The sequence below is a fragment of the Anas platyrhynchos genome, chromosome 5 (assembly GCF_047663525.1).
Source record: "Anas platyrhynchos isolate ZD024472 breed Pekin duck chromosome 5, IASCAAS_PekinDuck_T2T, whole genome shotgun sequence".
Classification (NCBI taxonomy): Eukaryota; Metazoa; Chordata; class Aves; order Anseriformes; family Anatidae; genus Anas; species Anas platyrhynchos.
Genome location: NC_092591.1, coordinates 16823655 through 16894567, shown reverse-complemented (window position 1 = coordinate 16894567; position 70913 = coordinate 16823655). Strand labels below are relative to the sequence as shown.

Here is a 70913-nt window from a genome sequence, read left to right as displayed (position 1 = left end):
AGTAACTATTAATGTGAAATGTGCAAGAACATGAATAGGAAGGAATAATAAAATGGGGGTTGGGAACCAACACAGCAAAAAAAATATTTCTTCAGTGGTCATTCATTATATGTTGTATGTCTGTGACTAAATGGAATAATTTAGGAGGTTTTTAATTAAAAAGTACATCATTCTACTATAATAATTACAACGGTCAGTTATTTCTTACTCTTTGTGTGGAATGCCTCAATGCAGAATGACGTTCATTCATGATGGAAGATGAAAATGATGAAACAGTCTACAGTAGAATAGAAAATCCCAACCCTTGTTTTCCCCTTAGTAGCAAATTTGCTATATCCATTCCTTACTAGAATTCTGTTACCTTCGCACTAAAGATATCCAACAGCCCATGAGACCAATAATATGAGCACCACATCCTTTTTCCTCACAAAAACAAGATGAAAACAACTGATAAGGAAAAATTTCCAGCTACTGCACCTGCTCATATTCTACAAAGGCTTTTTTTTTCCCCTTGCTCTGTGTGAAAGACCTGCACAATTAACAGGATAGACTACATGAGTCACAAACTTACATGTGGGAAACTGGCAAATATATACAAAACAGTTGTCAAGCACAGAGTAAACACAGAAGAAAAATCAGAGGAAAAAAATATTTCCACTAATCTTTCAGTAAAAACAACTCTTGAAGGTTTATTATAATCTGTGAGACAGCTTAAGAAAAAGAATCAAGGCTATGTAGTTTACACTTTTCAGTGTGAAAGCACTGGCTGGAACACTGAGTACATTTGATCTCTAACACAGCAACAAAACCCACTGATGTAATTGTAGAATAAGCCCTAGAGCAGAAAACTCTAAGCAAGGCGAATTTTATCATTAGTTCAACACTTCTCCTAGGACTTAAGCCTCTTCTATCCCTCCTATAGAGGATTTTCTCCTCTCCTAAGTAGCCTAGCAAGGAACTCTGAAGTTCTTCAATACTTTTGTGTGGCTTTTAGATTGCCCTCCTCAAACTGTTATAACTTACTGTATAAATGGAGCTAATTTACAGAATCCTGAAACAAGCAGTCTCACCATGTTTTATTTACTGGTACTTATAAAGCTTCCTAGGAAAGAAATGGGTACATATTAAGTTCTCTGCAAGTAAATTAAAAAAAAAAAACCACACTAAAGTTATTAAGATCTGCTCAGTTGTTATATTCAGAGGATAGTTATCAGCATGAGTCCACTTGCAGTTTATAGTATGTAATCCACATGATTTTTAAATGCACACATTTCTTTTGCTTTGACTCACCAAAAAGCAACTTTGTTCTGAAGCAGCTGCATATCCTCAAATAAACATGACTACAAGAACAAGACTGCATAGAAGCCATCTGATTTCAATTTTCTTTATATTTGTTATAGAAAAAGAGTTTACCCATTCCAGTCCAATAGTTTAAATGAAGATGTACATTTGAAGTACCATACAGAAATGTTCCCAGCAGACACAATTTTAAATTCTCATTACATTTATTACATAATGTAGAATATACTTTGGTACACTACTTGTTGCTGCTATTCTATCAGAAGTCAAACTACCAAATTTATTTCCTTGTCTACAAGGCAGCAAAAACTTTTAAATAAAAATTCAATATGGTCAATCTACTTTTCCAGGGTTGCATAAATCTTCAATGAAGCATTGACATACTGGAGAAAAGGAACTCAAGCAGTTCTCAGGGTAAATATAGTAATTAAAACAAACTTCACTAGATTTCAAGGCAAAAAAAAGAAATTCACTATTTGACCTTTATATAAATAAATGCAGATTTCTTGCATTATTTTGGTTGATTCTGTACAAGTTTCAGTGATTAATTTTATTTAAATACAAGTCTTACAACAATTTAATCCAGGATCTCAATGAAGATGAGAAGGTTGACAGTTCTAATATAGAACTTGCACAACAGTTATCTTTTAACACTGACTAAACATGGAATGGCATATAAAAAGGTTTAGAAATTACACATTTTAAAATGAAGATGTTTTACCTCAGATTCACCACTTTTGCAAGATAATTTGTATCCTTTAGTATGCAACTTCATCCTTTACCTGCCAACAATGTGTACAAGTTATCACAGCAAAATTTACAGAATAATTGACTTTGGCCTTGGTCTTACAAAGACCTATTTACACATTTGGGATAAGTAAGCATGTTCTTCCCTTTAAATTTTATACATATCTTCAAGCTTTAAGCCTGTATTTGAATCTACAAATTCCAGCAAGATAAAAAGTCTGTCAAATATACATCTTAAGAGCATTAAAGTACAGTGTCTTTATATATATGAATCTATCCTTTGCTATATTATCCACTCTTCATCACACAGACACCACTAGAAATGAAGCACTCACCTCCACAGTTAACTCCTTGGTGCTGATGAGTTTGACTACTGAAAGCAGTTGTTAGGCTTGGGGAAAAACCTCTAATCTTTGTGCAAAGATTAATATGCCTTAAATGCCCCCAAACATGATCAATATTGTAAGTAAGAGATACATATCTTAATGTAACTAAGTGTAAGAAATTGTGTAGCGTGGGGGGGGAACTGCAGTTACTCAGTAACCACATTCCCATATATTCACTGACTCACTGTTTGGAGTTCATATGATTCATTCAGCACCTCAAATAAGATGAGTTTTGGCTAGGCGTTTTTATTTATTCATTTTTAATTCTGGTTCTTGAAGGTCCACTGCCAATGGCAGATTATTTTAATGGAAAAATGGATCTCAACACCCAAAAAGTAATGCTTTCTATATACAGGTAACTGAAATGACTCAGAGTGTAACTAAGGGTTAAAAATCCTTCAATTTATCTTGTGGCAGTCTAGCAACAAAATCTAACCCCTACTCAAAATGAATACCTGCTACCAAGAACGCAGCTCCTTCAATTTCCAAAGCACTGGTTAGTTTGTAGTTAAAAGAAAGAAAAACAAGACAATTGCAAACAACTATACGACTTTTTACAGAAGGCCTCACTGTGGTAAATTATATACAGCATAGTGTTCTCATTTTCCTTAAAGTGCTATCATCATATTGATTCAAAATCATCTATTGTTTCAGGAGGTCTTTCAGTACAGCACCAGCACTGGCATCAGGGGACACTGGCAGTGGCGTAAAAGTAGGCAAGGCATCAGAGATAGGTTTCATAAGCAGGTGTCCAGAACTAGTAGCAGGAGTTATGAGAGGCACTGCTGCAGATCGAGGTGCTAGAAATGGATTTGCATCTGGTCTTCTGCTGATTCCTGAGACTGCAGAATCTGAAATGTAAAACAAACAAAAAAGCCATCAATTCATTAGAAAGTTTTAATAAGCCTACCCAATTTCAGAGCACTTGCCATGAAACAAATTTTACAACTGCATATTAGTTTTGCAAACATGGAAATCTTATCTTCTTTCTGTGCACTGCAGATGATCTCATATACTTATTTCTCTCTCTCTTTTCTCACCTTGAATCACATCTGCCATGGCTTCTTTTGCTCACCATTCCCTACATCTACACTTCAGGTCACAAGTTACACCAAGGCACTTCCAGGACCTGTGCTTGTTGGCAGCTGAAATTTTGCAGCACCTCATGCTATGCAAAAGAAAACCAAGACACTTGCTCTGTGAAAAGGAACACAAACACCCTGTGCAGAGGGGTTCCCTTCACACATGCAAAACCAGACACGGAGTATCTGTCACATTGGCTCCAGCACTATGCCAAGACATAAGGGCCCTTGTATGTGCACTACAACGCAGCATGCAGGTTGGTTCCCCACTCCGTGTGTACAGGGGAAGCTGCCCCAGGGTCACGTTGAAGCAAGAACTTAATCTATCATTACAAGGGCTAAATCACACATGAGTCTTGACATATCTTTGTTATCTTATTTGTCAAAACGTCACTTTCATTATCTTTGTTCCTAAATGATTTTAATCTAACAATCAACTTGCCCCTTCTCACCTTCCCCCATCAAAATCCTATCTTCCAGATGTAACCTGTTCTCAAGATTCCTACATCAGACATACAGCAGAAATTGAACTGAAATTCCTTTGTCATAATGAATAGTTGGATGAGTGACTTTATTCAGATTTTTTGTTTTAAGAGATCTACAATCATATAAACATCATAACTCTCATAAATGTGTTTGTGTGTAGATACTTAAAGCCACTACCATATGGTTTATTTCCAGGAACCAAAAACTTAAAACACATCAACAAGCCAGAAGGTTTGGCTCATATAGGTAAAATACAAGTACTTCTATAGCTTAAAAGCATACTTTACCAATTGTACTCTTAAACTACAAGGAAGAAGAGTAAAAAGAAAATTAAATTAAATTTTGGTTTATTAGAAAAGTAAACACTGCTTTCAGAGATAAATTGGTACTTCAAAGTAGATGTTTATACTTTGTAACATCCAACTACTTTATGTGAAATAAAATGTATTTTCAAAGCATATATATATATATATATATATGCTTTGACAATACATATATATGTATTTTATATAATAAACATATAGGTTTGGGGATACATGTCATGCATCATTCACTCCCCCCCATGAGTACAGCTGTTACAAGGTTCAAGCAAAAAAAGCTTCTGCAAATCAGCAGGACTGTATTAAAGTCCAGAATGCACGTGAAAAATTCAGCACAACCTGGTCCATTTCAACTGATTATTTAAATCCTATATTACTTATATAAAGTACACAGTTCCTTATAGAATCAGAATGAGAGCCAAAAACTATAAATTTTACCATGCAAAATAAAGACATAACTGCTCTCAGCCTCAGAAAAATTAAAGTTAAGGACTCATGCACAGCTTACAAAGATTTCAAATCACGCCAGGTACTTAGCTGATTTTACTTCAGTTCTCTCTGAGTGACCAGGTTCTACATATGCGAGAGGCACTACAAAGCTGGTATTACTTGCATTTTTCACTCAGTGAGACCCAAGCTGATCAACAGGGATGCTGAAAATCAGGGCTGGGTTCAACGCTACAACATATGAAGTTGTCTGTTTAGCTTTAAAAGGTGCTGTTAAAGCTTTCCGTATCAAAGGGAATTTGATCCTTCCAGTGTTCTGTATTAGGTTTTTAGGAAATGGGGTATGGTGTGAAGAGAGAGGTGGGCCAGGGCAGGAAAAAAAGAGAGAGAAAGAAGAGAGAGAGTAGAACATTGTGGGGGAAGGCACAATGGCAAAAAAAATAAAAATCATACTTCACAGATGAGGAATCACGGAAACATTTAAGTCCTCTCAAAAACTCTATGTTTAATTATTTATATCTGTGTAAAGTTTCAGTATTTCTTTAGATCTTACCTTGTATCTGACTGCTGGATGGAACGCTGCCACCTTTACCAGTTCCTGCTGCGCCTAAAGGTTTTATATCATGAACAGAGAGCTTGGGTGGAGGAAGGCTTGGGCAAGATTCTGTTTCAAGGAATTTCACAAACAATTCTGAAAAAGACTACAAGATGGTACAAGTTATATTTTACATGCTTTTCAACAGAACTTAAGTTAAAAATAACTTAAAATAAATTAAAAAAAAAGAAAAAGCTGTCAGCAGGCTCCAAAGAACTCTGTACTGGTATTTAAAGTACTACTTTGTGAGGGACAACGTAAATTATTTTCAAAATACAAAGTTTTAGTTGTCTCAGTGAATGGCATTTATGTGAAATTCATACACTCTAAAGATAACACATACACTTCCACCATGGTTCCATTATTGATTTAGGTCAATTGTTTCAAGAAACTTATGATGCTACAGACATCACAAGTACTTCCTGTGTCCACACTCAAGCAAATCACTCCTCCAACAATGCTTTCATTTGACAAAACATCTTGATTTAAAAAAAAAAATAAAAATGAAATTTAAAGGATAAATGGGAACATTGTCATCAAAATATGATACTACAGTATATAGTCCATACTGGAAGAAGTCATTGATCCCAGGAGCCAGCAGAACAGTAATCAGTTTTGTATTAGCTCAACGCTTATGACTGTGCAATTTTCTTCAAGGCCTACATATTTATTTAGGTGGTGGTGGTAGTGAGGGAACAACATGCCAAAGCTGCACAAAGCAAATAAATAATGGAAGATACAGTAGGATCGGTACATTAAGCTCAATATACTTAGGAACCAAACTTCAGTACTAATACGCAACTGCTCCAGTTCTTTACTCAAACATAGAGAGTACATGATTGATTCTTACACTATTAAAAACATTCTGATGAGTTGGCCTTAAAGGTGTATTAGGGACACTCTTTGACCCAGTTCCTCCACCAAGCCAGCCAGTCACCCATCTTGTAACTCCTCTTTGTTCTTCAGATAGTAACTAGAAGGTTTAAAAAAATAATAAATAAATAAATTAGGAAACAAAAAATAAAGCAGCAGATAAAAAACTGCAACAACTGTTCTCATTTTATGTTTATCCACTACAAATGATGTGGGAATCCCACAGAATCCTACAGATAAATAAAACCTTCAATTACTATCAAAACCTTATTCTCTCCCTCCTGAAAACTGGCAGTCTAAAATCCTAGCTCTTTGTGTAAAAATATAAAAGCCATATTCTTCACAATACCTAGTGGTATATATAAAACTGTCTTATTTTTCTTTAACCAACATATTACAGCTATTATGTGCAATACCACAAAGTTAAATCCTTTCCTTTCTGCATTAGTGTTCCTCGGGAAGACAAAATCTGTATTAAATACAGTTACCATGAGATTCCATTAAGAACAGTGTGTCCCACATGAAAAAAAAAAAAAGAAAAAAAAACAAAAAAAAAAAAAAACCCACACTTCACCCCAGGAAGTACCAGGACAGTCACATTTAGTTTCGTAGCAAGTCATTCTATTTTCGGGTAAGCATACTGCAAATGAAGGAAGCCTAGTTTTCAGGAAGCATTACCTGATCAAGTTCTTCCTTTTTTATTCCCAAGATACTTCCCATTAACCTTAACACTTCATGACGTTTATTTTTTGGAGTATGAAAATGTCCAACAAAGAGATTTCTCATCAGGAGCCTGCAAAACAAAAGGAAGCTTGTTACACTGCCTGCTCTGAAGTAGCAGTTGGTAAGGAAACACTGATGCATTTATTCCTCTTACTTTTACCTAATTTACAATAACCCAAATAAACAAGCCAGTACAAAGAACTAAAAGGGAACCTCACAGATTTCTCTGCTCTCCAAGTTAAAACACTTTTTAAAACAAAGAGCTGCAATTTGGACAAAAGTAGAAATACTCTAAGGCAGTAAGGTGAAACTGAGTTGTACATTACCAGGTTTTGATGCAAGAGACACAATGCAGGAAAATAGTTTCTCAAATCTTGACTCAGAACCTTTAAGCAGATACTTATGTACAGACCGAAAATAAGACCTAAGAAGGGAGCAGGGGAACTTATTTGCCTATTCTAGGTTCAGATCTAACACAGGGAGAGAACAAAAAGACCAAGAGAGATCAAATTGCACAGCATCCAGGTGATGCCATTCACACCTTGGTTGCATTGTAACAGATGTTCACTAGAACTCTCCGTTTTCAGAGCTCATGCTATTGACGTGTAATTCCACTTAAACACATCAATAATATAAATTTATACACATTGGTTTTAATAATCAAGATTACTATTCACAATCACCAAACAATTGAAAAATGTAAAGATAACAAAAGCACATTACAAGCTTACATACAGAAGCTCAGTTCTGCACCACTCTTACAGCTGTTACATTATCTGCACATCACGCACAGTAACAGAAATCTACAATAACATAACAAGAGACTTACTTGTCCACTTTTCCTTCTGTGCTGTTGATGAGATTCATTAGTTTATTCTGTACATCTTCTAACATTTCTTTTCTGATCTCTCCTATAAAATGTTAGGTCAAAGCAAATAAATTTGCAGACTGCTTCAAAATGTATTGTTACAATACACACTTATCAAGATATGCTAACATATATATTTTTAGACAGCATCAACATGATTTCTTAGAAAAGTGTCAACTCAGTAAGTGATTATTACCTGAATTCATAAGCTAGAATTTCCAGAACAATACTCAAAGCTACAGTACAGAAACACCCAGAATAGAAATCAACCACATAAGGTCTGATGAGCTGCTCTGTTCCACCTAGATCACACAGAACTGGGAAGATGTTCTTGGTAAAAGCGTATATTCTATGGTGGCAATCCTTAATCCTTTTTATAACCTGATTATAAATTGTATGTTGTTATTGGGTCTTTGGATCTCAGTACTTAACCTCAAATACATTCCCTCTTGTCCAATTATTCCTTAGCACAAATTTCTCTACAATTTCACTAACACAGATTATTTGATAGCTTAAATACAGGATACACCTGGTTACCCCGATAATTCTCTGTCAATAACTCAGGCTTCCCCTGACCTCCCACTAAACTCAAAAGGTAATTAAGAAAGAGATTCTCCTAAAGGTTTTACTTACTGGAAGCATTCTACAACATCCTGACTCTGAGGATACAAGACCCAAAGTTTTGTCTTTGTAAAATCTGGCTACGTTAGAAACTGGATAAAAATATCTGACATTCAGGTCTACACAAACTTACGCAGAAGCACAGAGTGAAAGCTGATAGGAAAAAAGCTATTCCCTAACACAGGATTTAAGTACACTAATAGCAAAATGTCCACAGACAAGAAAACAGATAGTTACAAGGTACAAAGAATTTTTTGAAGATAAACTTCAAAACAGCAAAAATATTTTTTTCACCAAACTCTGGTTCTGCAAGATGGTATCTTTGAAGTTACTTTTTCCTAATAAAAGCACAAGTCTTAATAACACACACAAGCCGAACAACATAATATGGACCCTCAATGTGAAGACAAACTTGTATAAGCTGCAGTTGTATGAGCTTTCTCCCCTCCCTTCATAATGCTGAATCCTTCAGATGTTTTCAAACCCTATGGAAAAGCTGCTGAATGACTTAATCTTCCTACTATTTCAAAACCTCTTGGGTTCATGTGGATTAAAAGTAAGTGCTTCATAGAAAAAGTATACTTTTATTGCATCTGTCTTATAGTTTATTCCTAAAAAGCCTCAACATCTTTGTAGAAATGAGTGGATACCTTATAGCTATTTAAAAGAATTCTATTTTTCTTGAGAGAATGTGGAGACAAGGGAAGATGAAAGGTGACTTTTAGGAATTTTTATAAGTTTCAGATCACCTGGGATGCATGAAAAACATTCCACTCTCATTTCCACGTGACATTCAATCTTCAATAAATGCATGCCATAGCTATGCTGACACAACATGGTTCTCAACACTAGTAACTCCATGAGAACCTGAATGGAGTTTTGGTATATATATACACAAAGAACTAGGCTGTGAAATGGATACAAATTAATTGTCCTATTCAAATACTCCAGAAATGAAAACAAACTCTTTACTTCACAAACATGACTTCTATAAAGAGTAGAACAAACCAGTGCCATGCTGGGAATGTTACTTAAAATTATGCTACTTTGTAATGTGGTTAAACAGGTCCCCAAAACTTGAATTAAAAAAGTTCCACTATGTTTATGGAATAACAGCAGTTGCAGGAACATACACGGAGTTTGAGTTGTTATTTGGGTCTCCAGAGAATTCAAAGGAATAAGAGTTAAACTACTAATACCAGTAACTTAACAACATGGCACCAGCACCAAAAAAACTCAGAAATGGCATCTGAAAAAAAGGTTTAAATAAATCTCATGATGTTGCTACTGCTTTATAGAGCAAGATAAGTGTTTTTTTTTTTCCCCCAATTTTATCTACAGAATTATTTTTTAAAAAAGCAATTAATAATTTTGAAGTGAAATGTTAATTCTAAGACTCTTCTATTTTTTTTTCCTGATTTTTTTTTTTTTTAATCGAAGAGTCTTTGGACAGTCGACTGTCTTTTAAGGACAGTTATATGGCTACATTCACCCACAGCGATTACACAACTCTAAATTAAATAGTTTTTAAATGGAATATTTCCTTCTAAAACAGCATCTTACAGTTGAAAAGGACTTAAACACGTACTTTCTGTGTGTGAAGAGACTGAATAACAAAAGACTTGAGCCAAAATTCAGCACGGGCTGCTGTAAACCAGACATTTACAGCAGTCTCCAATAATTTGTTAACCATTTATGGCAATCTAGAAAACTGCATCTGGTACATCTTATACTTTTCCATTAAAATCACTTCTCCTGCCAAAAAAATCCATAAAGAAATCCTTCAAAAGATTTGGCCAACAAAACTCTGTCTGGGAATGCATTTGGCCAATTTTCAATAAGACACTATATGTTTTCTTGTGTAAATACAGAAAATGGAGTGGTCTCTGTTTCAATAAAAATTATGATTTATTCTACAACAACATTAAAGTGCTGTTTCCTTTATACAACAATCCTGTTTCACATTTTTAAACAAGTAAATTGCTTGCCAATACAGCATGGTTTGATAGAATACTGAGACCCAATTTTCTCTCGCAGTTCAAACCCATTAACTTGTTACCCCCCTGCTTTAATTTAGTTTAGCTATCTAAATTAACCACTAGGGTTGAGCTACCCATTTAATGGTGCCTTATTTGCCTACATCAGAATTATTTTCAATCCAGTGTATTTGAAAACTTCTACTGTGATGTCTTTAGCAAGACAGAGATATAAAGATCAGTCAATTAAATATAAATCTACTGATTTGGTACATGATTCATGCAGCAGCTTGAAATTTAATTAAAGTTGTAAAATTCACATGTGAACTCAGATCACTGCTATGATGCCCACTGGGATGCTGAACTGTACTTACACACAACATTTAAGTAAACGCCCTTTCAATTGTGTAGCATATAAGTAGTAACTTTATATAGAGTTCTTGGTGAAATTGCAACGGCTTTCAAATGACTTTTTACACTAATTACAAGACCACAAACAAGTCTTCTTTAAGAAAATGAAATATATTTCAAGAAAAAATGAATATCAATTAGTTGAATATGGGCAGAACAAAGAGTTACCACTACATCCAGCAGAGATGACTTTACAAGCACCTTCCCACGGCAAGCCTTAATTAAACTATTTTACCCCTGTATTTCCTACAGACATAGAGGGAAAAATATGTAGGTAAGAGCTGTTAAGTGACCTGCAAGTGAGCCAGCCTCTGCCCTTCAAACTCTCATTTGAGAGCCCCCTACAGGGAGCAATCAGAAGTTTTCCTCTGGCTTCAGATTAATCGCATGTATACAAGTGACAGCTGGACCCTACACTAACAGAGGATGCTGCAGTAACAGCAAACTGCAACGATCCACAGAAAGAGAGGAAAAGAGAAAGTAGGATTCAGCTACGAAAATGGAGTAGGAAAATGCAATAAACAAAGAAACTAGAAGGAAAACAATAAAGAAACAGCTAACTACTCCCTCGACAGTTGGTACTGTTAGTAAGTTCACCCGTATCAGAACTAGCACGGAACTAGACAGAGGTAACTTTCATTCTTGGTTCAAGGAAATATTCCAGACAGAAATACAGAGCAGGGCTGAAATTTATGTACAGAAATCCAGCAAAATTATTAGTTTTAAGTCCTGCATTACCAAACGCTACAACTCCTTTGTCATGAAAACTACAATTAATGCAGTAAGAAAAAACAGCTATGTTATTTGTATACCTATTATATCATCTCCAGTTGAGTCTGAGCTTATAAATCCTACGGACGTTTGGTATTCAAATACACTGTACAGAAATTACCCTTAACTTTTTTGATTAGAATAAAGTTTAAGGCCATAAAAAAGAAATACATTGAAATGGTATCAGTTTTTACTAACAGGTTGTTCTGCCTTTTTAGGCTTTTCTATACAGCTTTAACACTAGAGGTGTTTATAAAAGAGAAGACTATGTATCTATCATGGATTTTATGTTTAAGTGATTTCATCATTTTCTTTTTCCCTTTCATTCACAGAATCACAAAGCCACAGAATAATTTATGTTGGAAGGGACTTCTTCAGGTTACTAAGCCCAGACCCTCAACTTAAGCAGTCAGAGAGAGTAGATTGTCCTGGATTGTGTGCAAGTGGGTTTTGAGTATCTCCATGGATGGACACACCTCTCTGAGCAACCTATTCCGTTGTTTGACCACCCTCGCTGTAAATATTCTTCCTTTACAAAACTGTTTCTCCTGGCAGAGTTCTTTACTGTCTGGCTAAGCTTTGTCTTCACATCCAAAGTAATGAAGCTCATCAAATGTTAGAGTACTTAATCTTGGAACAGTATGAAAGCATCTTTCTAAATATGAGCAGTTAGGAAGCTTATTTGAAATGAGATCTAAAAATACAATCTAAAGATGAGTCCAAGGCCTTCCATGTAATCTCTTCAGTCAGTCTTATACCTGTGCAAGAGCTGCTCTCTCTGCATCTCAACAGCATGCACTTTCTCTCTGCCTCAAAGTAACTCCCTCTATGTGAAATATGGTAGTTATTTTGGAAAATGTGACAGCATTTCATATTTCACAAACTTTCTACAGAGACACTGAACTAAATCAAGGGCTTTGGTGTCTAAAGAGAAGAAAACTAGAAAGCCTTCTCTTGAGAGAGATCACTAACAGAAGGAAAACACCTTTTTAAAAATTGTTTTATAAACTGAGTAAATGCTCAAAAGGTGGCACAGAATTACTCTCTTCCCTCATAAAGGACATTTTGGTAAATTTCTAAGAACACTACATGTATATTGACTCCCCAGCTACTTGGAATATTTTAAGCAGAGAAAAAAAAAAAGTTACCTTCTTTCTTAAGCTCTTCAATCTGCTCCTCTTTAACATCAAGTTGTTCAGTAAGCCTTGATGCTGCATCCAGTGCAGCATTTGCCTCTCCTAAACTTTCCTGAAGAGAGGGTAAGAAAAGGACAGAGAGAGAAGCATGAGTTCACTATCACGATTATTCCAATACAACATACATCAAACACAACAGACACAAAGGCTTCAATCACTTGTACTCTAAAATAATTGGACTGTAAACACCCTCAGAAATAGGATATTCAGAGATATGCTACCTTGCTGGCCCTTCTTTCAGTCTCATCCTGTTCCCAACTCCTCAACCAGAGAAGACAAAATAACTATGTAACTCTGTATACTCTGAAACAGTAACACTTAACACAATAGCTCAAAAAAAAAGTCAAAATTTGCATTAAATTTGTATTCAACTTTTAAATTTGTATTCAACCCACCTGCAGTGATACAACTTTTTCTTCTAAGTTCTCAGCTTTTTTTTTCCATTCTTCAGTCTGTTTTTGGTGTTTTTCTAACTCTGCTGAATACATGGCTTTTTCTTCTAATGGGTTAAAATACAAAAAGAAAAAAAAAAAGATCTCAATTCATAATAAGTATATTTATTTTGGGGGATACACAACTGCAAAACTTTAGCATTATCACGTCTGGTTTTCACAAAGTAGAGGTGGAATTCTAGTTTCATATATAGGATACTGACCATTGGTTTTCACAGGGCCAGAATTTTAATGAAGTTTTTTAAAAGACAAAAGCTTCTGAAATTTAAGCTACCAAATTGAAAACCAAGTAACTATATGCTTTTAAAAGTACCAAAATATAGTAACTATCCCATCTGAAAAACGCGTGTTGCAGTCTTTGGTACTTCTTGACAAAACTTACCCTGTTGGAATTGTTCTAGCACCATCTGCAGGTTGGCCAGTGACAACGCATACTGTTTCACTTGGTCCTGTGAGATGGTGAGCTGTAGCACAGTTTCATCTCTCTGCTTGGAAACCAAGTTTAATTGCTCTTGCAAAGATTCGACCTGCAGGCTAGCTTGATGACTTAATGAAAAAAAAATTATTTACTGAGATAATGAAGAACGTCATCACAGATAAAAATTAAAACACATCAAAAATTAATCTACCTTTAATTTTCACTTAAATTTATAAAAATGAAAACATTTTTCCCCAAATTCCTCTCAAAACCAAAGTAACAAACAAACAACAACTAAAACACTAGCAACATATTTTAAATATGCCTGGAAATAAAATTTTGGCAATCCAAAAATAAGAACAAACTTCTGTTTGAAGTGCATTAGAAAAAGACAAAAATAATCTTTTAATCCATTTTTGGAAAAGTATGTTTAACAACAACAAAAAAAACAAGAAACCACATACACACCTTGCCTGATTCATTTACTGCATGTATCAAGTTCTTCCTATCAAATATTACTTCTAAAGCAAGTCTCCCAGACCTCAATATATCCATCCTGACCACCACTGAATATTCATTAAACTTCCCATTATGCAGAATTATTATGAACTTGATTTACTCCCATTTCAGTCTTTCTTAACAGTACATATTAGGTAGGAAATGGGCTACATTTCTTGAAAGACATTTTTCAAGTTTTGGTGAAGAATTAAGAAACATTCTGCCAGTTTTTACGGAGCCTTCTCCCAGCTCTTCACCTTTCTTCACAATTTTCCACATTTTCCACAACAGTCTGCTCAGCTCAGAAATCTCTTTGCTGAGAATGTTGAGCAGAGCTCATTTTGAGCACTTCAGAAGTAGGAAAGACTCCAGCCATGTAGATATATTTGATTAAAATACTTGTTCATTTGGACAACTGCACTAAAATAAAAAAGTAATCTTGCTCAAAGTAACCAACAAGCCTACATTAGAGTCAAGACAGGCATTGAGTAATTTTAATACTTGGGTTTTCATTGTTCTAACTGAAAAATATGATTATGGTAAATAAAAAAAACACCATAATTAACTCTAGCCTCTCCAACTATGCTACCTATGAGAACATCTATGCATCTTGCTTTATATGTACGTTAAAGAAGTTTTACAGCAGTGTATACCTCTCTATGCTGTAATGTGCTATAACGTATCAATTAAGGACGGGTACTCCTTTCAAAAGCAACGCACAAAGTACCACAAGCACACCTGTGCATCCAAGTGTATAAAACACTTTCAAATGCACTTTCAAAGTGAATAAAGCCTTGACATTGAAGGCAATTAAGTTAATCTTTTATGCTCTGACATATTCAATTATTCAATTATGTTCAATTGATGGGTTGACGGATTTTTGTTGATTTTTGTTGTTTCTAGTTCTAAGCATTGTCAAAGATCTGAGATTTCTGAAGTTGCTTCGAAGATGATAAATAACTTCTTAGTTCACAACAGTTGCCAAGGAAATTTCAAATTACTTTCCTGATTTAGAGTAACAGTAATTCATATATTTTTGTTTCCTCAGTTGGCTAGCGTGCTCTAGAATGCTAATTCAATAAAATAAAGCTATCAGTATCACTCCAGAAAACTGTAAAATTCACAGTGCCACTGCTGGATAAATGAAAAGATCACCTGGCATTCTCCACTGCAGTAGATGAGGACACAAGTTTTTCTTCCAAAACTGAAACTTTTTTTCTTAGCTTGGCCTCTCTGTCTTCTGCAGCTAACACTTCCCGCGTGTAGGAGTCCTCCATTTCCAGAAGGTGATTCCGTAACCTCTCCAGTTCCTGATTTAGGCGCTGCTCTTTCTCACGCAAATGCTGTATCTGTGTAGAACACACCTTAAGTTGCTTGTACTATCAGTTTCCATAAATAATGCAAGCAAACAAAACATCATTTGAAGCATATTGCCTGCATGTTGATTTCAAATGTTTTTCACAAGTTACTGCTAACAAAAATAATGCAGAAAATATTATACAATGCAATTTCTTTTTTTTGTAATTATTATTTTTTTTATTTCTTACAGTTGTAAGTTACTTGGTGGTATACCTCACTCTGCAGGGCACTGCTCTCCATTTGCTTCTGTTTGAGTGCTACCATAACTTGGTCTCTCTCTTGTTGAAAAGTAACAGCCTTTTCTTGCATTGATTTAACTTCATTTAGCAGTTGATTCAATTCCCCCGTCTTGCCCTGTCAAAGACATAGAGGACTTCAAACACAGCAGTCTTACTGAAAGAGATGTATTCTTTGCCCAGAAGAATGGAAAGAAAATACTAATGTAACAAGGAGAAGTGCAAGACACCCATGGCCCTATAGCACAGAAAAACTCCAGAAGAGTATTTTCCCTGAGTGTGATTTCCCTCACACATTACCAAACAAACTAAAATTTATTCCTAAAAGGCACTACAGTCACAAGTATACTTCAAACTTTCAGGTTTTCTGCTATGGGTGGAATGTTTTATCTGTGGTACCTGCTTATTAGGACATGGACATATGAAGCACCTGCCTAGGCACGTCAACTGGCCTGAAGCTAAGATGACTAAACACATGAAGTAATCCTAAAAACTAAGCCATAAGGTGACTTCAGTTCTAGAGATCAGCCTTCAAAGAATCACAGCAACATCCACCACATTTTCAACTGTCATATTTCAATTAATATTATTTCTCATTGTAAGTGATTTGTTACAATTTTACATAAAGGATAAACACATGAAGAAATTTGTCTGTTACCTCCAACTCACGTACACAGCCTAAATAAATGGATGCATTTGCAGTTACTTGAAACCTTCCAGCATCCTTTTTACCATTCGTCTCATATATTATTTTGAGAGCAGGTATTTTTATTGATTATGTTGGTAAAAAGTAAACCAATCTTCTATTTCACCATTAATACTTATAAGCTTCAATTATTTATAAATGAAACTGAATACAGCTTTTTTCTTTTGAGTAGAGCTGCAAACCTGCACAGAAATTTGCTGTTTATGCTGTTATCTTCTGACACCCATACAAAATACATTTGAACACTATTTTTCATAGTTCTCCATGGTGAACACAGAGTCTGCAAAAAGAACTCTGATTTGTGAAGAAAAAAAAGTCCAGACAATTGTTCCATGCTTACGAAACTGAAAGCCCAAGATGTCAGTGAGTGAAGAGGTCTGCAGGGCAAAGACATGCAACACACAGAGAACCTAACCAGGCACTGCAGGCTTCCAGGAGCAGCAGCTACTGGAGTTAGAATAATTAAAAAATAAAAATAAAAAAAGGTAAGAAGGTGTATAGTTCTTATTGGCACAACTGATGAACATTAGTCCCAATGATAATTCAAAGCCTTTTTTTTTTTAAAATAATGTAACCGTAATTTGATACCTTAAAGATTCTATTCTTAATTCCATAGTATTTATTCAGAATAGGATGGGGAAACCACCACTAGGAACAAACAGAGCTAAACATTTATCTTACACAACTAACTTAAAAAAAAAAAAAATGCTATTTTTTTCGCATGTATCAAAGTTGGGACTTACAGATGATAAATTCCTGGATATATTACACTGCAAATTTATTTGGTAGTTTGAAAATGCTTTTAAGAGATGTGAACTTTTCTATTATATAGTGGAGATAAAATGAATGCCAGGTTATATTGTAACGGTTTGCATAAACATCACTCTCTGATAACCAGCAATGCTCAGAATTTTGGAAAATAAAAAAAGGATGTTAAATGCAGCAAGGAGAAGAAAAACATGACAGGGGAACATTTCTGAGAAAAGACTGAATAATGGAAACCGAAGCCACCAGGATGAAAAGAATGGGGACCTGAAAAGAAAAAGCACAGTGGAAGAAAGATGACATATTTGGAAGTAATTACCAGAAAAGACTGCCCACTAGGACAGATTAAGTTTTAGAGACTACAAAGCAAATAAAAAGTATTGATATCCTGGAGTTCTGTTCTTTTCCTGTAGTTTTGATAAATGTTATCTGTTGCATTGTACTTAACTCCTGTGTTTCAAAAAGGATGGTGATTCACATATTGCTTCCTTAATGCCAGCAGTAGCAGTTCTTACAACATGCTGTTGACCCGAGTATCAACAATGCCACGTAATTCTTTGGCTCCTATAAAAAAGATTCTTACTCACATTACTTACACAGTAATTCATAAGCCACTGCAACTTTTCTCTGAACACACTTCAAAAAAAAATACCTACTTTTCCATATATTAAATTGGGAAGAGAAAACATTAATTTAGTTTGTCCAATGTTTTCATCTTTCTTTCTTTTTTTTTCCACCAAAGCTTCTCCAGCTATAAAAGATGACGCTTGAACCCATTCATCTCAAAGCAATGCTGTGAAGCAACCAAATCGGAATGACACTTGAAGAAAACACATTGAGAAATGAGTCTTCGCCACCTCTGCGAGTTTGAGCAACGTACAGTAAAAACAACGTAGTACACTTAATGGACAACAGGCAAAAGCCAAAATATTGAGCAGCTGTTCAGTAAATGAGAATTTTTCAAATGAATGAAGAACATGGGTTATGAATACAAAATTAACAGATACAACTGCAAGCCACTCACCTGCTGATTTTTCATTTCTTAACTTTGTGGGGAAGGATTTTTGTTGCAATGCAAAGCAGTAAGAAGCCACAAACAGATTTAAGGCAAATACTTGATGTCTACATATACATGAAAACACGCTACCAAGTGACTAATTTCAAGATAATGAACGTGAACACACATACCTGTTCTTTTTCTTTCAACAACTTCTCAAAAGTGAGAGCTTTTTCCTTCATTGAGTGGGACTCAAACTCTTTCTCCTTCAACATCATTGAAAATTGCATATTAGTCTCCTGAAGTGCTCGGAATTCTGTTTCCTTTTCCCTACAACTTGCAACTATTTTTTCATTTTCTTCTTTCAGTTTTCGAATATCCATTTCTAAAATTAGATTTCTTTCTTTAAGGTTAGTCACCGCTTGCTTTAAAAGTTCATTTTCATTTTCTTTGTTACTAAGATTTTCACTCACAGAAAGTAACTGATCGCTTTTAGATTTAATCAGTATGTCTTTTTCTCTAAGTGATTTCTGTAAGACATCATGCTTTTCTTTGATCTGCCTCATCTCTGAATCAGTCCCCTCTTGACTCTTTCTTTCAGCCTCTGATGCTGTAGCCACAGAATCCGATAATCGTTGATTGTTTTCCTGAAGGGTCCTAATAGTTGAATCTTTTTCTTGCAACTTTTTTTTCAGCTGTTCCAATTCCTTTTGAAGGAGTTTAGTTTCATCACTGAGCACTTCAGGAGCACTGCTTTGAATGACCGGAGGCTGCGAAATGATGGAAGCCATTGCTACAGATGGTGTTACCAAATCAAGTTTACCCAGGAGAAGATCCTTGGTGTTATGAAGCTGTCCTATGGTGTGTTGAACTTGCGCTAGTTCCTGACTAAAACTTTTCAGCTTTTTCTCATTCTGTTCGTAACTCTGAATCAAGCCATTATAATCTACCTGCAATTTTGAATTACTATCGCTTTCAACTGAAATCTGTGCTTGAAGTTTGTGTAGCTCTTCTTGTAGGTGAGCTGACTCATGTTGCATGTTCTGAACCGTGGTTATTACCTGTTGCTTCCACTCTTCCATCTTCTTTACTTGCTGTTTTAGTTTGTCACGTTCTTGTAGAAGTTCCTCAAACTGGTTACTGTTAACACCTCCTGGACCGCTGTCAGTACCTGTACTGGACGTCTGCAATACAGTCAATAAGGTTTGGCATTTTTGACTTAGAGCATCTATTTCAATATCTTTTTCTCGAATGATACGGGATAAATTCTGAATAGTTTCTCTAAACATGTCTTGGCTGCTATTTTCAAATCTATTAGATAACTTTTGGTTCTCTTCTTGCAGCCTTACCAAAGCCGCTTCTTTAGCGGCCACCATATCCATGATCTTATGATACTCTGTTTTTAACTGACTGTTCTCTCTTGTCTTTTCACTTAGAACTGCTAGTACTTGCTCTCTTTCCATGACATAAGCTTGCAGCTGCTGCTGAAGGCAAAGAACATCCTGCCGATAGGAAGCTGAAGAAACTCTAGCATTGAGGGCCTGTATTTCTAAGTCTTTCTCTTGGATGATCCGAGTAAGTTTGCCAACTTCATCTTTAGACAACTGATCAATTTGTTGACTCAGAGAAACATTCTTTTCATTTAGAAGCTTAATCTCCATCTCCCTTTCTTTGATACCTTTTACTAGTCTTTCAATTTCAGCTTTGGATAAGTCATGTTTTTCATTTCCATTTTCTCCATTAAGTGTCTGAACTTTCGTTACCTGAAAAAGATCAGAGGAATCAGTCTGAATAACCTGTCTCTCTTTGTGCAACTGAGTCTTAATTTGCTCAATTGTCTTCTGTAAATTTTTAATTTCCTCATCCTTCGCTAAAGAAAGTCTTTCATGTGTGACATTCATTTGTTCACACTGAACTTTAGACTCATCTATTTGCTTTCTTTGCTCTTGCAAAGACTGCTGAAGTTGCACTGTTTTTTGATTCTGATCTTCTATTGTTTTTTTGAGAACTTCTATTTCTTCTTCAAGATTAGTCTTTATCACTTTTAACTGCGTTACCTCACTTTCGAGTTCAATAATAATATCTAGAGTTTTAGGCTCAACCATAGGTGTAGATCTACTTTGTTGATCCTTAAGACGTTCAATTTCTTCTTTCAAATGATTATTTTCTTCCTTCATGATGGCAAGACTTTTGTCTTTTTCTTCTAAATTTTGTTTTAAGACATCCTGCTTTTTTGAAGCTTTCTTATATTCCTCAAGTTCCTGCCTTACCTGCAAGGCTTGATTTTTAAATTTTTCAATAAATTCCTCTTTTTCTTTCATGAGTTCTGTCAACTGCTTTTGCCCTCCTAAGCTAGTAGTCAACATCTCTTTCGTTTCTTGATGGTCACTTTCCATCTGCTCCATGTTCCTTTTGAATTCTGCAATCTTAAAGTCTTTCTCTTGATTCAGTTTAACTAGGCGTTCGTGTTCAAGCTGCAATGCAGTGGTGTCCATACTACGTGCATTTGATAACTCCTGAATAGTTTGCTCATACTTTTGTGCTTGCTCAAAAAGACGCTTTTCAGTCTGGTTTAATTCAGTTTCCAAATGTTTTTTTTCCATTTTCAAGGCCTCCACAACGGTGTCTTTTTCTAAGTAAACTTTATTCTTCTCAGAAATGGCATCGTTTAATTGCTGTTTTATTTCTTCAAAGGCTGTTACTAGCTTTCCATTTTCTATTTTGAGATCAGATAGAGATTTCTCCAAGTCTTCATTTATTTGTTTATTTTCTAAAATACTATTCTGTAGTTTTGCAATTTCTACTTCTCTTTCTTTCAGAATCAGATCTTGACAACTGTAGTTAGCTTCCTGGTTACTTTTTTCTGTTAACTTGCTCAAGGATACAGAAAGCTCCTCCTCTCTTTCTTTTAGTCTCTGCTGCAATTCTTTAATTTCTTTTTTGTTATGCACGTTACAGTCCTGGGACTTCTTTAATTGTTCCTGAAGATCTTTAATAGTATTTTGAAGCTGCTGTTTACTTATATGCAAATCATTAAGTGCATATGAACATTGGCTTAGTTTTTCTTTCTGACTATCTAACTCCTTAATAGTTTCCATCTTCTCCATTTCCAGTTTTGCTACTTTCTTTCTTTCAAAATCTATGTCAATTTGCAGCTGTTTGGTGATACTATCAGCTTGTGTGTGTTGTTTTGACAGCTGCTCTTTCAGTGTAATCACACGCTGAAATGAACACAAACAAGAATTTATTAGGAAAGGAGAACCAGTAGACTTATGTATTTTGTTTTTATCAACTGAGCAATAAAAATTTGCCTGGAAACAATGTTTCCTACTTAAAAAAAACAAAACAACAAAAAAAACATTAAATTGGCAAGTAGTATCAAGTAGTCAATACTAGATAAATTAAAAACAAATATAGAAGAAATAGATTGCCTTTTGCTGAAAACAAAAACACCATCTCCCCCCAGAAGATCCCTAACTACCTAAACCAAGGAACTCAAAGAGAACTAAGAGACAGAACTTTTCACAGAAGTTAAAACTGGTATTCAGTAAACACCCATTACTTAAAAACAGGAAGGTTTTAAGTGAGAAACAAAACAAAACAAACAAAAAACCACAACTGAGTATATATCTGTATAGCCAATTTTCAATTTCTCACTTAACTATGTTTTAACATACTTGCTGGGATTCATCTCATAGAAAAATATTTTATGTGTTCAATTCTATAAAGTAAACTGATACTGGAAAAACATGTTTTGCTACTATATATTTAAAGGTCAAATAGAACAGTCACAAAAAGGTATTATTTCATTCTGTTTACATGTAATCTGTGGCCTTTTCTGCACACTCAAAGAAAAATTAAGTGGTATTTAACCAGACTCTGGAAACTAATACCCATTCTGGATATGCCATATTTGTTTGTCCATAACAAGTGGGTTTCTTGCACTTCAGAACCTCACATCAGTAAGGTAGAAACGGTGAAACACCGATCCTGACTTTTTTTTTGCCAGAGGTTCATTTATCTATGTGTGAAAATCAGCTTAAAAAACAAACACACGCAAAAGTATCTATTTTCCAAATTCAGTAGGTAATTTTAATGTTTATTACCTGAGTAGCTTCTTGATTCTGCTTGTCTAGTTCTTCCAATTCTTCTACTAAGGCTTCTCTTTCAGCAATACTTTCATTTAATTCATGTTCTTTCCTTTCCAAATCTTGCCTTAACTGATTTATCTCTGAATTCTGATCCTCAGAATATGTAGAAAGAATATTCTTATTTTCATGTTGTGCATGTAGCAGTTCCTTCTCAAGTCCCTCCTTAGGTCAAATGAAAAGTATTAAGTATTAGCCTTTGTCTTGACAAAATTTGTAAACTGTTTAGATTCAAAATGGTTTCTTTTTTTTCCTCAACAGTAAAAACAAAGCATGCATTTTTATGTTAGAATCTCTAGGTCTCCACAAGTAACATCCCAGGTACTGGATAACTGGTATCCACACTGAGCACATCTGATAATTCCTCAAAAGCCTACTCATGTTTCTGTGCAATAAAAAGTTATGCAATATTAAAAATGGAGAAACTTAAAATAGCTGTACACTGAGATGTTACGCTTGACTGGTGTGTTCATCCAACTACAACAATCAATTTAATATTAACAACATTTAAATGAAAAGTAAAACAGTACTACATGCCAAAAAGGTGTTTGAATATTTTAATATTTTTTCTATACAGCATGAAATAGCTAAACAACACTGTCCAGAAAATTTAAGACACATACCTTTTCTTTTTTAAGTTTGATGTTTTCTTCTTTAAGAACCTGTAGATCTGTAAATGCCTGCATATCTTTCCCCGTACGAGTGAAACTGTCGGCCTATAAAAATAGGAAGAGTGTTTAAATAGTGGAATACTCCAGGTAAAGATCCAGAGCATTTAAAAAAACACAACCTCTAACTAGTCTTTACTAATAAATATTTATCAGTGAAGGACCATGGATGAATAAATACCTCTATGATAAGAACACAGTTTTATACTAAAATATTATCCATCTAATAATTCAAAGGGAAGTTAACTTACAATTAATACTTGAAAAATATGATACAGCAGCCTACGTAACAATGTGATAGGTGCAACTTTACTAGTTTTCTTCAACAGAATATGCTGTGGAGTTTCTATTGCTTCTGATTTCCACATGCAATTATAAAATTAATTTAAAACCATTACCTCCATTACAAGATTATAAATAAGTGTGAATGCTCCAAAAACATATACTGCCAAGAACATGTTTTCTATTAGTTACTACTGTTATGAACCATTTTGGTTTCTTAATTTAGAAATTACTTTACCTGATTTAAACTTGAAAGTCTTGCTATTTCCTTTTCTGCTTCTATAAAGGAAGACAGAAATAATATAGTTTTACTACTTTCTAAACAGTAACAACACAACCCAAAACATCCTCCTACCTTGCCCCAGCATTCTGGGGTATTCTCTTTTGAGCTAGTTTCACAATATAGTTTAGTTTCACAGCATTTTGTGACTAGATTGTTTTTTTGTTTTTTTTTTTTTTTTTTTAAGAAACAGTGCTGTAAAAGATTCATATGCAGCATCAATCAACAAAGTGAAGTAGGGCATTACTTACACAACTGAATCCACTTAGGCCAACTTAAAGTATTGCCCAAGTGCTACACTGTGGTACCAAAGATTTTCTGCATGAAGACATCACCCTAAAACAGATAACCTACAGTATTTCTTTAAAGACCAGTAACATTAGACTACTTTATGCAGAAAAAGCATAATTTTGCAATTTAAACAAAACTTCTGTTTAGGGTTACTTTAAAAGAAAGAAAAATCCTATCAGCTGGCATACATGATTACTACTGGAAACAGAAACCCCCACGCGAATCATGCTAATCCTAATTAGGCTCTCTTTTCTGCTTGCCCTTATCTCAGTGGACAACCTTTATTTAAAGCAACAGTTTTTAAAGGTACATATTCACTTACTCAATTCCAAATCCTTGAAACAAATTCTAAGCATTAAAGTTGGAAATATGTGAAGATATATTAAAAACACAAACAACAAAATAAACCCACATCATCTTTGTACCTAACAGTGCTTGTTGTAGTCTGACGACATCTTCTGGTAGCGTCATCTTGGATTGGAACTTCTTCTCCTGTTCTTTCAAGAGAGCATCTTGCTCTGTGACAGAACTTTGAAGTATACTATAGTCAGATTTTAGACTTTCATATTCCTGGGTTATTTGTATTTTTTCTACCTTTAACAATTCTTGATCTTTCAAAAGAATTTTGTTTTCTTCTTTGGCAGAAGATAATTTCTGATTTAATCTTCTTATTTCATCCTCTAGGTCTTTTACAATTTGCAAGTCTTCTACTTTTCCTCCTTCTAGATTCTGAGCACTCTTTTTCTGTTCACTAGTTTTAGAGTCATCCACAGCATCAGTGCTTACACCATCTAAGAAGCAAAAGAGATCAGGTTTGCAATACTAACCAACTAGCAACTTTTAAGCAAAGTTAATTACACTCCTATAGTACCAAACAAAGACATGATCATCATCAACAGACAACTAACTTAAATAGAACTAACATTTGAAGCAGTTATCATGCATGTGAATGATCTGATAAACAGCTCTTCAAGTACTTACAAACTCCTTGTTCTAAACGGTTTTAAAAGGTGTTGCAAGACACATAGTTCAAGATTTAATTAACATATACTTAACCAGAAAGCGTGGGTAAGATTAAAGACACTAACTTATTAGGACATTGAATCCGTCAGTTTTCTAAAATTAATTTAGAAGAGACCCCAACTGACCTAACTTTTTGGGGAATAAGAAGTACCTTCAAGATATAACAAAGGCTCTTTGTAAGAACAACTTCTACAGTCTAATCATGCCACAGACATCACAGACATACATGTGGTCCTTATGGCAATCTGCAAGCTTTTCATCTAGTAACCCAACTGGCAGATGGTACTTCTCCAAAAAATTCAGGCATTCAACCCAACCACATGGAATTTAAGATACCAGGACGTGTGTCACCTTAAGTATAAGACTGAACTGAAGTTGAAATGCAAATTTCTAAACATAATTAACTTAATATTTACTACACTGCTACTACATACATATCACTGCATATTAAACCAGAAAGTAATCTCAAAAAGCAAGCATGTGGTAATAAAGACCTTGCTGTAACTGATTCTCAAGTTCTTCAATTCGCTCTTCATATTCACTCAGCTCTTCTCGATGTCGACGAGTTATCTCTATTAGCTTTTGTCTGTGTGCATCCTGCAATACTGAAAGTTCATGTTGATGTTCATCTATTTCTTGACTTAAATTCTGTTTAAGCTCCTAAAAATATTGTTAGAGAAACAGAATGGTAAAATACAGTACAGAAGCTCTGGAAAGAAATAGTACAAAAGAAACAGAAGTTTTCCCTAGTAAAATCAAAAGATTTATTAAGGGATTTCTCATAGAAAAGGCCAAGTTTTTTTCTAAACATTTAAAAAGTCATTTGTTTAAAAATATATTTTTGCAAACAGTATGCTCTAGACAACTACACAATGGCAAATATTAAAAAAGGATAGCATAAAGATTACAGTATAAGAAGTGGATACAGCAGGACATTTCTAATAACTTTCATGGAAGACTTGAAGATTTGTTTTTTGCATCTTCAATGAAAGAAGAGCCAGGTGTTTATGAAAAGGGAGGAAAAACTACTTGGTGTATCTAAAATTCAGTCTCAAGTAATCAATATCTTGTAAAAGCGATTTGCCCTCATAAATGCTAATAGCTTTCTTTTAATCTTAGATACTATATACATGAAATTATATAAACACCCTCACTTTCTCAGAATACTTGGCCATGTTTTGAAATTTAGCACAGCAACATTTCAGTCAGTAGTACAAATACACATCCATGTGCATTTTTAAACAGAGAAGATGTAACTGCTAGTGTTATAAATATTTTTAACTTGACTCACGTCATGTGCAAAACCATCAATACAAAACCATCAATAATGCAGCGTAAGCTAGGACTAGTTAGTCAAAGTTGTCATCTTACCTTAATTGTATTTTGCAGCTTGCATATTTCACTTTGTTCAGCAACATTCGTCCCTTGCACTTTGGAAGACTGAGAAAAGAAAAATTACACCTCCATGTGATCACGATTAATACTCATTTTTCAAGTAAGCACATCCTCTTTTGGTAATCAAAGGTAGAAAACAACAAAGGTAACATGAAGTAAATATGAAGCTTCTAACTTGAAATAAATTTCAAATCTATGCTGAAAATACACCTAGAAAATTGTATTTAAAAAAAAATAATAATTTTCTATTGATTTTTCTTTTTATTAGATGCAAATGTATAATTATTGGTGGAGGAGAAGTAGGGACATGACACTATTGCATCTAGTTACACAAAGCAACAGGATTGCTTAATTTTACTCCTGTATTTCCACGTACAGCAAGTACTATCTCTGAAATCAGGCTATAGTTGAGAAACGATGACTCACACAACAGCCTGAAAGCCTTTCTTGCATCCACAGACCATAAAGTACTACTGACATATCAAGAACTGTGATACTATCTAGTACTTTTGATAACATCGTGTTGTCAATAAGCAGTCAATATCACAGATAGAAGAAAAGTGTTTCTTTGAAAGGCTCCATAAAAATGAAACCCTGAAGTAGTATTAATATTTTATGTGAACGTTTATGACAAGCTTTTCCTTACTTGACAAATCACACTTAAAAGCATCACAAAAAAGCATTGGGAAAACATTTACAGAATGTGTCCCTAGTCATGTAATGGCAAAAAAAAAAAATGACTAAGATCATTAGGTTTCAGCTCTTCCATCAAATCATGTTGCTTCTATAAATTTTATAGCATGAAGTTATAAAGACACCAGAAACACCAAATGCAATGAAAATACTAATTTGGAGGGGAAGACAGAGGGGAAATCACTCACCTGTGCAATCTGCTTCCAGTGGTCCACCTCAGATTCAAGACTAGAAACTTGATTGGACAATCTGTTTATTTCCTGCTGAGACCAGATTAGATCTCCAAAATCCATGTCATCTCCTTCAAAACCTGAGGAATGCCTAACCACTGGAACAAAGGAAGCTGACGTAGTAGCTGGTTGCAAACCAGCAGCTGACTGCGATGACTGAGCAGCCGTCTGTACTTTCTGCAATTGTTCCTGCAGTGCATTCTGTCTAGCCTTCAGATGGCTGATTTCCACCTGAACATATAGAATATAATGCATTGTTTCAGTAAGAATATCAAAATATACTCTATTTGTACTTTTATGAAATATTAACCAAACATCTCCCTCCCAGCATAAATTACTGGTCTCTTCCACTAAAAAAATAAAGGAAGAAAAACCCTTCAACACTCTCCTAATGGAGAAAAGCAGTCTTAGCTGATGTGTTACAAAGCATCTCACACAAGGTACATATTAAAAGTGTTAATACTTTTTAGTAAAGTATTTCAACACCTACTTCCATAGAGGTTTTTAAGCAGTCTAGATACCTATGTACTATATCAAGATTCAAGCTAATAGGCTGTCCAAAAAAAAAAAAATAAATATATGTTTAAAGAGTTTGTTCAAATATGGAAATTAAACTTGGCATTATAAATATTATTTACATTATATTTGATTTATTTTATGCTCGACCTTTCAATATACTACAAACTTACTTACACTAAGCTAAAATTAGCTGTATGCAATACTCCCATAACTATTCTGTTATATTTTATGAGCAGAATTCTACACATCTCAAAATTCTGCTTCCTCTAGTTCCTCCATGTGTTTACAAATAAAGCAGAAATAAAACTCACTTTGTGTAATATTCTAGGCATAGCAGCAACTGTCTTCATTTAAAAGGCTACAAAAGCTCATGTTACACAGCAGGTGGTAAAACTGGTGTTTACACCAAAGTTGCACTTTCTCAAATTATGAAAGGTAGCTCTGTTTCCTTTAATTGTATACTTTACAATAAATAATTACAGTATTAACAGACCATGTAACTGTTTCAAATGAGTTTGCTCCCAATGTCTTCCTTAAAAAAGGCAATTGACTTAGAAATACAAAGCAGTTAAAAGTATTATTTCTCAATGATTACAGAAACAAAGATTCTGATACACACATGACATTCCCAGTTTTCTCTTTCCTCACTTATCTCCTGGCAGCACTGCTTACTTTATGTGATTCAATGAAATTTGTGTCTTGGCCTCTCAGTGTCTATATTAATAAACAGCCAATCTATAACAGTACATTTACAACTGACACTTCAACTGAAAGGCCACAGACACTATAACAGAAAAAAACAACATAATGCATATTGGACATATTGTTACTCTGTATCATACCTCTTTCTGTTGCAGCTGATTTCGGTACTCTATAGTTAACTGCTTTACTTGAAGTTCTGCTGCTTCATGCTTTTCTTCTAAATCACTGCATATTTTTTTCAGTCTCTCATTCTAGCAAAAATGAGAAATGGATGTTAGTAAATTCTGAATAGTTCTTACAGAACTAGAAAAGCAGAAGCCTGCTGAACAGTAAAACAAAAAAAAAATAAATATCATTTAAATACATAGATTTTTCACATATTTGACTCAAAACACACAGTAACTCTAACTTCCACGTGTGGTCCTAAAATCAAGTTCACACCCATGAACTTGATTTTGTGGTCCAAAAATGGATCACTTTCCATTTTTGTATGACATGGCGGTTTACAGTAGTCATAAGTGACAAGAAGAAAAATTCAAGGCTGAATTACATGTGGAACTTAAAAATAGCCACAGAGCATAAACAGGAGCTAAGATCCATACAGACCATTATTCTGACATTGGTCAACAGCAAATAACAAGAGTCTAAAAACAGAAGCAGGAAAACTGTTACTTCCCCAAAATACTATCTAGCTTTTCAACGCTCTTGAGAGCAGATGACATACACTGAGGTGGCTGGTTTACAAAGAGTCACAAGGCCAACAAGTCCTTTGAAGGGTACATGGGATTTGCAAGCAGTCTCGGAAGAGCACAAGCATCTGCAGCTATATCAAAATGACTACATTGGCAACAGAAAGAGAACTGCACCAGGGTGGGGGAAACACATTCACCCATCTTTAGTGCCTGCAACAAAAGACACGCTGCCAAACATGACCAGGCATCATGGAGATCTGCAGTCATATATATACGTGTCTTCCCCTGTGGTGGCCCATAGAGTGCTGTGCTCTGCACCTGCAGCTACAACAGCCCTGATATAGCACCAACACTTTGCCTCTTGCTGAGCAGGGCTGGCACAGGAACAAGACTTTCTCCAAGTAATGATGCAACATTTCATCTTTACCAGAAAAAAAAATCAAACTTATTGTTTTTAATTACAGTAATGTTTCAAAATTTCTTACTTCAGACTTCAATGCTGCATTAATACTTTCTATTTCTCTGAGTCTGGAATTGGACACATGTAGCTCTGTTGCTGCATCTGAAAGAAAAGGGAAAATTTTCATTTTCATTAACCAACTCTTAATGTGTTGAGTAGACATTACTTAAGAGCACAGCTATTAATAAGTATTTTTTCTTTAGACTGCTTAAATGTTCATTCCTATGTAAATACCAATAGCTGCTTTTATCTGACCACATTATTTTTCAGACCAGAATCTTTTTGAACCTTATTTAGTTCTCCCTCATTTAGTCTTTAAGTTGGATCACAAAACTAATGGCAAAAGTATGGAAATAAGCTTTAAAACAAGTGAATTGAAAAAGTTTTTACTTGACTGTTGTGTTTCACAGAATCAGTTTTTCATTCAGGACTTTGCTCCTGACACGACTATTGTGCGTAATTATTTCTCAATAATTTCATGTGAAGGTTCAAAAAAAGAATTAGCTCCATAAGGTACACACAACAGTGATTAACTAAATTTAGTCAGGAAAACAAAGGAACAAAACATAACAACAACAAAAAACATGTAACAAAACACCAATCCTTCCTGCCCTTCCATATGGAAGGGGAAAAACCTATAAAACTCACTTTCATTTACAAAGGCAAAACAATCTGACCATACCAATTTATCTAACACACACACAAAAAAAAACCATTATTCTCCCCCGGATCCTTGTCCTCTAAAGATCAACTTTCTTCAAATAATCTGTTTACTACTCCTATGTTCTACTTAATTGGTAAAAATATAACATTTCCTTTTATTAATGAAACATAATTTATTGGCCATAATGAAACTTTGACATTTTTCACAGAAACTAGAAATAAATAGAATTGTGCAACTAAATACTGTATTTTATAATTTCCTATGTGATGCTTAACACTGATGCTGCTTAAGTGCTGCAGAGGCTGTGTTACACCCATAAAAACTGTTTAATTGAAGATGGGAGTGTCTGCAATCCACAAACACCTTCATTAGTTTGGCTGGCAAAGCAGCAAATGTAAGAGATAACATTAAGAATTAGGATAAAAAGGAAGGAAAAGAACTACTTGAGAAGTGTTCTTTAGGCCACATGATGTTATGAAAGTCTTTAGAGAGTGGAACACTTAGATGCCATTGGATTTTTACCTCCCCAGGTCAGTAAGCCTACTGCCCCATAATAACCTAAACTCTACCCTAAAATTGTGAAGAAATGGAAGTTGTTCACAGCAGCACCTAGCAGCGTCTCCCAGCACATCTGGAAGCAGCTACTGAACACCAACTCTGTCCTGCACCAACTGAAGCACAGATCTGTGTATCAGAATCAAAATTCAGATTTTAAAACCTAAAAACAAAGACACTAGATGACTACATGGTTTATCAGCATAAAGTTAAGATTCCAAACTAAACCAATACAGATTTGGGAATTTAAAATAATTCAAAGCATATCCTTCAGAAAAGTGAGAAAAAGATAACTTCTCGATTAGAATAAATCTCTCTCTTCTAAGCATTTTACACATAGATAAAAACACCCATTTGTATCAGACCACTAGTGTCACACTGCTATCCAGATTTACACAATACTTGCACAACATTTCACAGTGTTGGAGCTGCAGACAAGGCAGAGTTGTTTAAATCCACGTTCTAAGGGGAACATTCACAAGCTCTCCGTGGCTGGTATCCTTAACACTTAGTTCAGAACAATCGCTTTTTCCAATAAACTGTAGTTTTAGGATGGCAAATAGTTGTGATTTTAACCTACGGATACTTATCAGCATTTTATATGATTGCTTTACTATAAAAATCAGAAGTTTTACTCAAATACTCCTATTAGAAAAGCATTGGTAAAAACAGAAATAAAATTATTTATCCTAGAATAAGTTTATTATGACTTTACTGAACATTGTCCTCTGATGTCTCAGCTGTTTTGTTTTGACTTTTCGTTTGTGTGTTTAATACCAGTCATCCTAGCCTCTAATCTCTGTACGAGGCCCACGTACAGAGGCTGTACAAAACCTGCCTGCCCTGCCGAGACAGAAATACCACCACCTCGGAAGCCCTGGACTTTCGGCCACGGGACACGTCAGAGCCGAGATAAGCGCAGTGGCAGCGCAGCTCGGCAGCGTCACGGAGCCGCGCTACAAGCAGCTCGTAAAAACGGCGGCTCCGATAAAGCAGACAAACACGGCGATGACCGCCCTGTGTTGTCATCGGTGCTGGGCGCTCCACGCCGCTCAGAGGCTTCAGACAACAAACCTCTAAAAACAAAAACGCAAACAAAGCGAGCCCGGGCACCGCGCCGGCCGCCCGGGGGGCTCCCTAAGGGGAGGATGGCTGCGTCCCCCCCCCCCCCCCCCCCTCCCCGCCCGTCCCCTCTTACCGCCCACTTCCTCGGCGCCCTCCAGCAGGATGTCCTTGGTGAAGCTGGAGAGCTGCCCGGTGAGCGAGGACAGGCTGCCGCCCACCTGCCCCAGCGACTGGCCCAGCCCCGAGCCCAGCCCGCCCAGCCACGACGCCATGGCCGGGCCCTCTCCCGGCCTCCTCCCTCAGCAGCGCCGCGGCCCCGCAGCCGCCTGGCCGGCCGGCAAGGGAGGCGGCCGCCTGCTGCCCCCGGGGGCCGAGGCTCCCTCAGCGCAGCGCTGCCGCCCACCCCCCCGTCCCCTCAGCGGCTCCTCCCCGCCGCCACCGGCGCTGCCACCTCGACGGCCGCCATCACGGCTCCGCCCCCGGCACCAGCGAGGCGGCCGCAGGCGGCCACAGCGCCCCCGGGCGGCCCGGCGGGGCCCTGGGAGGGACGGGGCCCTGTGGGGGACGGGGCCTGCCGGGCGGGGTGCTGTAACCCCAACCCTGACGGGTGCATAAATTGCAGCTTTTTTAGTTCGATGTTTACCACCTTTGTAGTTATCCATACTCACAATCATCTAGTAGTCATCCACTTGAGATCTATTTCCATCTCCAATAAAAAATATGCGGAATTAGAGTACCTAATTAGTGTACCTTCTACACAAAATTCGGGAAGGTATTAGTACTGTGTTACAGTATAAAACAAACACGTAACTAAATTGGTTTTGCTAATTTAAAAAATTGCTTTTAATGGAGAATTAATTCTCCCCTATTAAGAGAAATGCCAAAAGGAGAGAGCCCAACACCCGAGCCAGCATCTCCTGCACTTTGCAGTGCCTAGAACATCCTTTAACATAATTCATCCTAAAATAAAAAGTCTGTATGACATAAACGACCCTTCTTTTCCAATCGTCCGTGGTTAATTCCTTTTCAGAGAAAACTTTTAACACGTTTTAAATAAGATGAAGGATGTAATCCAAACTTTAAAATATTTATAGATGATATAAACACCTCCTGTCACCCTACATTTTATAAAGCTAAAGAGGGAAAGAAGTCAACAAAATAGCACAGAGTTGTTTGTTTGTTAGTTTTTTTCCCCACTTCTTAAAATTATGACTCGGAGGTGTTATGTGCATTAATCTTGAAATAAAAAATGAAAAAGGATCAGTGATGAGTTATTATCAGGAGAAAACTAGCCAACTGCTAACATATAAACGTATATACTGATCCAAAGCCCACTGATACCAAATTTGAGATTTTAATGTTTAATGCTTCTGCACCCCATATATGCAAATAGTAAGGTCAAGAGAGAAACATTACACTGTAACTGTATTTATTTTTAAAAAGTCAAATACAACCTTACGTCTGTATCTATTTAAACAGAATTTTCAAACTATTTAACTGCACTACCATTTTCCGTTCAAAACAATGACAAAGCATTTAAGCTTTCTGTTTTACGATGTTTTTAGTATCATATGTTTTATATATAAAAAAAATATATATATAGAAATCTAATGCCAAAAGCATGATACTGAGAGTCTCAAGATGAAAAATCTACTACTGAAAATGAATTCTAACATACAACTGTCAGGCGTGAGAGGAACAAAATTATTCCCTTAGGAAATCCTAATTCCATGCTGTTCTGTACATAAGGAGGTTCCATCTAGCAAAAGATAGAATTCTATCAACATTTGCATAAAGACTATCAAAGCTTCCCTCCTTTCTTGCCCAGTGCCATTTAAAGAATTACACCTCTTGTAATGTAAAATCGTTTTATAAGTTCCCCCTTCTGAATTTGCAGTGGCTGTGCTAGGGGGAAAAAAAACAAAGTGCAACACTTTGTTTTTCTTTTCTAACATTTTTCTTAAAGTAAGTAATGTAAAAGCATTTTGATTTTGTGAAAGCAGGTGAAAAGACAGGTGGACTTTAACATATCCTGAATAACTAGAACTGGACAAGGAGAAGTATATTAAATACTGAAGCATTTCTTCCATTCAATTCCCCAAATGCAAATAAGGCAAAAAGTGTGTATGCAGGTTAAAAAATGAAGTTTATTGTGAAACACTTTGCTTTCAAGATAAGAAGTTGGATACAGGAGAACTACTCATTTGAATATAAAGAATTAAATATTTGGACTGTTTATACAGTTTAAATGTATTAATATGAAGACCATCAATATGGTTTTAACTCAAACAACTGATCATGTGCATGTGGTGAGAATAGATTATCTCTTGGAGTTTATTTTTTTAATAATGTTTTATGAGTAACTATGAAGATTTCCTAGAAATTAAGCTTATTTAATATAGCACAGTACTGGCTTGTAACATAAACAACCATTTTATGCTAGGCCCCTAAAAAAAAGTTTGTACTTTTCTTGGCTTCTTTTTTGGAAAGTTTTAAAGCCAACTTTAAAGCACGTGGTGATAACAATAATTGTGCAACAATAATATTTACAAATATGAGTTCTGGTGCTCCCTAATTCCTTTCCCCATAATGTTTCTCACTAAGACCCCTGTTTGTACATTTTCAGCAGCATGTTTGAAATCGTTCCTTTGAAATAGTTCCTAAATACTTGAAAAATCTCAAGATTTCTCCAAATAAGTGCAACACTTTTTTTTTTTTTTTTTTTTAAATTAAAGAGCCCTATCAGCTTTGTAATAAAAAAAAAAAAGCAGCTTGGAAATAACAGTACTTGTCTGAGATAGGGAAATAATACTGCTTGTTTATGCAGAAGTTATTTTAAGCATAGTCCACCACCCACCATTTTATAAACCCATAATAAATGAAGTAGTCCGATATTAAAACACAGAGACATAACTTTGTGTTGGTAGTACTCCAGTTGAGAAATCTATACATGCCTTGCAGTGTGAAGCCTACAAAGTAATGAAGTATGAAAAATAACAGAAGCACATGCTAGCTGAAAATTACTTTTAAACTTGCTACTTTTGTTTTGTTGGAGATGTTCAAATGGCACAGAGCCCAAATGTAGGAAGAGAGTAAGCCAGCGGTATATCAGATTAGTTCCAAGCCCAGAAAAAAGTGACAATTTATATAGTTCATATATATATAATACCATGCCTAACAAGAACTGTATTCAGGCATGACTGTATTAAAATGCTTTTTCACGTTGCCTTCATTGCAAAACCACAAAAGCAGTTTACAGAATTATAGAACTAATTGTGGAAGGTATCTGGCAAGTATCACTCATTCCTCCTTACACCTTTGACTTCTACAGGCAGAAAACCACAAATTACGTTGGATGGACTGTGAGGAAAACAGTAAACATCTGTTTGATGAAGTATGAATTTCCCTTGAATATCATATCACAATTACAAAATTAAGCAGTTTTTTTGTTTGTTTTTTTTTTTTTTTTTTTTACAGTAAGACTTTGGCCTAAAGCATGGGGAGATACAATCTTTCAGCTTCAATAGGAATAGGCTCTAAATCAGTAAATAATGTATTTATGAGCATAATTTGGACATGTTGAGACATATTTATCATTAAAAGAATGAACACCATGAAAGTGAGATCAGATTTTTTTTTTTATTGACAGCTTCTTGGCAGGTCCACACAACTTGAACTTTAGATCTGGGTCATAAAACATGCTCTGTCAAGAATTAGCATTAGTCTTTTCCTTTGGTGCAATTAACACACAGCTTAAATTGTTACCTCTTAACTGCATGACTAGGCAGCTATGCCAACTTTACCAAACTTGACATTCCTCTGAACGTCAGACCGGTGTTTGTACAGTGATGCTGTTTCTCCACAGAAAGGAATATGGTTAGCCCTGTAATCTGACTCACACATTTGTGCTTTTCAGGCACTGTTACTTTATATTCCTCACATATTAGAACACTTAGGTGAAGGAACTTACAAAGTAACATGAAAGTTCAAATCCAAACCTCCATGCTTTAGTGATTTCAAAAACATGTAGTTGTCACAGGTTACAGTTAATACAATTCAAGGGGCCTAGAGTATCATTATTTTTTTTTAATATGACTGCTATACCATATAGCTACAGAAATATTTATGATATTCTTACAGAGGATAAAAGGCTCAAGTTCCAAGAACTGGTATCAAGTATGTCTTAACAAGCTTTGCCAGCCTACACCTACTTATTAAATGGAGAGTCTTATTTCAGAATCAGTTTATGGCACAACAAAGGAAGGAAAGGTAAAGCTGTGGATAATTTGCAAACAAGCAAAGAAATAATTCAGTGCTTTACAGACTCCTTTTCTGTTTTCAGTTTCATATAAATTTCAATCAAATCTACATTCTGAAAAATATAGCATTTCAAAATGGCATTTGCATACCTGTAACATTTTAAAGCCATTACTTGGCTGTATTACTTTAATACATTACAAAGATTGATTACGTGCATGACAAGATTCCTTAAAAAGCAAAACTTTAAACCAACTTTAAAAAAGTACTGCTGTCTCATGTCAAAAGACACATCTTACACATACCAGTGGTTATGGTGACATTGTTGGAAATTTAGCATACAGAAAACAGAATTCTGCCCATTTATGTTTAATATTCTAACCTATCAAGAAACCATTGCTGTAAACAAAACTTTACTGAGAGGTAAGAGCCCTTTCATGTACAGTACTACTTGATGCTGAATGTAAATTTCCATCTAACTACCATTCAGTTCATACTAACTTTGTTACTATTGTGTAATGATGTAACATCAGAGTATTTTGATAAAGAATTTGGGGTTTATCTTCAAAAGATTATTCTTAAAATGCCTGTGCTAACTGTTAATGCATTAAGTGGTATACAGATTACATACTGTACCTACAACACTTCCATATAATTTATATGTAAACAGAATTTGTATTTCAAGCACCATTTAGGAAAACTAAACTTATCTGAATTGTTGCACTAAGTTGAAAGTCAAGTTTGGTCACCCTATTACACACTCACCCTGGGTATCAAAGCAGATGTGTTACAACCAATAGAATAAACTATCCCCCATCCTTTGCTCCCCAGTTTCTCAGCATCAGAAACAGCATGATAAAAAATTTTAAGGTGCATGAATAAAGGCCATTCCTGAAAAAGCTGCAACATTCTGACAGACACTCAAGAAATATTTTGGAAAGAACACCCACACAGACATAAATATTCATTCTTAAAAGAGCTACTTGCACAGGGGTCACTTCAGACTGCAGGAACGCACGTTGGATGTGTGGCACTACTTTTATGGCACCCAAATCTTCCCCATCTCCCTTCTCCTAGACTCAGTTAACAGCTCTTTTATACTGAAAGGCCAGAAGAAAGGGTTGAGCTCAGAGAGGAAAAACTCCAGGAGAGGTAAAAGAGAAAACCTGTTTAACCCATTATGATATTTTTACAGCAAAAAGTGGCATAAACAGAAGGAGCAGAAGAAAAACTAAGCTAATTAAAAAAAGCAATGGCAATGTATCTGCCAAAAAGACAAAATGGCAAAGCAAAAAGCCTACTTTAAACATGGATCTGAAACATACAGTTGGAAGTGAAAGGAAAACCACAAAGTGTTAGAAGGTCACAAGTCACTGAACATTCAGAAGTAACATTATAATCTACAATACACTGGAGATTTTCTGTTGAATTGCCAAGCATGAATTTATGGATTCAGGTTTCTCCTGCAGAATGGGTCATTTCAAAAGTGGACAGCAGGACCAAAAAGTTGACAAGTTTATGACTCATTCTGAATGACAAGTTATCTAAGATAAACATTTTTTTTTCCCATCTCAAGTGTTTTCTTATAATTACTAATTTATGAACACAGTTTATTATCTATTTTAGTATTGGTACTGAAGGACATCAGCTGACATTTTTTTGTCCCCTTTTCTGTTCTCTAGATAACTCTTCAAAACAATTTAGATTTGCTTTTTAAATGCAAGTTACAACTGCTACATATCTACCGTCAGCCACACGAGTAGTTTAAGTAATTTTAACGAGCTACTCTTGTGAACAGATACTCTGTAGCAGGAGTGCTACAGTTTCCTAAATTAGTGCAAACTTTTTGATATTCGCAGATTTCCTCTAAATTCTGAGCTCCAGCCTCTTTTCATTCCTGCTTCCAAAACTCTGAAATGAACCCTGCTTGTGCAACATCCACACAGTAAGATTATAATGGAGACTTAGTGTTTTGACAATAGAGGATGGGAAAATTGTGATGTCATTTTTTCTCTTCAGTATTCAAGTGGTTTCTAACAGATTCCAGAGACATGTTCATGGCTGCTTGAAGCATGTCTTCTTCACTCATATCACCTCCTAAAGAAAACAAATGCATATGAATTGTAAGAAATGCAAACAGACAGTTCTCAAGTGCAGTTAGATGATTTTTTGTTCCTTCTGTTCATACCTACAGTTTCCACCCACCCTCTAGAAATTGTGGTGTTTTTTTATTTATTTTTCTTTCTAAAAACTATTTTAATTAAAACTATAATTGAACATTTTACACTTAAGTTTCCATGCACAATAGTTAGAATCAAATCATGCACACAAATTTTGGATCACCAGTACTTAATAGCGACAAAGCTTACATACAGATCCCACCACAGATTACAGTTTCTTGAGTTATGTCCCAGCCAAACTAAGCAACAACAAGCAAAGCCAGAACTCATTGTCTGATAATTCACTCCGAAACAGGATATTGACATTCACAGCAGAATAGGCTTTTCAAATAAAGTGATCCTTTCCTTTACCACCAAAAAAGACTAACAGCTGCAATGCGTAGTCTGAACAGCTGCTGGGGTGAGAAAGCAGGAAGGCAGGCAAAGAAAATTAGGAAGCAGTGCATAACACAAAGGTGAAAAAAACCTTATAAAAATTTCAGAGTTGAAAATACATTTAAAAAACAATACCTGGGTCGGCTTCCAGATTGCTTGAGCTTATAGCTGGCTTATCTTCTATGTTCAGGGTCTGATCTTGCTGCGGCAGCTGTTGTTGCTGCCTGAAATAATTATAAATTTATAAGAAAAAGTTAATATCAGACTTGACAGTATGAATCCTGAATCCTACAGCTCATTGTAAGGAAGGCCAAGAATGAGAAGCAGAAGTAGTATAAGCTGCTGTTTGGTCGGATAACACACCCATACTTAAAATCTCTTAAATTGTTTCCCCCTGTTAGCCTTCAGGCTTCTGTTCTCGCAACATTATATTCTAAAATGCACTTTCCCAGAATTTGTGCTTTATCCTCTCATGCAAAATCTAACTTCTCTTATCCGTAGCATTTCTCCCTGGTCTTAATTTCCTTCACCACCAGGAAACAGAGACAAGGAAAAGCTATAACAATACCACAAGAATGTATTAAGAACACAAAAGCGAAGCACCATCTAGATGACTTCTATGCGACACTCAGTAGAGACATCACTACCAGAAGTAGTCTTAGAGCAAGAATATTTTTCTTCAAGAAAATGACTACACAAGTTATCTACAGGATTTCACATGGAAATACTGTAATGCATTTATTTGCTTCCCTTCTCAAGATTGATACTGCACTCCTAATAGTTGCTCTATTTACAGGTTTAATTTCTTTATAGGAACCATCTTGGAAGAGCAAAATTCTGGTATGCTATGAAAGCCTGTTAAGAGACAAAAGTTAAGCTGGACCTCAGTCAGAAACCCACCCACAGCCCAAAAGCACTGAACAATAAGACATTTACTTCCCAAATGCAGTTTTAGTTTTCTATCAGCTACTTTACTTTTCAAAATATGCTTGTCTTCTCCTTCGCAGTTCTTCTGAAGAAAGGGAGTCTGTCTGACTGGTGTGTGGTGACTGAGGAACATTTGTTGATAACGAGTTCAAGCACTCACTTCGACGACAACCTAAAATCAGAACAAGACATATCCTATCAGGTACAGCAAAATGAAGTTTGCAAAAAGCATACCTTAAAAAAAAGTCCCCTCCCCCCAAGAAAAGAAAAACCACACACCCCACACTCCTCAAAGTGACTTGTTAGTGAAATAAGCTCCTAAGCTAACTTCACTGCCTTACTCTCTCCTTAGGACTGTTTTCCTTTCCTCCTACCACCCTTTGCCAATTTGTTCTTGCCTCGTAATGATCAATGCTAACGTGAAAGTTGCAACTTTTCAAAAAGCAGGAAGCAAGATGGTAAGAAAGCCTGGATTATCCTTCCAGGCCTCAAAGCCAGTCTATTCAGAGAGCCTGAAGCATATTGAAAGAGTGGCTGAAGGTGATTCCAGTAGCTGCTAAAGCATAAGCAACATGAATGCTAAGCCAAATTTAAATGAGCACTGCACCTTGCATGCTGAGTTGAATGGCTCTACGAAGATCAGCTTCTTCATCTTCCATATCAATTTCCTGCCTACTTAGAGCCAGGGCTCTTTGAAAATTCTCCTCATCTTCGTCTAACATGCTTGTTCCATCAAAAGGATGGTTAACTTCTATTGCTTGGTCCACATCGCTTCTGGGTAGCCTGTCAAGTCAATACATTTAAGGCATTCAGATAGTAATCATACTTTGATATTTAAAGTAAATATTTTGTGCTGATTTAGCTACTTATTTTTAAACTTTGGCAAAAAAATCTATTGTGCTAATATATTATATAAATATTTTCTCAGTTCTATACAAAACATGAAAAAATTGCAATCATAGCCTTCAGCTGTAAAATGAAAATACTGAAACCCTGAACCTATGTGCATATGTTGATGAGAATCTGCTTAATAGGAAAAAGTTCAAAAGTAGTAGTGCTATAAAAGCCAGTAATATTTTTATTTGAACCCACTGCTAGTAAGATAGCTACACCAGCAGATAATAGTGCATGTGGTCTCTTCCTAAGGAATCTTTAATGACTATCCTCTGTAGGCTATACATACTTTTCACATAACTGCCAAGTAGTTTACTGTTTTTATTCCATCAATTCACAACACTATAGTTTACCCCTATGAAGTGGAAGAAATAATAATGAACTCATTCCTTTGAAGACAGCCTTATCCTTTTTTTTGGAAATCAGTATGCAATTTATTCACAACGAAAATGGGATAGAATGATTTTAAGTAGTACATAACGTGCTCTTGAAGTTTTACATTAGCAGTATTTATCACAACAGAGTAGCACACCACAACATTTACAGGTAAATTATTCCTGACGGGAATGTTGTATTATTATTTATATGATGTGGAATGTATTTATGGGAATATTGTCCTTTTCTACTAATGATAAAATACAATCTTAATTGCAGATCAATTACCAATAACGATAGTTTGGTAAGGTTGGCTAACCTATTCTACTATAGTGAGAAAAACCATAATCATCACAGAAATGTATGAACTGGAAGGGACCTTAAAGATCATCTAGTTCCAACCCCCTGCCATGGACATGGACATCTTCCACTAGGTCAGGTTGCTCAAATCCCCATCCAACCTGGCTTTGGACATCCAAGGACCAGTCACATATAACTTCTATGGGTAATCTGCTCTTATCTATTCGTATCACCTGCAGAAGCATTTTGGTTTTAGCCTCCTTTTACATGAGAGAGTTCATGACAATCACTGCTAACTTCTAGAAGACTTCTAGACTGTGCAACAAAGGAAAAAAAAAGAGAAAAATTATGGTATTTATTGCACACTTAAAAATGCACTGTTAGTTACTCCACTAATTTGGTTTCATAGTGTGCAATAGCAGAAAACATTGAACTAAAGGTACTTCTAATTACATCTTAAGAGGGTTGTCTCCATGTAGACATTTATCATAGAAACAAATCACACTGCACAGTATTAAAATGAAATCTGTTTACTTTACCTCTGTTCTCTTGACTGTGCTGTCTCTTCCCCAATTAGTTTTGGTCTCTGCACCTGCTGTACCCGAATCATCTGCAAGAGCTGATCAGCCTCACAGTCTGGCAGGTCACCTTTTACTACAAATATGGAATAACCTGAAAAAAAATAAATTGTAAGTCTACAGCATTAAGGTGTACAAGTAAGTACTCTAAAATGCACATTTATACGGAATACAATGTGCAATTTATTAAAATGTAAGGCTCTACCTTTCATTATAAGGACTTGGGTTATTTCACTATTTCAGTAACAAAAGTAAGCGTAGTTAACTGAATTCATTAATTTCTAATAAATAACGATTATTACCTACTTTTAATTAATGAAATTTAACATCTGCAAGTTACTATTACCTTCTTGTTGTAATTGAGCCAAGAAAAGTGCAAGATATGTATCTGATATTAGTTCTGGACCCATCAAGAGAGAGTTCAAGTTAAACCACTGTAATTAAGAAAAAAAGGTTTGAGAGAACAAATTAGTATAAAGATTACTCTGTAATCCATTTCTGTACAATGTGGTCATTTTCTATGACGGAATATCCAACTCAGTCTAGTAAAATAAATCATCAAATTAAAAAATCTTCTGAAGCACAATACCTATACTGCTAAAAGTCTCCCTTCAAATACTCTTCATCTAACAGGAGATCTGTAGCATGGAAATTATTGCATGTTCTCTCCCATTACTCAACACTGGTACCAGGGAACACATCAAAACAAAAATCTAAATATAACAGTAGAGGAATCATAAATCAGACAAATCTAAAATACTCTATAATCCTCGTTTTAAAACTGTTAAGAGATTAATGAAGGAAGAAATTTTTCATAAATTAACACTCTATCTTAATGCATTAGTAGGTACAGGAAGCAAACTGAACTCTTTCCGTTACATTAACTAAACATGATGTCTTTGAAAACTATGGTTTACACCTGGATAATTTTTAAATTTAAAACTTAAGTGAACTCAAATATAATACATTAATAATATAGCAATATTACAATAGCGGACACCAAAAATATATACAGGTGTTTCCAGTCCCCTGCAGACAATTAGTTGGTAATAACACTTCTACTAGGGACAAATATATTCAATAGGTATGGTAAAATATTCTATCTTTAAAATCCCATATATATATTACTATCAATTTGAAGAACTTTTTTATACCACACCCATTCAATATTATTCAATTTGAACCAGAGAGCACCATTTCAGACAGCAGAAGAATTCTATCTCCATTCTCAAAAAAAAGACATTTGTCTACCTAAACTTCTATATATGCGCTCATACATTTGCAGTCAGGCCCATACTGTAAGTCACCTCTGTTTCAGGTTGAGTATCTACCCTTCTGTCATCGAATCACTTGACTTCTCAGTTAAAAAGCCCCCTTCCCACTGGAGAAAGGTAAAAAAACACATCACCAGTGTAGGAGTGGGGAAAGAATTGAAAGGTTACGTAAACATATATGACAGACAGATTACTGACAAACTCTTAACAGAGTATGGAGGAGAATGGTCTAGTGAACTAGTTTTGCTTTTACTATAACAGAAAAGAAGTAGGTCAAAGCCCTAAGTCTATCTTTTCTGTCTCTCCTTTCTCATCACTCTAGATAACAGAACCTAGTGTAGCTCATTGCTTTGTGTAGCTACAAGCCGCACGTACAAGCAAAATACATCCCTCCTCCAACTCAAGAACTTTTAAGCTAGAATGGCATCAAAAATGTTCCAGCTGATGTGGTTGTATTTATACTAGGGAACATTCCCATAGCTTTGAGGGACCACTCAGCCTTTTCAATTTCAAATACACAAGAAATGCCTTTAAACAATATTAGCTATACTTTACAACTAAACCAGAACAGTAGTTTGCTTACTCACAGGAATAATTGCATTTCTGTTAAACTGGATGACAACATATGTAGCCAGCACTTAGAAAACCGAATTGGTAAAGTGACTCCCACCCACTATGTTAGAATTTAAGAGCTTACTTCACAAACAGCTTATGACAAAAACAAAAACAACAAAACCCACCATACCAAACCTACTAATCTATGTTGTGCAGAAGCTTATCCAAAACATTAACTGGCTACTTGAAGAACAACTGTACTGGTGTTACAAGAGACCTGCACATGACTTGAGTTATGATGTATAGACTCATGCAGGAGTCTGGCCACCCCTTGCCTTTAATAGTTATTTCCTGCTTATCATACAACTGCTTCAGATTGTTTTTGAAAACAGTGAAAAGCTATGATTCTATTTTCCCCAACCTTATCCTTTGGATACCCTTAAATACTAAGGATTATAAATATTCATTAATACAGCAGAACTTTGAACTTTTACTTCCATCTATTGTCCATTTAAACACACAGGCTACTGGCAACTCATTTTTACAATGTCAATAATGCAGTCCATTAAATAAACTTGCATTTTACAGGAATCCTAATCTTTATCTAAGACTTCCCCCTCTTCCATACAAACACTTTTCTGCTATTCTTCATGCAGAAGAGCAAGAAAAGAACTTGAGAGGTCACACAGACTCTGCCTTAGCAGCAACTTCCTATAGGACAGGTTCACTGGGGAATAAATCCTAGGATCTTTCCCCAGGGTAACATTCATGAAAAGCTGCCTGGCATATTTGTGATATAACAAACAATTACTAAAATCATTTTTTTATTACTACTATTAAAGCAAACTGCAGCAAAAACCTGCAAAAGGCCAACACATGGTCTATTTGCAACCGTTTTTTCCACCCCCGCTCTGAAGTCAATTTTTAAATAAAAAAAGACAGTGTCACCTGTTTTCCTAACTTTCGAACTGTAAACCAGTGTTCCTTATAATTACAAATAAATGATTTTTCATTTCTGTAAAAAGAAAAACAAAAGGTATAGATAAAATTAAATAATATCGGAGTGCATATTATTGTTTAAGTTTTTTGCTACCAGTAATTTAAACTTGCATAACAAAATTTCAGTAATACAACTGCTGACGTTACAGAATACTCATACTGCTTTTGTAACTTACAGTACTTAGAAAGTTGTCCTTTTTATCGCATCCATATTACTGAAATCTCATACCCATGATGCCACAGATACTAAGATGTCATAAAGGCACACAGGTGAGGTGCTCATACACACCACCAAAAGAAAAAAAATATAAAAGGCAGAGAGTATAAAAAAATAAACATCAGGATGCAACAGAGCTTGAAACAGTGACTTTAAAGACACAGAACTAAATCACTGATTGTCAGTGTTTTTCCATAAAATGAAAGCAGGGTGCTAAAAACAATAATAAAAGAGTCTTACATAGGATCGATCCCAAGCCTCTGATACTCTGGGCTGTTGAAGAGGATTAGTTCTAAACCCCAAACTTTCAAGGCATTGCTTATGACCTGTCAAAAAACAACACTTCTTAATGAGTTAAACCAATCAAATCTAATTTGAGCAACTGCAAACATTTTAGCCACTATCAACACTTGTATTTTTCCTCAAAGTTTTGATTTCAAAACATTGCTGGGAAAACTAGGAATCTCATTATTCAAAATGCAACTGCCACGAATTTACATGCTAATATAACACGCCTACCATAGAGGGAGTAACAAAGCTATGATTTAACTAAGACATGTTAATAAACTTACTCCCCCAGTCAAAGCTGTAATTTTAACTCCCACAAACACTAATATCATCATCTCTCTGCTCTCAATGGATTGCTCTGCCCTCCCTCTCTGCTCAGTGCAACGTCATCTTTCTCCACAGTAATAATTTGAAATTTGCGTCCCTGGAAGGTCTCAGCACCAACTCAGGCTCATTACCACAGGTTACTGCTAGTGTTTTTAGGTTGACTATCCCAATTAATTTTAAAGAGCTGTCTATCAAAGCTTTCTGATCAATCTGAAGACCTTAAACTTTGTTTTTACTATATGGGAAATGAACAGAAATATAACAAAATCCAGGGCATTGGTATAGCTTATAAGCTTTTCCCATATCTTAAGACATCAAAATTGGTATTTCCTTAATACTTTAGATTATTTCAAAATCATTTTGAAAGGTAATCAGCAGATTTGAAAATAAAAATTAACTGAACTCTTTTACAAGAGCTCTTTAAGGCTACTTGTGATTATGTTGTAAGAAATTTTAAATCAACAATTCATCTTCCTTTCAGTCAGCCAGTTACATAGCAAATGAGCAAAGCAATGAGAGGATAAAAAAGGTAGAATATATGGGAGCGTTTTTTCCAGCATCAGTACTGCAGCAACACAATCAAGAATACAAGAAATGCTAAACTGTTCATCATTTTTCACAGAGTAGAAATACAGTCCTGCCCTACATCAGACAATAAGACAGAGGCTCTGCTCTCAGGGGATTCTGGAACACTGACAAGCACCTCTCAAAACTATTGAGACAGCCAAAGGTGCAAAGCTTAGCTAACAGCTTAATTCCAGAAACAAGCCCCAGTTCAGTGTTCAACACCTTTTTTGGTGTTCTGGTTTAAGTATTTCCTATTACTTACTTGTCCATTACACTCCTTAAAACAAAACATAAAACTTCATTTCTACTGTGGCTGTAGAGCGCTGTAAAAATAGAAATGGAGGTACTTCAGCTTCTTCCAACCTGCAGATCACTGCGATAACCCTGTAACCACTGCCATGTGCAAAATCACATATATTGCATAAAGAAAAAAAATCATACAGTATAGAACAACACTTACTTGAATTGAGAAGAATCCACTATCATCCATATTTACAGAAGGCTGCTGCTCAGCGTGAGATTGGGAGGGAGAAAAGAGAAATGAGAAATGTAGTGTAAGAATAAAAAGGTCAGAAAAAATTCAACTTCAAGAATAAATAACTTCAAATACGTAAACTAATTATTTCCTACTCAGTGAGACTGATTACAATACCCAAATATACTTATTAATTAAAACCTCAAACATTTAAATTAGAAATGCTTAGTGCTTAAAGGACAGACAGGCATGGAAAATTGTTCCCATCCCTGCCACTAGTTTACAAAAACATAAGGCAAAATTCTTGTCCTTGCCATGCCTGACCTTCCTACCTATAAGATGATGATAATATAGCTCCCCCTCCCCCCCCACTTTTTTTTAAAGGATTACTGTGAAGCTATACTAGTAACATTTAAAAATGACAAATCTGAAGTACTTGAATGGAAATATCTATAAACTTAAGAAACATTAGCAAAAGAAACGAACCTTCTATAACCATAAAAAATAGCAAGCCTGTGCTACACAATATTAGATGTCTGGCAAATGTCAAACCTCAAATTACAAAAATTTTACCTGTAAAAATGTTCGATATTCTTCACTAGACACTCCTCCCTCTGCCATTCTCATTCTCTCTTCCTCATCCAATTGCTGCGCAATGGAAGATAACTCAACAGGGCTAAAATACTCTCCTTGTAGCAAATTATTCAGGCAGTGCTGAGCACACAATGAGCCTTCTTGCTAACATTGGAAAAGAAAGAAACACCAAAGCAATGACAAAAACATGTTAATGTTTGCTCTGAAAAAAAAAAACCATTCAATTTAATTCTGGCAAACTTTTCCTCCACTCCTCCCCCCCCAAAAAATGTTTTCTTAAGATGTATTATAGTGCACCCTGTAGAATACAACCCCAATCCTCACCCCACATGTATATGACAGGGTAAACCCACTACTGTATTTACTTCAAATTTATTTTCTTCTGGGAAAAGTGTTTTGGAAAACACTATAAAATTGCCTACAGCCTGACCAAATCACACAAGTACTTTTCAACCAGCAGGATAATGGATTCGGCCCTGTTCTAAACCATCACCATATGAAAAGAGGAAGCTTTTTTGTTCCTCCTCTCTAATTCCCAGTAACAAATATTCTCAGCAACAGAAACTCTTGCTCTTTGTTAAACTTTCCTGTGCACCAGGTGCAGCTATCAGCAATCTGCTCTCCACATGTGGTTAAAGAAACTCAGACCATTAAGACTTCAAAGAGATTAAGAAGTATACATCTACAGAATTTGTTTCCTTCCTTTCAGGTTACAACCAACTCGTTTATTGCTCTGAAAGTGATAAGGTGCTGGAAGGGTAGGAAATCTCATTTTCCACATGAAATTTACGAAGAGGAACTAGGTAAGTGAAGCTAGTACATACCTACTGGCTGTAAAATCTTGCTGACAATGATGAGTCAGCAAGAGAAAAAAATGAATTTAGCACATTCAACACTGAAAATATTTTTTGGATAAACTATTCAAACACAAAACACTTTAGATACTTTGTTACATATCCAGCATACTGGAGATTGCAGAAATACAAAATTTTTAGACTGTCAACCCAAGTTAAAAATAAATAAGTTATCAACGGTCATCATTTTGTTGCACAGATTAAAACCAGATCTGAATGACTGCATGTTAGGCTCTACTGTTTCATACGTGCAGATAAAATACTGTTTTTTTTTAAGAGAGAAATTATGGTTTCCCATCAAAAGCAATCTTTCTCTAAGAAATAAACTGTGAGAGCAAGACAAGATTAACATCAGTTTTCAAATGCATCTTTGTTTTAATCAATGCTCAGTTATATTTCTATTAAAAACGTGCATTAAAACAAACAAAAGAAAAACTCACAGAATGAAAACCAGCTGCCCTCCCTGCCCTGCCAAACCCAGAAACTAAGACAAGGGCCTGCCTTGGAGGAATACTCTTTAGACAGCCACGAAAGCAACATACAAGTCACACGCATGAATCTCTCATGGTCTCCCTTACAGCAGGAACCTCAGAAGTTCCCTTTATTCCCAATTACAAAACCATCACTCAATCGATCAGTGAGTTAAAGCTGGAGCAGCTGTACAGTCAGGGTACAATGCAATTTAGAAGCGTCATCCTCTGCAGCTCCTACAGCTCATCTTCTCCCCATAAGTAATACGTGTAATTCAAGACACAGAAGTTCCGGTCCTATTTGAACCACATCCCTGCTGCTGGCCATGTGATACAACTAAAGCAGGGGAACCTGCTCAAGAATCACGGGCTTCTTCACCAGAGCTGTACAAAATCATTAGAAACAAATCAGTAATCGGATACCTTTGAAACTGAGTTTTATTGCAGGCTTAAAACACAACATCACTGAAAGGGCCTTTCTGTACTTGTACAGAAGAAGTTCTACATTAAAACTAAAATAATTTCTGTAAATACAACCTGGATGAACTGTAAGTGCAGAAGAGAAAACGAATCTTAGAGTTTGTAAGAGATGTTACGTTCATTATTTTTGCACAGAGCATTCTGTATCCTTCCACAAACTGAAATCCTCCTGTTGAAACCTACCCTGATACAAACTGCTGTGCTGCTTTCAGTGTTTTCAATTATTTGAATGCCATCAAAGAAAGGGCCAACTTTTACACTGAGGACTCCTTAAATCCGGACTAATCCTACATTTTTGCGAATATAACTTCCCTGTTACAAGTGCCACATTGCTTAGGTCTTTGTTTAGTTGAAAGCGTATCAATTTCCTTTATAAACACCATATTTGCTCATCCTTATTTTTAAATTGAAATATCTTTAGTGTGCAAATTCAAGTGGTGTGTGTGTATACATTCAGCATTTTAAGTGTTTTGACAGGACATGAAATTGTGTGCTTGATGGGAAAAAAAATATCCCCTAAGAAACAAGGCAAAGGTTCAGGTGAGGCTTCCCTATAACAACAACAAATACATGTATTTGGTAGTCTAATTTAAAACAGGCACACGGGCACTTTAGGAACTGCATAACCAACTTACTAATAACCACTTACATTCCACATTCACGTGAGACAAAAACACCTAGAAAACCCACAACCAAACCCAGCAGCAGCTATAAATGACAACTGGTTTATAACTTGGAACCTAGCGTGCTCCATCACTTTGATATCAGCAGGTTTTGATTCCAAAACTACAAAGAAATTTTACTTGCAAGAACTTGAAGTTTCAGTTCCCATTTCCTCATGCAGCAGGCGAGACAAGACAAAAGGAAGGTGCGCTTGTTTTTCAACTCGTTGTCAAACCTCGACTGGGACTCAAGGTCACTGTAGCACAGGGTGTACCAGCTGAAATCCAACACTTAGCCCCTGAACAGCAGCTGTTTAACATGACAGTGCCTGGCACATTTTGCTACCCAAACCCAGCCTGGAAGAACACTCCAGGTTCTACTGATTTCAGGAAAGAAATTTTAGAAGTTGTGAAGCTGGCTGACTTTATTCGTTAAGTAAGCCAACAAGTATCCATGAGAACAGCATACAGAGACTAGTGTTTCCCTTAAGACAATGGAAGTGTGAGCAAATTACGTGAAAAACAGCTAAGTTTCACACTGAGGCACAGACAGCTGGCATTTGGGAACTCTGCTACTTCACAGTAGCTTCCAGAAGCGTGTCCTCCAAAACAGGAAGCTGCCTGGCACCCAGGAGCCCAGCAGTAGGATTTCCTTACCAGCGCTCCATTTCCTCGCTCATTACACAACCCAAACCGAGGCAGGTTCAGCCCAGAAGCAACCAAGCAACCCCAAACCGTCCTGCTGGTCTACACTGGAGCCTCTCTTCAAGGCACAGCGGCGCGCACCTGAACGCACCCCAGGCCTGCTCCTGAAGCCCCCGGGATGTGCAGGGGGGCGAGGAGCTGCTGAGGCCCGGCCCTGGCGGCGGCTCCCTTCCCCACGGGGCACCACGGAGAAGGAGGAGGAGGAGAAGCCGCAGTTCCGCGCTGCCCTGCCCCTGCCGGGGGGACACCCTCAGCCCGCCCCAGGACTATGGGGGGGACCCGGAGGCAGCGCGGTGAGGCGAGGCCCGGCCGCCGCCCCCACCCCGGCTCCTCAGGGAGGGCGCCCCCACCCCGGCTCCTCAGGGAGGGCGCCCCCAGCCCGGCCGGCTGCCCCCCGCCATCGGAGCCCCCCCAGTTGCCCGCTCACCCGCTCGTGGAAGATCGCCTCCATGTTTACTGCCAACGGCCGCCGCCTCCCGTGCCCCCCGCAGCCAACCAAAGCTCGCCTCGCCGGGCGCCGCGCGGGCCCCCTGCCGGCCGGGAGGGGGGCGTGCGCTGATTAACGCCTGGTTAATTAACGCCTGGTTAATTAACGCCGGGCTCCCGGCCGAGGGACGCCCTCGGCTCTTCCTGCTCAGTCAGGCCTGAGTGCTGCGCGGGGCGCGGGTTGGAAGCAGCGCAGCGGGGGCAGCTCCCTCGGCGCTCCGCCCAGCCTGCCTGGGCGGCCACGGGGAAGGAAAGTCCTGCACGTTCAAAAAAAAAAACAAACAACACCTCCAAAACACAACAAAAACAGCTGTAAAACAACAAAGAAAAACCCCTACCAACCACCTTTTGGGCCTTTGATAAGTATCCCCTTGAAATACACCTCGTAAATCAGCTATAAACTTCCACACCCCACAGAGTAATAACAACATAACTGATTTTTGCATAGTTTTTTTCTTTATTACATCCTCTTTTTCTGGAGTATGACTTAAAGGGACAAAAGTTTCTCAACAGTTATGGACTTCCTGGACGCAAATTAGTCATATAATTAAATCATCTTCCAAAAAGTATGTTTGGAAATTAAATTGGCAGTGATGGACTGCAGGTGTTCTTTTCTGTAGCTTTATATAGTCTTAAGATGAAAACCGTAATTGTATTCTTTCAATGCTCAAGACAAGATAATTAATCAAGTGAAAATATTCCTCATTTCATCAACAGTCTTTATTTCCATGTTGTTTCTTCACCAGGTTTCAACTCTCTGTGGGAAGAAAAACAGAAAAGAGACTAAAATTAGGATGATTTTTTGTAGAATAATTACTAATATATATAAAATATTCTAGAATACCTTGATTTTGAAAGTTATGTTAAAATATTAGAGGTTTTTGTAATATGCAGAAATAACAGCTAAATGTCACAAGCAACTGAAGAGTGCTCATGTAACAGTGGCAAGAATTATATCATCTTACTTTCTTACTCAGAACTAATCCAGGTGACAGCAGAGTTTAAAAAAAATCAAACTGATAACAGTCCTATGATGAGTCCATGCTATGCAGCATGACTTTTATTTCTGTTAATTGCTTAACCCCATGGTGTAATGTAAAATTAGAACTGATACAGATGATGCACTGCATTAAGTTATCTAAATTCTCCCTGAGAAATTTGCCAGCAAGCTCAAACTGTTTACTATATATAATCATACCCTGAAGTGAAGATACAGCAATTGCCAACATAAACATTTGTGTTCATTTAAAAAATCATTACTTTTAATAACAAATTTACACAAGCATTGAGTTAATAAGTGCTGTGATAATTTTAAATTTAAGACAGAAGCTTGCTATTATCCACTGAAAATTAAAATTCAATGACTCTTTCCCACTGAGGTTTCAGAGACAAAACAATGGTTTCTATATTTCACGACTAAGAACTGGCCAGCAGCTAACAATTAATAAGCTTTGGACAGGCAAAGATTTTTGTACTAAAGTGAATATACCTTATTTTTCCAAATTACTTGATTTCAAATCAATAATTAGTTAACTAAAAACTAATTAGGAGCTGAAAAAGATCGTTTTCCATTTTAAATTGACAAACAACATTAAGATGCAAGATACTCATTCTTCCACCTCTAGAATCTTCAAGGACTTGGGGTTGGGGACTAGGTAAATTCATACCTATTAAAAATACTTCCCTAACTTGTTAGTTCTTCATGCACTTTGTAACTCTGCTTCCCCCAGTTAACAAAATAATGCTAAATGCATGCTACATACACAGTCCCACACATTTTCTCCTGGCCTATAAATCCCCCCCCAAAAAAAAAACCCTATTAGATATTTTCCTTGGAAGTATACTTTACAGTAAAGTTGAAGTGGTATTTTTACTACAATCCTTCGAGATTTCTTCTTATTAGCGGTATTTCAAAGTTATGTTTGTTTGTAAGAACAGTGCTCGCCACTAACAATACTATACTAAGATTTAGTTAATGGCATGCCATGATAACTACGCTGTGAAGTATGGTTAAGTTTTATTATTTTAATATGGCTTAATGGTTAAGTTTTATTATTTTAAGATGACTTTTTCCTATTCTTATTCATCTGTATGTGTTTACTTTTTATTTTGATCTCATGTACTGCATCCTTCAACTAAGTTTATTTAGATACAAATCAGTCTTAATATTCACAAATGTTTGCTTTTACCTTGCTTCCACAAATAAAATTTATTCATATCAACACTTATAATTGACTGGTGCAATTGATTATTTTAAATCAGTTATATTGGCTAAATGATTAAAAAGATATAATTACACATACTTTCTTTTCACAATTCAGAGCACTAAGATGGGTCCTAATGCTGGGATATTCAGAGGGCATCAGTGACCTACCTAAAACCCATCAGGAATGCTTGCTGAAACTTTTATCCCCCCCCCAATATTTTGGTAGTATCACCGATTTTTTTTTTTCATATTTAAGACTCTTAACAACAGGGAAGTACTTTAACTCAACTTGGCAAAATAACTGAATGTACATATTTAAAAGTCATAATTAAAGCAGACCTTCTATACAGTAAGCTCTTGTTTCGGAAGGTTGACAGTTTTTCATCGTTCATTCTGTCCAGATAGCATCCAACCACGAATCCTAAAGGAACGAGGATGTGAACCCAGTGATCACGCACAACTTGGGCGAAATTCACCATGGCTGCTAGAAAGGAAAGTATAACAGGTTAAGAGCTGCTAATACATCTGGAAATGGAGGCTGTGGCATACCTGGAATATTTATTTACACTTACTAGGATCCTACCATAGGATAACTGATATGTGGGCCACTAACAGATATGTGGGCCACCGAACACTTCCTATGGGATACATGTGGTTCTCAGATACATACAGAAGTTTCTTAGAAATAATTCTAACCAGCTCTTCGCCCTGGGAAATAGGATTTTATCCTAAAATGGGAAGGGAATCTGTCTTCTCGGATATTACCGGTGAATCAGTCACAGTTAACAGATCAATTTATTCATTAAAACCTAACCATACGGAAGTTCGCAGCTCTGCAGACCATTAGGAGCGCACTGTCACACCGAATCCCAGAGACGCGCGCTCTATTACCATTAACCAGCCGTATGGGACCTGACAGCTGGAGAAAACGGCTCGTTTGTAGAAACTCAATAGGCGAATTTCGCCGGCCTCCCCAAACCACAACCTCCCAGCTTCAATGGAGATTTTACGAGACACCGAAGAAGTTTATGACCCGTTCCCGGCCCCGGGGAGAGAAAAGGGGAGGGACGAGGGGACAAGACACAACGACCACCCCCCCCTCACAGCCCGCCCGCCATTACCGCTCCTCGCTGCCACCGGGCCCCGCGCAGCGGCCGCACCAAGGGCAACGGGCGGTGCGAGCAGGCCGGGAGAGCCCACCGGCAGCACAGGGAGCGGGGGAAGCCTCCTCCCCCCCCATCATCTCTTCGGCCGTGGTGCCGCCCGTTCCCCTTCCACCTTCCCTCTCTCCTCCTTCTCCCCGCCCCTCACAAGATGGCGGCCGGCGGCGCCGGGGCAGGAGGCGGCGGTGGGGGCGCGCTCCGCGGGGCTTGAGGGCGGCCGAGCCTCGAGGCAGCGGCGGCGGCTCGGGGGGCACCGCTGCGGGGCGTCCCCTCGCCGGGAGCGCCGGGCTGGGCCCGCTGCCGGGCGGCCAAAGGCTCCAGTGCTCCGAGCCGGGCTCCTTCTCCTCCTCCTCTTCCTCTTCTTCCTCCTCTTCCTCCCCGGTGAGCCCCGGCGGCGAGGCGCGGCCCGGCCTGGCCCCTCAGCGGCGGGGTCTGCCCCGCTGGGGCTCCCCTCAGACCCCAGAGGCGTGGAGCTGGTCCCTGCGCCGCTTCTAGCACTCCCTTGTTTTATTTTTTAAGGTATATGTCTAATAAACTTCGAAGCTCTCTCTTAACAACAAAAGACCCCGAAGGATCAAAAGTTGGTATCTGGAAGTTAGGGGTTGGCATCTGGTATTGAATGCTATTCACCACCATTGCTGTGCATGCTCTCAGAACTTGAGAGAAATCTAAGGAAAAGGAGGGGGATCTAAATAAATAAACATTTCCTCTGGATTACATAATAAAATGCTTTCTTCCCCCATTCAGATTAGTTCTTTCTGAGATCAAGCGCTTGGACAGAAAAATGACATCGATTATCAAGCTGACCACGCTTTCAGGGGTGCAGGAGGAGTCTGCCCTCTGCTATCTATTGCAAGTAGATGAATTCCGCTTTCTTTTGGACTGTGGCTGGGATGAGAACTTTTCTATGGACATTATTGACTCCCTAAGGAAGTAAGTAGTTCAGACATGTTAAATAGGTCTTATCTCTTTCTGAAAGTTTTCAAAATGCTAGTCTGTGGTATTTACGTGATGATGTTATATCCAAAGTTGTTCTTTTTTGCTCAAAATGCGGTTTATGTGAAGGGGATGATACTGCTAAAACATCTCTAGTAAATTTTTTTCTTTAGCCTTACGAGTAACCTCAATTAACTACGGTTCTCAAACTGTTCAGAGTTTGTTTTGGTTTAGATGTTTCATGTTTTTACATATGTTCTGCTCTGCATCAAGTTTATAGGAGGCTGACCTTGGCTTTAAAGTAATTTAGGATGTTTAGCTAAGTTTTAAATGAGAGGCCTTATTGTATGAAGGCTGAAGATAAAGTAGATCAACTCATGCCCCGTATTTCAAGTTTAACAAACTGTCAGTCTGGAAAACAGCTTCTGTTAGTATCTCAGTACTGTCAAGACATCAACCTGTCTAGTCTTTAGTACTGAACTCTTGCATGTTTATAGTGAGCTTTCCTGATGCAGAAATTGATTGCTGGTAAAAGACTGAAACATAAAAAATCTGTGAAACATAAAATATTCTGTGTTTTTAGTTATATATTTTTTTAAAGTAAAATCTAAATTTTGTATACCACTTTTCTTGAGTTATAATTTGGCTTGTTTCAATTTGGAAAAGAAATGTTTTGATTTGATTCTTATCAATATAAAGATTATTGAGACTTGGATCCTGTTATTTGTTTTTTCTCATCTGAAAAAAAGTTGTAGTCTGTTTTAGGTTTTTAGATATATAAACGTACCTGCACCAAAAATACTTTTGACTCTTCAGTTAATGAACTATCTGGTGTCAGAGTATATATTAAGGTCTTTCTAATCAACAATTTAATGTGAAACTTTTGAAAGTTCATAAATGACCCAGGCCTTGAAGTTACATTTTCAGAACTATATCTAAGTTCTAACGTTACTTGAGAATGTTTGGAATATCTCTGACTTTTAGTTATGTTTTTTAAACCTGGAAGGATTTGAATTTTCTTGGTTGGCATTCAGATTGTGCAGTTGTTTGCAAAATAGTCATGGCTGGAAGTGTATAATTACTTTCAGAACTCTTTTCAGCAACTTCTGTTGTCCTTCCTTTGTAGGCATGTACACCAGGTTGATGCTGTTCTCCTTTCTCATCCTGACCCTCTACACCTTGGCGCTCTCCCATATGCAGTTGGAAAAATGGGGTTGAATTGTGCCATTTATGCAACTATTCCTGTATATAAGATGGGGCAGATGTTTATGTATGATCTGTATCAGGTATGTTTAAGTTCATACTTTAATACACAACATCATTGATAAGGTAGATGGCTCAAGTTTTTGAACATTCTTTGCTTCTTGTTTGTTGTAGTCCCGCCATAATACTGAAGATTTCACACTCTTTACGTTGGATGATGTAGATGCAGCCTTTGACAAGATACAACAGCTCAAGTTTTCTCAGATTGTGAACTTGAAAGGTAAAGTTGTTCTTTAAGGAACAGTTTTGATAAACTGCTTCTAGGGACTCTCTTACTTTCATTAACAGTTAAGGTAACTTTTTAAAAGGAGTATGTTTATGAAGGTCACGCATTTTGCAGATCTGAATTCAGTAACACTGTGCCAATCTGTATCAGTTGAACACTTGACATTAGTAATTGTATATGGAGGTGGGTAGAAGTTCCACTTAATGAGGAGGAGGCTGTGCCAAAGCATATTTAGGCACTGTTTTCTCCTTTTTTTGTGTGTAACTTTTCTTGGAGCTAGTTCACATGTCTAAAAAATACTTATTCATACTGCAGAGCTGCTCAGTAACAAAAGAAAGTTTTACAGAGAACAAATAATGTGCAGATACTAAGTTTTAGCATGTGCATGTTTTAACGAGGTCTTTGTAGACTATGAATGAAACTTAGCATAGCTTATTGCTAGGAACTGTGACATACAGATAATCAGCATCTTTTCACTGTTGCTGAATTCAAAGATCAGAATGAAATGGAAACGCAGTTCTTGCACAGACACACATAAGCTGATCAGCAGCAGCTTGTCTCCAAGATGCTGTATCTCCCAGCTCCTCAGTGCTGCCTGCTGAAATTCTTGCCCTGTAATTTGGCATCCCATTTCTATTTTTCTTTTCCGTTCTTGAAAGGCTGCTGACCCTTTTTCAAGGTATTTGTAGCACGGATATATCTGTGCTACCAACTTTGACATCTGATAAGTGTTTTAGTGAACAACTGTGTCAAAACACCTTTTTCATATTTAATGGAAGTGATGTGAAGTTTCGATGGACGCATCTAAGAAGATAATGTGTTCTAATCATTGTTAAAGCGGTGCAGTCATGCAGTTCTAGTTGGTGTCATCGATCAAAGACAATGAGTAATGGTCATGGTTGCTCTAGTTTTACTCTGACAAAGATCAAGGCTAGCATGAGTGACAAGAGGCAGCCGTGCATTTAAAAAAGTAAGAAAAGCGGCATGTAGTGCTGAATAGATCAGCCATCCCTCCTGACTGTAGCACGTAGACACCTTTCCTTGGAATTCTTTCACTTGCCTGTTTGTCGTTCTGGCAAATTTCTGGTTTGTGTAACTTACTTTTTTTTTTCTGAGTACTTAGGCAGTGACTGATACAGTAAGCATTTTGTGGTGCAGCAGAGAGTGGTCTGCCTTTCACCAGCTGACTTGTTTCCCTGGGATGTGTTTGTTATGTAACATGCTGCTGTTTAGGTCTGTAGTTATAGCAGCTTGGCAATGCCACTGAGTACTGGTGGGAGGTGGCGTGAAGAAGTGCTCTTCACTTTAGTTTCTTTTTCTGGAGACAGAGTAGAAATGAATTGCAAGAAGTGTAACATCATGAACTTACTGGTTAGATTGCAAGGAGAGAGATGCTACTGATTTTCACTCTTCATTTGATTTTTTTTCCAGGTAGTAGTTGTGGAGTTATTTATTTACTTTTTATTTAGAGTAATGGATTTTAGTACGTGTAACGTACCTAAAATATCGAGAGGTTTTTAAAAGACGGTTCTTTTTTGTAGGCAAAGGACATGGTCTGTCAATCACACCATTGCCAGCTGGTCACATGATAGGAGGCACAATTTGGAAGATTGTCAAAGATGGAGAGGAAGAAATTGTTTATGCAGTTGATTTCAACCACAAGAGGGAGATGTAAGTTCAATGTAGCTATCTGTATTTCTCAGATGTGTTAGGTGTGCATTATTTTGTGTAATAAATAGGTACGGAAGTAGTAGTGCCTTTCCAGAAATAAGATGCTCATTTCACATGCATTCAGATTAATTGATTTTAAACAAGTGTTAGCTCTGGGTTTCCTCATTACACTCAGATTTATTTATTTTGTAAGTTTGAAGCAGGAAACATCTGTATTGTGCAGTTTGGAAAAGCTTTTCTTGCAAGTTTAAGAAGGAAAATAATAACACAAAGCTCATTGTTGTGTAGAGAACATAGACATTGAGCAAGAAAAAAAATGTTTTCTTCTACCTTAGACAATAACTGACAGGATTCTTCTCATGTCCTGTCTTCCTTCTTTAAAATGCTTATTTAAAAGAAGAAAGACAAGAAAATGAACATTGAAATAAGATAATTTTTCACATTAATATTAATTAATGTCTTGTATTATGCATCAAGCCAAATTTAATCATTGAAACATAGAATTGTAGAATATCCCAAGTTGGGAGGGATGCATAGGAATGATTGAGTCCAACTCCTGGCTCCACACAGGACCTTCCAAAAATTAAACCACATGTTGGAGAGCATTGTCCAGATACTTCTTGAACCCTGACAGGCTGGGTGCTCTGACCATATCTCTGGGGAACCTGTTCCAGGCTCTAATTTGGGTCTGTTCCAGGTCTAATTAAAGTTACACAAAAGAGGCTTTTGGGGAATGAGAAGAGAAGAAAGTAGAAAAATGAAGCTAATTGAAACTGCCTTTGTTCTTACTAATGATCAATTGTAGATATTAAATATAATTTATGCTATGTGTCAACTGCCTCAAAATTGTACATTAGGATTTTGAATCTTTTTAAACATCCTCTTATTCTTGGTCTAAAGTCTTTTCATTAGGAAGCTCTCTGATTTGTTTATATGTGATACAATAGTTTTCTATTATTGAGGAGTTTGACTTCTGTACATGTAAAAATCTGGAAACTAGCCATTTTATTTTTTATTGTAAAATGTAAATGCGGAAAGTGAGTTTTGGCCTTTTTTCCACAGCCATCTGAATGGATGTTCATTGGAAATGTTGAGCAGGCCTTCATTGCTTATTACAGATTCATTTAATGCTACCTATGTACAACCCAGGAGGAAGCAACGGGATGAGCAGCTACTGAGTATGTATTCTGTTTTGGGGTTCAAGATAGCAGTAACAGGACTTATTAGCCACTGTAAATTGTTTTCCTGTAAGAAGCTCACCAGCATCTAAATTAAGAATCTTTATTAAAATTTAACAAATTTTGATGGTACTGATCCTGTAGGCAAAACATTTTCCTAAAAACAAAGAATTGTACCCTATATAAAACTGTTTGAAAATGGGGTATTTTACCCAGGATTGTTTGATTTCTTAAGGAATTTTTAAATGACCTTTTATAATGCAGTCTTTTTTTTTTAAGCTCCATTCTACGGATTGTATTTATTTATTTTAGAAAGTAATATCAAGGCAGTGAGATCTTCAGAACTACCAAGAAAAGTCCAGCTCATTTTAATTTAATTGGAAATGTGGTTTTGGCTCTGTCTTGAAGTTTAATTTATTGCTGAGTTCAATTTGCTTTTGACTAATGACTGTCAGTGTGATACAGGAAGGGTAAAGAAAAACACCACCACCCTACAAAAATCAAAGTTATGGTTTAAAGTGTAAGCATTTTGTTTTAATTTTTTCTAGCTAATGTTTTGGAGACATTACGAGGTGATGGAAATGTATTAATAGCTGTGGATACAGCAGGCAGAGTTCTGGAACTTGCTCAACTTCTTGATCAGATCTGGAGAACAAAAGATGCGGGATTAGGAGTCTACTCTCTAGCACTTCTGAATAACGTCAGCTACAATGTAGTGGAGTTCTCCAAATCACAGGTTTGTTCTGTTTTCATTTTTAAAATGCAATTGTGAAGGGGATAACAGGTTGTATGTTTAAGAGGTTTTTTCTTTTCAACAGTTAAAAGAAAAAAAAAAAAAGCTAAAGACTAGGTGTTACCTTGTTCTAGAGTTGGTATTTGTATCTCAGATGTTTTGATCGAGTAAGACAGTGTCTAGTCATTGCTACTGCTGTACTGCTTGATACTTGTTTCTACTTTCTTTTTAATCACAAAACTTGTCAGTATAGAGTGTAGCTATTAAAAAGTACTCATTTCTGTGGTGTTTCCACTCAGCATTGTTTCTATACACGCTGAGAAACCTTGATGTAATCACACATTTCACCTCTGTACTTAATATCAGGTTTTTATGTTTTTACAGAGCTTGTATTCCTATTAATGATTTTTTCTTAATATATATTTTAGGTTGAATGGATGAGCGATAAGTTGATGAGGTGCTTTGAAGACAAGAGAAACAATCCTTTTCAATTCCGCCATCTCTCCTTATGTCATAGTCTTTCTGATCTGGCTCGAGTACCTAGTCCAAAAGTTGTTCTTGCCAGTCAACCTGATTTAGAGTGTGGGTTTTCAAGAGATCTTTTCATTCAGTGGTGCCAGGATTCCAAAAACTCTATAATTTTAACTTACCGCACTACACCTGGAACATTAGCACGATTCCTGATTGATAATCCTTCTGAGAAAGTTATAGATATTGAGGTAAGAATTTGTACATTTATCTAAAAGTTTTTGATGTGGGCAGGGTATAAGCAAAACTGATTTTTTTTTTTTGACCTGCTGAAAATGCTTTTAGTGGTGGAAGGAAATCTGAAGTAAGTATGTTGCATATATAACAAGTTAAGGATAAATTTACATAAAAATAGATCCTACATTAGGAAATGCAAATTGTTTTTCAGTGCTGTGGTAGAATTAATACTTCACAGAGATGAGCATGAAGCTGCTTTTAAGTATTTAAATATTTAAGAAATATTTAATTATTTATTATTAAACAACACTTCTTACATCTTTTTTATTATTTTTAATAATCTGCCATATATTGGGATGAGGGGAGAATCGAGTTAAATGAGTGTAGTATATTGCACCAGAATTAAAAAGATAAGTGAGATTTAGGAATTAGAAGAATACAATTAGTTGTTAGTCATGTTTTCAAATTATTTTCAAGTAGTATACCTGTTTCTGCTCTATGGTAATTGCTAGTAACTTACAGGAGTCCCCTGTGGTTGCAATGATAACTTCAATCCTGATGATGCAGCCTGCTTTAGTTTTAGATTGGATTGGAAATGTTCAATTACAGTATTAGACGTATTTCTAGATTTCTGCATTATCCAGTGCAACCTATATTCTAACTTGTTCTGTGGAAAACAAGAAAGAAAACTTGATGTTGTTTTACATACTAGTATAGCATTTTGCAAGGTTCTGGTTTTGTTAGTTACACAAAAGTTAAAAAAAAAAAAAAAAAGTGCTCATTATAGATATTTGCATTTATTGAAGAGAAATGTTTCCTGAAGATGTTTTGTCTAAAGAATTTTTGTAAAGCCAATTGATTTTAATACCTCAAAAATGCTTTTCTGTTAGTCTCTGCTAATTGTCACGATATTGCCGTGCTAAGGTGCCACACAATTACATATTCTTGTTCTGTATGTGACAAACAAGTTGCATTTGTCCTTGGTACTTAAATATAAATATTATCTTACCAGCAGAGTACAGGTGAAATGTTAAAATCACATCAGCTACTCAAAGTAATGTTAATTTTTATTCTATCTGTAAGTTGAGAAGACGTGTCAAGTTGGAAGGAAAAGAACTTGAAGAATACCTAGAAAAGGAGAAACTAAAGAAAGAAGCGGCTAAAAAGTTAGAACAGTCTAAAGAGTAAGTATGTGGCCTGTTGTGTTCTGCTGTTACTGTTAGAGTTGATATTTGTGTGATCAGCTTGATGCATCAACTGTTTACAGGGATAAATGAAAATTGTGGTTTTGATAGGTTTGTCTGAGGGCACTGAGGAGTCAGAAATGGTTGTCTTTAATGTCATTAAGATAGACCTGTTTCATCTGCTTTTTGTGAACAACTTCTCAGGTGCATAAATTGTCCTTGCCCTTAGTGTCTGTTACTGTCCAGTCAGTGTGTTTATGTAATACTAAACCTGAATTAGAAAGAAAATTCTTTTCTTCTTGGAATGCCATTTCAGGGCAGATATCGATTCCAGTGATGAGAGTGATGCCGAAGAAGATATTGATCAGCCAACTGTACATAAGACCAAACATGATTTGATGATGAAGGGTGAAGGTAGCCGAAAAGGAAGCTTCTTCAAACAAGCAAAGAAATCTTACCCAATGTTTCCAGCCCCTGAAGAAAGAATTAAATGGGACGAATATGGCGAGATTATCAAGTATGTAGATAAAGCAGTGATAGTGCTTAGTAACATGTAACAGCTATGAAATAGTTCAAAAATAGAAGTAATAAAAATAGAAACCAGCATTCTCTCCCTTGCTACACTGTTATATGCTCTCCTAAACACAGTAACATTTGAATGGCTTCTGTAAAACAGTTTGTGCTAAATTTCACAGAAAGCAGAGCAGTGGTTCTTGGCATGAGTTTACATCTGTTATGTTGTATTTTTGCTACGTTTTTTTCTTTTATTTTTGAGAGAGAAGATTTTTATTTTTTCTGAACCTGACTTTTTTCTACTTTAAATGACACAATTTTGGTAAATTTACTATGACAGGAAGGAGCATCTTTCAAGCTAGGAAAATATAGCAATATTTGTAATATTTGTGTGAGGAGTACATGCTAGAAACCCTCACCTTGCTAATGTTCTGTAGGATATCAAAACGTTGTTTTGAGATATGAAGGTAATATTTTCCAGATGAGCTGTGTTCACATGTGAAAATATTGAAGCCAAGTGTAATAAAACTGTTAGCACTAATGATTCTAAAAGAAGTCAGTAGTTATAATGAGGATTATTTGTTTCTATACTGTGTAGTGCTTTGCAGTTACTATAAGATTATTAAAAACAAAATGCCTTTCATCCTTTAGACCTGAAGATTTTCTAGTTCCAGAACTTCAGGCAACAGAAGAAGAAAAAAGCAAACTAGAATCTGGCTTGACAAATGGAGAGGAGCCTATGGACCAGGATTTATCAGATGTTCCCACCAAATGTATTTCAGCAACAGAATCCATGGAAATTAAGTGAGTGGAGTAGCTTTGTTCCAATTTTTGGTAACTTCATAGCTAGGAGGGTACTGTTTGAAAGGCCAATGTGTTGTAACCAGCATTCAGCTGTTTTGCCTTCTTTCCAGAAATACTTGTTCAAGCTGAAACTGGTGCTTTCTTTTTTTTTCTGAGAAGAAAAAAAAATATTTCAAGCGTTTGGGTTTTTTACATTGTGACAATAGGCAGTAGCTATGTTTATTTCTCATGCAACAAGAGGGTCTTTTGTAGAAGTGCTAATAGGAAATGCATGCCAACGTAGTATCAGCCGTTAATAGTGCCTATATTTCACATTCTGTTTTGCTTTGAATTCTGCTTGTCACCTGTGTGATATAAATGGATAATGGGAGAATTCCAGTACTACGTGTGTCTCCTGAGTCTATCCTCCAAGGTCTCTGATGCTAGAGGATTCTTTGGAGCTACTGCCAAGATCAGTGCTTGTAGGGAAAATACAGTGTGTTGTGGGGAGCTCGTTAGGAAAATGTTGTGTACTGTATTGTTTGCAGCTGTGTATGTATCCAGTGAGTCTTGAGCTTTATGAGCCTTAGTCCATGCTATTAGAATAGTGGTGCGGATATTGTACAAATTAGGTTAAAAAGCTAGCTTGAAACTAAAAAAAGTCATATAGGATTCTCTTTTTTTCTCCAGGTTAATCACGATTATTTTTTTTACTAGTCTTTCTGGGAGCATGATACAGAATCTTATGGCTCTTACTCTTAAGAAATATACGCTTTGGTTCCTGTTTGAGGAGAATTGGAAAAGGAAGAGCAAATGATACGATAGTTTGTCAGCACAGATAAGGAAGTGTGTATGTATATATTGCTAGAAAGGATTGAACTTATTCACATACTCTTAAGTCATGTTTTGATAACTATGTAAGTGAATTTTGGGAACTTAGTGTTAAATATATGTATGTGCTGATACTTGACAATTCTTTATTTCACTGATCCATAAAATGTCTTGTGATGACAACTTTTTCTGATGTAGAATAATTTTAAAATTTTTCATTTTTTAAATCAAAATTTTTGATCAAACTTTGAGTGCTTCAGAATATTTTGTTTAAACTTAAAAATCTGTTATTCTTTTTTTTTTTTTTTTTAATTCAAACTAGAGCTAGGGTTACATACATTGACTATGAAGGACGCTCAGATGGGGACTCAATTAAAAAAATTATTAACCAAATGAAACCAAGACAACTGATCATTGTCCATGGACCACCTGAAGCCAGCCAGGACCTTGCAGAATGTTGCAGAGCTTTTGGTGGAAAAGACATTAAAGTTTACATGCCCAAACTACATGAAACTGTAGATGCAACCAGTGAAACTCACATTTATCAGGTAAGCTACAGGATTTTGTTACTTGTGTAAGTAATGTCAACTGTAATAAGGCTGTACTGGCAGGCTTTCTTATTTAGCTGTTTTTTTCGGGAGAGGAGACACAAAGTGCTACATGTGTACACTTGATTTTGACACTGACAGCTTTTTTCTGTCTTATGGGTAGGCATTTTCCTTATGCTTAAATGAATGTTACTCTGAAGTGCTTAAAACAAAACTGGAATGTGAGATCAGTCCACTTTTGCCTGTAGTGTAGAAGGCAAAGTTTATGTCCATTGGAACATCAGTTTGCTTTACTCTTAGTGTTAGTAGATTAATTGTGTTTGTATTTAAAGTACCATTGTATGCTACAACTGCTTGGAACTCAGGATTCTTTCTCTAATCTCAAGAGGAGAATTAGCAAAAAAAAAAAAAAAAAAAAAAAAAGTAGTGCTTGGGAATAAACATGTACAGTCAGGGGCAAGTTAATGTTAAAGAAATTATTTAAAAAGGTACATCTGCCTAAAAATGTTGCACTTCTTTAATACATTGTATTTAGTTTTCATTGTTAAGCTCAAAATGAGAAAACTCGGATAATTTGTGTGAAGCATATGAAAATTCATATGGTCCTGATGCAAATTTTGAAGTTGTTCCGAGGAAAGCATCTCACATGCAGTTTAGGTATTTGGTCTTTCATGCCTTCTGTACTTTTAAAGTTAATAGAAAAACATCAGTAGAATTGTTGAAAGAGGTGCTTTTGCGAGTTCACAGAGAAAAATCTGTTACCTGTGGAAGCAGAAAGCTCCAGTTACTCAAAATTAACTTGTTTGGAGAATCTTAAAACAGCAGTGTTTTCTTTGGGTTTGTTTGTTTGTTTGTTTTAAAGCTCTGAGGATTGCTAGTGTGAAAGAAATGAGATTTTTGATTTTTCACTAAATATTTGTCTGAATAAAAATTTAATAGCTCCATATTTTGTTTCAGTTTTATAAGGGGATAATTCAGTCTTCAAAGATTAAAATTTTTTGTTTTCAATTGGAAGCTGTCTGAACAGATGAAGTACATTGGAGACATTGAATTAAAAAATAAATGGGAGTGGGATGTTGGAATCCTAATGTCTTTTGGGTGAATTGTGTTGCAGATAGTTAATTAGTTGCAATTTCATTTGTACAGTTGCAGCCTTGATTCTGCTATTGTGATCCTGCACAATCTCATGTGGATAGCAGTCTTTCAGAGTAGGGTTTTAATGAGTTCGAGTCCTGGAATGTGCCAGAGGAATCAGGGTAATGTTTTGGTCACTTAGTCTGATATTTACAACATCCCCTCTTGCAATAAGATTTAATTATAATTTTTTAAAGAAGGTTGAATTTTGGAGCTGCAGTTTCATAACCTGAATGTATCTGTGTAAATTTTCCATAGAATTACTAAGGCCAACTGAAGAATCCCTTGGCCACAAAAAAAATCTGATGTTTTAAAAGATTAAATGATTTAAATGATCGTTCCTGCCATAAATTTAACTTGTTTGCAGTCATAAGTTTCTTATGTTAATCATGGAAAAACAAAGGTTTTGTTCTTTGCTTTTTTTTTTTTTTTAAGTTGACTGCTGATATCAAGTTTATACCATCTGTGTTTTTTAAGTATAGAATGTCTTGTCTTAGAGATACCAAGTTCTTTCTCTTTCCAAAAGACTCTGAGTCAAACCTGTGCAGAAAGATGGTGAAAGGAAAACTGCTAATTTTGGAAACTTGAAGTAAGAACTCCATGTGTTTTCTATCAAACCAACAGTACTTTTATTTTTGTGCAACCCAGGTCAGGTTAAAAGACTCTCTTGTCAGCTCCCTTCAGTTCTGTAAAGCCAAGGATGCTGAGTTGGCTTGGATAGATGGTGTCCTGGACATGAGAGTTTCAAAAGTGGATACTGGAGTTATTTTGGAAGAGGGAGAGCTGAGGGAAGATGAAGACCTAGAGATGCAAGTGGATATGCCTTCTTCAGACTCCAGTGTCATCGCACAACAAAAAGCCATGAAAAGCCTCTTTGGTGATGACGATAAGGAGATGTGCGAGGAGAGTGAGATCATTCCTACTTTGGAACCTCTGCCACCTCATGAGGTATAGAAACTTCCCTGATTTCTTTCTAGTACTTAGAGGTTGATAGTTATGATCTTATTCAAATGAAAGTCTAACTTTTTTCATGTTTGGTTTTCTTTTAGTTAAGCCTGCTACTGCTCTTTCAGATTTTAAGCTTTTCAATAAGGATGATCTGTTGCATTCACAAACAGTGCCTAGCACGCAGTTACCAACTATCTGTGAATGAGATCTTAATGTTTCGTATTTGTAATTAGTACTTGTGGATTTGTAAATCAGTTACTTATTCACTCTTGAGTCTTGTTCTGTTTTGTTGATACTATAGGAATTACTTCATATACTTGAGCAGAAATACATGTCTTGGAAATTCATACACCTCTGCCTCTAGTAGTGATCTGAGTTCATTAATTTAATCTCTTTACCTTATTCTTTACTCTGAAATGAAAATGATTGCTTGTGTGAATAGATATTATTTCATTTTTCAGTGAATGATTAATATAGCTCCTAATCCTAGAATTACAATACTGTTTTACAGTCCTGAATGTAGTCTGTTTCAGGGGCTAGATAAAAGTGGAGACAGCTCTAAAGTCTCTTCGTACTTCTGTGACAGTTGTCATGGATCTGTAGTGATCAGCAGTGCAGCTTACTGCAGCTCTGTCCCTGGTTGTAACGTGTCTCAGAAGGGATCTTCAAGGGCAGTTTTCTATGCAATATATGAGTGCAGAAAGAAATCCTTTATTTACTTGACAAGTAATTTCTATGCTATCCTGTCCTGGAAACATCTTGCTGCAAGTAGACAGAAATACAACCTGCTCAGTTATAGTCCCCCAGCCTGTCCATAGGCCATGCTGTTGCCAACACAATGATGAGGAGATATTTGGAAAAATGGAAGACAACAAGTAGCACAAATATTAAATTTTTGTATGTTGTTTAAAGGTTCTTGGTCACCAGTCTGTGTTTATGAATGAGCCAAGACTATCAGACTTCAAGCAAGTTCTATTGCGAGAAGGTATACAAGCTGAATTTGTAGGAGGAGTGCTTGTTTGCAACAATCTGGTGGCTGTTCGCAGGGTAGGTGTTCTGTATCTTAAACTCTTTGGTAAATAATATTCTAAATTCAAATTAAATTTCTTGATAGTGTAAAGATAATAAACTGAAAAATGTCTTTTGTTTCAGACTGAAACAGGGCGCATCGGATTGGAAGGCTGTCTCTGTCAAGACTTCTATAGAATAAGAGACCTTTTATACAAGCAATATGCTATCGTCTAAAGGAGGTTCTGCAAAGGTGTTTTTACTTGAACTTGTAAAGATGACGAGGAGTTCTCTCAGTTTTGACTTTTTGTAGTTTTCTAATTTATACAAGGGAGAAGTAATTCATAAAGAATAGGTAAACTACCCTGAACATGTAAATAACTGCTACTGTCACTCTTCATAAACTTATTGGTACATTCCATGTTCTTGACTCTCAAACTGTTATGACTTGCCATCTCCTACGTAGTACATTCTAAATGAGTTTATGGCTATGAACTGTTCCTCAGGAAAGGTTCACATTGACAGGACATGTTCTGGTTTGATAGATTCCCTGCCAAAGAGTACGAAGTCATTCTTCTATTCTAAAATAAGATTAAACATGGAACTGTTTTTTGTCCATTTTGGAAGAGGCTTGAGTCCTTTTTTGTTTGTTTGTTTTAAATTGAGTGTAAGTGGGCTATTAAAAACATAACTAGAGTTGACTACCTGAATGTTCCCCCGGTGTTCATCTGGCCGTGTCTTAATGTTGTTGCTGTCTGCTCTTACTTGTTTGTTCCAGTACAGCATTTCATATTCTGTATGAAGTATTAATCTGCAGGATCAAAAAATTGCTTTGAACAGGTACATTAAGAAGACTGGAGAAAATTGTCAGGCAGCTTAAAATCTAGTGATTGTGTGCTTCTGAGTAACTTCTGTACAAACTTATTGGATTTGCAATTTCTCGCTTTGCAGAGTTATGCCAACTATAAAATCTTTTGAGTTCTAATTTTAATATTTTCAAAGACTGAAGCCTTTTTCTGTGCACCGCTGTTTGTTCAGAGTGCCATGAACCAAGTTCAAGAAGATCCTTTATCTGGAGATCTGAGTTCATGTGATGTATTTAATGCTTTTGTGCCATGTTTCATACTATTGCACGTTTTGAAAATGGGACTTATTGTAGCTGTTTATGCTGGAAATTGTACTTACTTTTTAGGTGAAGATGAGTACAGTTTTGTGTGGCTGAATTTCTCGGAAATTAATTTATGCATACAAATGGCCTCTTGAGAGTTTCTTTAATTCCATTTTCTTCCATCTGTGAACCACCAGTTTTGGCAGTGGAGGGTCGCCTACTTGTTTTTACATAAAACAGCAAAGTCATATGTGCTCTCTGTGTATACGTTTAAATAACATCTTTGGACAAAGTGGCAAAAAAAAAAAAAAAAAAAGCCCTGTGGGCTTTTAATGGTAAGATAATTTACCTTGCAATTCATTTTTGACTAATAGTTTATCTGATCTACAGATGATTTATACTGTTTAAAATAGTAACTTGAAATTGAAGTCCATGCTTAACAAAACAAAAAAATCAACCAAGCTGCTAGAACTAGATACTAAAAATGTAAAACACTTGAAAATGTAATGCAAAGTGAGAATGTGTTTTGTTACAGGCAATAATCTTGGCTAGTAATGACTAAACAGCTCAACGCTTCTTTGGCAACAGTGTATAAAAAAGGTTTATTTTCTGTTACATTGACAACTAGAACTTCTTAGAAATGCTCTGGTTTTGTAGCTGTTTTGGAGCAGTGCTGTGTAAATCTTTATGATACTGGGTGCTTGCTGATGAATACTATTGTATTACCGTTGTTGATACTAATGAACTTTATAAAGTGCATTCCTTTTTACATAATTGTATTGGCCTTAGAGCTTTTAACTTGGAGGCTTGGGGAGGGCAGAGACCACGTAAGGTGGTATGAAATATTGAAATAAAATTTTAAAATCTTTAGGAAATGGAACTAAAAAAAAAATGCTGTTCTTAAAAAGGGGGAAAGACAAGACAGCATGATCACAAAACTTTCAATCTTTTTTTTTCATAACTTACTGTTTCAAATTCAGTTAAGTTTAACAAATGTTAGTGTTATTAATTGCTAAACCTCCATGTGTCCTGTTAAAGGACAAAGTAGCATCATTGCTGAAGAATAAAGCTCAAGTATGAGCATAGCAGCTAATTATTCTGCATTAGTCTATTCTGCTTGAAATAGTCTGGTATGAAATGAGACCTAGGAAGCTGATGTGCAGGACAACAGGAGTTGTCTGAGCTCTGGGACAGGAGAAGGCTGGATTTGTGGGCTGGTGAGTGGGAGGAAGGGGAAGTACAGGACATCTGTAGTAACATCACAGGCTGCAGCTGTGCTGTGAGGAAGGTGTGCTCTTTGGCTACACATTCCTTACTTGGAGGCACTGTGGAACCGAAACAAATTCCTGTGAATGCTACCTAGTCTTCCAACAGCTTTCTGATAGATTATTATTATTTTGTTGGTTTGAACTGTGATTTATTTTAAACAAGAATTGAACTTCTCTGTCTTAATTTTCAGTTACCAGTCTGGTTCTTGCTTGTCACTGAAATGAAATTAATTTCTGCTCACATCCAAAAAATGTTTGTGCTGCCATGGGCTGTAAGCTCCTGCATTTGCTCCTGCATTTGCTCCTGCATTTGCTCCTGCATTTGCTCCATAACACCTACAATTTAATAGGGAGTACTATTCCTAACTTTTTTCTCTGTTGTGCTTGAGGGCAAGAACATTAACTTCAATTCAAACCTAGCTTTGGTACTTATGACCATTTTAAAAATACATCCTTCCAAGGGTCTTGAATAATTCAGATTCCAAAGCTGTGTTGACACACAGGAAAGGCTGACACTTGCTGTACCCCACCATCACATTTTGTAGTATTTGTGGGTAAATCTTAATTTTCATATTCTTTTCTTCCTGTTCCTATACTACCTTTTAATTGCAGTCAAGCACTGCTTATTTTGGAATAAACAAGCAAGGAGATGCCCTACAACGCCATTCCCTCCCCCCAAGTAATTATTATAGATGGTTCTATCCCAAAACACATTGTGCAGAATCAAGATTGCTTTAGTAAGGCATGACACACATTAGTATTTCAGTTG

At 36.3% G+C, this 70913-nt stretch overlaps 4 protein-coding genes across 9 annotated transcripts; 1 reads left to right on the top strand and 3 right to left on the bottom strand.

Moving 5' to 3' along the window:
- Positions 1-1370: 1370 nt before the first annotated feature.
- TRIP11 (thyroid hormone receptor interactor 11) lies at positions 1371-32382 on the bottom strand. Of its 2 annotated transcripts, XM_038180265.2 has the most exons (22): positions 32033-32382; positions 29641-29717; positions 28604-28714; positions 27201-27473; positions 26296-26364; positions 25419-25584; positions 24327-24692; positions 23569-23609; positions 23004-23096; positions 22339-22545; positions 20503-21453; positions 18424-19995; positions 15742-15882; positions 15325-15518; positions 13636-13799; positions 13197-13300; positions 12754-12853; positions 7788-7869; positions 6914-7028; positions 6213-6335; positions 5321-5468; positions 1371-3283 (listed from the first exon to the last, which is right to left on the bottom strand). In XM_038180265.2, exons 1-22 carry the CDS (start codon positions 32169-32171, stop codon positions 3075-3077), a joined length of 5445 nt encoding a protein of 1814 aa, XP_038036193.2. In that variant the 5' UTR covers positions 32172-32382; the 3' UTR covers positions 1371-3074. The 2 variants fall into 2 exon arrangements, with proteins under 2 accessions (XP_038036193.2, XP_038036192.2); XM_038180264.2 differs by having other exon boundaries at positions 18424-21453.
- Positions 32383-35519: 3137 nt separating this feature from the next.
- On the bottom strand, positions 35520-50838 carry ATXN3 (ataxin 3). 2 transcript variants are annotated; one of them, XM_038180259.2, is made up of 11 exons: positions 50680-50838; positions 47061-47225; positions 46473-46517; positions 45071-45156; positions 44563-44629; positions 42132-42219; positions 41747-41879; positions 40246-40421; positions 39687-39810; positions 38847-38935; positions 35520-38253 (listed from the first exon to the last, which is right to left on the bottom strand). In XM_038180259.2, the coding sequence occupies exons 1-11, from the start codon at positions 50701-50703 to the stop codon at positions 38159-38161; spliced, it is 1092 nt and encodes a 363-aa protein (XP_038036187.1). In that variant the 5' UTR covers positions 50704-50838; the 3' UTR covers positions 35520-38158. The 2 variants fall into 2 exon arrangements, with proteins under 2 accessions (XP_038036187.1, XP_038036188.1); XM_038180260.2 differs by lacking the exon at positions 50680-50838 and adding an exon at positions 50205-50434.
- A 334-nt stretch (positions 50839-51172) lies between these two features.
- NDUFB1 (NADH:ubiquinone oxidoreductase subunit B1) lies at positions 51173-54206 on the bottom strand. Of its 3 annotated transcripts, none has more exons than XM_027456234.3 (3): positions 54066-54206; positions 53284-53428; positions 51173-51495 (listed from the first exon to the last, which is right to left on the bottom strand). In XM_027456234.3, exons 2-3 carry the CDS (start codon positions 53421-53423, stop codon positions 51459-51461), a joined length of 177 nt encoding a protein of 58 aa, XP_027312035.2. In that variant the 5' UTR covers positions 53424-53428; positions 54066-54206; the 3' UTR covers positions 51173-51458. The 3 variants fall into 3 exon arrangements, with proteins under 3 accessions (XP_027312035.2, XP_027312036.2, XP_027312037.1); XM_027456235.3 differs by having other exon boundaries at positions 53284-53425; XM_027456236.3 differs by lacking the exon at positions 54066-54206 and adding an exon at positions 53836-53958.
- Positions 54207-54354: 148 nt separating this feature from the next.
- CPSF2 (cleavage and polyadenylation specific factor 2) lies at positions 54355-69650 on the top strand. Of its 2 annotated transcripts, none has more exons than XM_038180258.2 (15): positions 54355-54488; positions 54855-55040; positions 56170-56329; positions 56421-56526; positions 58074-58203; positions 59266-59381; positions 59930-60117; positions 60543-60833; positions 61903-62003; positions 62320-62520; positions 63168-63320; positions 64453-64678; positions 66461-66760; positions 67673-67807; positions 67913-69650. In XM_038180258.2, exons 2-15 carry the CDS (start codon positions 54892-54894, stop codon positions 68003-68005), a joined length of 2349 nt encoding a protein of 782 aa, XP_038036186.1. In that variant the 5' UTR covers positions 54355-54488; positions 54855-54891; the 3' UTR covers positions 68006-69650. The 2 variants fall into 2 exon arrangements, with proteins under 2 accessions (XP_038036186.1, XP_038036185.1); XM_038180257.2 differs by having other exon boundaries at positions 54484-54626.
- Positions 69651-70913: the final 1263 nt, after the last annotated feature.

Excerpts from the sequence above, each read along its gene's own strand:
- TRIP11 (XM_038180264.2), bottom strand. The coding sequence starts at position 32,171 with ATGGCGTCGTGGCTGGGCGGGCTGGGCTCGGGGCTGGGCCAGTCGCTG. Across the intron at positions 28,715-29,640 it reads ATGCAGCATTGAAGTCTGAA|AATGAGAGACTGAAAAAAAT; the intron begins GTAAGAAATTTT and ends CATTTTTGCTAG. Across the intron at positions 7,870-12,753 it reads TGAAGAGCTTAAGAAAGAAG|GAGAGATCAGAAAAGAAATG; the intron begins GTAACTTTTTTT and ends AACATTTTATAG.
- ATXN3 (XM_038180259.2), bottom strand. The coding sequence starts at position 50,703 with ATGGAGGCGATCTTCCACGAGCGG. Across the intron at positions 45,157-46,472 it reads GTGGATTCTTCTCAATTCAA|GTCATAAGCAATGCCTTGAA; the intron begins GTAAGTGTTGTT and ends GTTTTTTGACAG. Across the intron at positions 42,220-44,562 it reads TTCGAAAGTTAGGAAAACAG|TGGTTTAACTTGAACTCTCT; the intron begins GTGACACTGTCT and ends TCTTAATTACAG.
- NDUFB1 (XM_027456234.3), bottom strand. The coding sequence starts at position 53,423 with ATGGTGAATTTCGCCCAAGTTGTGCGTGATCACTGGGTTCACATCCTC. Across the intron at positions 51,496-53,283 it reads AAGAGCTTACTGTATAGAAG|AGAGTTGAAACCTGGTGAAG; the intron begins GTCTGCTTTAAT and ends TTCTTCCCACAG.
- CPSF2 (XM_038180258.2), top strand. The coding sequence starts at position 54,892 with ATGACATCGATTATCAAGCTGACCACGCTTTCAGGGGTGCAGGAGGAG. Across the intron at positions 62,004-62,319 it reads AAGTTAGAACAGTCTAAAGA|GGCAGATATCGATTCCAGTG; the intron begins GTAAGTATGTGG and ends ATGCCATTTCAG. Across the intron at positions 64,679-66,460 it reads GTGAAACTCACATTTATCAG|GTCAGGTTAAAAGACTCTCT; the intron begins GTAAGCTACAGG and ends TGTGCAACCCAG.